The sequence below is a fragment of the Plecotus auritus genome (assembly GCF_963455305.1).
Source record: "Plecotus auritus genome assembly, chromosome: 1".
In the NCBI taxonomy this organism is placed as follows: domain Eukaryota; kingdom Metazoa; phylum Chordata; class Mammalia; order Chiroptera; family Vespertilionidae; genus Plecotus; species Plecotus auritus.
This window is the reverse complement of record NC_137770.1, coordinates 121,630,912-121,703,000: the sequence shown is the minus strand read 5'-3', so window position 1 is coordinate 121,703,000 and position 72,089 is coordinate 121,630,912. Positions and strand designations below refer to the sequence as shown.

Sequence of the window (72,089 nt, the reverse complement as noted above, 5' to 3'; positions counted from 1 at the left end):
CAAGAGCATGTACCTAGGTTGCAGGCTCAATCCCCAGCCCTGGTCAGGTTATGTGTGGGAGGGTGGGAGGTAACCAATCTATGTGTCTCTCTCACATCAATATTTCTCTCTCTCTCTCTCTCTCTCTCTCTCTCTCTCTCTCCTGTCTCCCTCCCCTCAACTCTCTCTAAAAAAATCAATGGGAAAAATATCCTCGGGTGAGGAATAATAATCCTATATAATAAAGAGGGAATATGCAAATTGACCCTCACACCCTCACAAGATATCTGCCTACAACCAGGCCAGCAGGGGGGTTAGTGAGGGACGACCAAATGACTGAACAGCAGGCTGCATTGGGCGACCAGGCTGGAAGGGGGGGGCAGTTCTGGGTGACCAGGCCAGCAGGGGTGGCAGTTAGGGGCAACCAGGCCGGCGGGGGGGGGGGGGGGCAGTTAGGGGAGACCTGGCAGGCAGGCAGGTGAGCGATTAGGAGCCAGCAGTCCAGGATTGTGAGAGGGATGTCCGACTGCCAGTTTAGGCCCGACCCCTGGGATCCGGCCTAAACTGGCAGTCGGACATCTCCCCAAGGGTCCCAGATTGGAGAGGGTGCAGGCTGGGCTGAGGGGACTCCCCCATGCATGAATTTCATGTATCAGGCCTCTAGTAATAGTAATAATAATAAAATAAAGGGCTCTTTAAAATCATGGTAATTTGCCCTAGCCAGTTTGGCTCAGCAGATAGAGCGGTGGCCCATGGACTGAAGAGTCCCGGGTTCCATTCCGGTCAAGAGCATATACCTTGGTTGTAGGTTCCATTCCCAGCCCCGGTTGTGGCATGTGCGGGAGGCAACCAATCAATGTGTGTCTCTCACATCGATGTCTCTTCCCCTCCCTTCCACTTGCTTTAAAAATCAATGGAAAAAGATCCTTGGGTGAGGATTAATGAACAAACAAACAAACAAAATTATGGTAATTTATACAGAGTGGGGCAAAAGTAGGCTTACATTGTTTATATGGAAAATAATACAACCGTCTATATACACTGAGTGGCCAGGTTATTATGATCTCTGAACACATTATAATATGGCCACTCAGTGTGTGTGTGTGTGTGTGTGTGTGTGTGTGTATATATATATATATATATATATATATATATATATATATATATATATTAGAGGCCTGGTGCATGAATTGGTGCATGGGTGGGATCCTGCCAGCCTGGCCAGGGGGAGGGGACATGGGCGGTTGGCTGGCCTGCCTGCTGGTTGAACTCCTGGTTGAGGGGACAATATGCATATTAGCCTTTTATTATATAGGATATACACTGAGTGGCCATATTATTATGCATTCAGAGATCATAATAATCTGGCCACTCAGTGTATATAAAAGCCTAAGTGACCGAACAACCGAACAACTGAATGACTGAACGACTGGTCAACTGGTCGCTCTGACGTGCACTGACCACCAGGGGGCAGACGCTCAATGCAGGAGCTGCCCCCTGGTGGTCAGTGCGCTCCCACAGCCAACCTCCTGTGGCCCCTCCCCCCGGCCAACCTCCCACTGCCCCGATTGGCCCTAATTGCTGGCCAGGCTGAGGGACACCACCCATGCACAAATTCGTGCACCGGGCCTCTAGTTAGTAAATAATAATACAAGAATAATTCTCTCTTTCACATACCCACAACTGTAAACCCATTTTCCCCTTACCCTGTATTTAGATATTTAGCTACTCAATTTAATAGTTATATGTACACTAGAGGCCCGGTGCACAAAATTCATGCACAGTGGGGGCGGGGTGTCCCTCAGCCCAGCCTGCACCCTCTTCAATCTGGGACCCCTTGAGGGATGTCCGAATGCCCGTTTAGGCCAATCCCAGATCGGGCCTAAACGGGCATTTGGACATCCCTCTCAAAATCCAGGACTGCTGGCTCCCAACCGCTCACCTGCCTGCCTGCCTCATTGCCCCTAACCACTTCTGCCTGCCAGCCTGATCACCCCCTAACCACTCCCCTGCCAGCCTGATTGACACCTAAATGCTCCCCTGCCGGCCCCATTGCCCCTAACTGCCTTCCCCTGCAGGCTTGGTTGCTCACAACTGCCCTCCCCTGCTGGCCCGGTTGCCCCTAACTGTCCTCCCCTGCAGGCCTGGTTCCTCCCAACTGCCCTCCCCTGCAGGCCTGGTTGCCCCCAACTGCCGTCCCCTGTAGGCCTGATCACCCACAACTGCCCTCCCCTGCTGGCCATCTTGTGGTGGCCATCTTGTGTCCACATGGGGGTGGCCATCTTGTATGTTGGAGTGATGGTCAATTTGCATGTTACCTCTTTATTATATAGGATGACTCATAATGGGAAATCCGATAAAGAAACATCATCTCTCACTGCTGTAGATTCCAAGAATTCATCAAATTTCTATTAGAAGGTTGATTATACTAAGATGGAGCTTATAGCAAAAAAAAAACAAAAACAAAAAACACGGAAATTCAATCTCACAATTAGTTTCAATGCTCAGATTGCATATTTACACTAGTCCCTACCTTGCTTAAACCTAAATTTTCATCAGAACTAATAAGTGTCTGGGTAGTCTGCCAGTCAGTGATGCAGGATAGATAGTAAGAAGCTAGGGAAATTCCTTGACATGTGGAATAAGGGAAACTGAGACAAAATAATTAAATAAGGCCAAACAATTTGAATAATTTACTGCCAGGTAACAAATCACAAGGTTTTATCTTCCCTGACCAAGAACACAGGAGCAAATGGTTTACAACATTCCAGATCATTCAGGGGAAGATTGGTCCCTCTTCAATGACATTCTTTGAAAATAAAACCAACCAGAAAATAACTCTGACCACCCCCCCATTACACACATTTTGATGGGTGCCCAATGAATTGCAACCAGGGGAGCAGTGGGTAGCATCAGCTTGTTCCCAGATTATCCCCTGAACCTGTCTCCAAGGCCCCCCATTTTCTCTGACTTTCCAGAGAGCTAACAGAAGCCCTGTCTTGGCTTACTTCTTTTACTGAGACTTCTATTTCTCAGTGAGTCAAAAAAGCCCCACATAGACTCTCTCTCCTTTCCTATAAAGTTTCTAGGAAGCCAAAGTAGCTCTAACTAGACTCTCCTGTTGCTTCTTCTACCTTAAGCCCTTCCTTTGTTTCACTATACCCAGCTTTAATAAGCATACTCTACCCGTGCACGCACTCTTGCTAGAGCATGGCCACCCCTTTCATCTCTGCTGTCTTTCTCCTAAACTCCCCACAAATCTTGCAACCAGGGGAGCAACAGATAGTGGCAGTTCATCCTGGGCTTACTCCCTGAACCTGTCTCCAAGGCCCCTTTCTCTCTGACTTTCTCTTTCCCGTTGCTTCTTCTACCTTAAGCCCTTCCTTTGTTTCACTGTCTCTAGCTTTAATAAACGTACTCTCAAAATCACATGGACTCATATTTTGAACTCTTTTCTGCATGAAGTCATGAACCTACACACTACCAGCCAACTTGAGGCAGACCCATTCTGTGCCTGGTCCCCATCTGGTAATATCAGGAGGTACATTATTCAAGGTACCAAGGAAGAAGATACCAGAATCATTGTCAGCAGAACCAAGTTCATAATCAGGCTTCTGTCCCACAAGACCAGTAGTTTGGGGAGGGTTCAGGGCATGTTCAAAGGTTAGAACAGTAGGTCAAGATAGGGTTTCAGGACTGTGTGCTACGGCACCCCTTCATATAATACCAGGGGAGGGAAGTCATTTATGTAAGTCACAAAATAAAGGATCTGAGCCTGAATAAAGAGATTGTAAAAATTACTAATGAAAATCTTTAGAGATTTTGATGAGGGAATATTCCAAACATATCATTTCAATTATCCTGTCTCTAACCAGTATATCTAATAATCAGAAAAATAATGAATGACCATTAAAAGTTTAAGATTTTTTCAGAATCTGGGAGGAGGTCGCTGGGAACAGCCTTACCACCACTGCAATCTGCACCAGGCCGGACAGCATGGCCCTGCCCTCAGAAGTCAGGGTCAAGGAACTGCGGTGTTTGCCATGGAAAGGACTGTTACCTCCCCAGTCCCAGGCACCACTGGAACCATGTACCTGGAGTGCGTGGGGTAGAGAAAGCTGGTTGGGGTAGCACTGGTTGTAGAGCCTGCATTGGTAGCACAGCAGTGGGAGTCCAAGGCTGAGACTTGCTGGAGAAAGCAAAGTCAATGCCCTGCCATAGTTCTGCCTGGGAGGTTAGCCCAAATCTGTGTCTGTGGGAGGGGCCATGCAGAAGAGTTCAGAGCCAGTCAAGGGATCAGATGGATACATCCACCACTGAATCTGAGAGACCCTTTACATTCTGGAGGAACTTTGGGTCAAGAGCCAGTTGGGGACTGGACAGTGGGGCCCAGGAAGGAGGATAAGTCCTGCCTACCTCAAGTGAAGGGGATGACCTCTTCCCCAACTTGTGGAACAGCTGGTGGTGCCCTGCAATGATCTGAGGTAAGGAGGAAGGGTTCTGGGCTGGAAAATATGTGCCCCCTGTGGCTGTCAGGGACTTGGACATTTGGCCTAGTCAGAGTCTGGGCAGAGATCCTGCCCAGCAGGGACCATCAGTGCTGAAAAATTGGAGTCCCAATTGGGGTTGGTATTTTTTTATCCCCTACTGCTTGATGTGGCAGTGGGGGTGCCCCTAACCCTGGCACAGCTAAGGTATTAGAAGGAGAGGAATACCCACCATTCCTCCTACAATCTACAGGAACCACCCCTAACCAAGTCTGTTCAAACCATCCTGGAAAAGACCATGATTCCCCTGCAGAGTCCAGTTCCATGGGGGGAAAGGGAAGCAAGCTCAGAACAAGGACATTCAAGGTGTGAGACCCAAAGCAGACCCAGCCTCTGGGCAATGGAGCTACCACCTTCCCCCGCCAGACTATATGGGGCTCCACCCTGCCATGCTTCAGTCAAGTTGTCCAGGACTAGGCAGGGATGGGATTCACATTGACCTCCACCAGAGAACCTCCCAGGAGGATTGGGACTGACACACCAAGGGGCCAGACTCAACAACATCAGAGCAAAATCCAAAGTTGCACAAATAGCAGAGAGAAAGTTCTTTTCTTCCATATTTTCTTTTTTTTCATTCTCTCCCCTAATTCTTTTGTTCTTGTGTCTCTTAGCATTTTTTTCTTTCTTTCCTTTTCCAGAATTTTTGTTGTTGTTTTGTTTTTTGTGTTCTTTTTGATTTTGTCTTGTTTTGTCTTGTTTGTTCTGTCAGCACCTGTATAACAGCTGGCACAATGTGTTTGGGGTTAAGCCTCAGTCAGCAAGCCTGAGGGCTGAGCCCACCCATGAATGAGACAAAAGCAATAAAAATCCAAATACAATAGGAGGGCCCAAATAACCCACACAAGGGACATTCCTAGAGCACCCAGCTCAGAAAATCAAGGAGACTACACCACTGGGTCCTTCATCAAGACTGGGAGGCATAACAGTCTTATCCAAAGACACAAACACAAAGAAACAGCAAAAATGGAGAAACAGAAACAGGCCACAAATAAAAAAAATAGGAGGAATCTCCAGAGAAAAAGAGCTAAATGAAATGAAGGCAAACAATTTATCAGAGTGTAAAGTAATGGTTTTTAGAATGCTCAACAGCATGAAAAGGAACATAGAAACCATGAAAAATAATCAGCCGGAAATGAAGAATGATATCTGAAGTAAAGAACACACTGGTAGGAATTAACAGTACATTAGAAGAAGCAGAGGATCAAATCAGTGGATTAGAAGACAAGGTAGAAAAAAAATGACTCAATCAGAGCAGCTAAATTATTTAATTAATCAAAAAGCCTGAGAATAGAGGGAGAAAAATGGCGGCGGAATAGACAGACGTGTTCCGAGCCTTGTCCCGGAGCAGAAAGAAAGAACAGCTGAGGGTCGCACTAGGAGTGTTTGTTGGCAAGTTGGGGGGCAGCTGAACTCCAGAAGAAGGTGGGAGACTGCTAGACGGGGTTCCCCTGACCTGGCAGCTCCCACTGCGGCTGGGTCCCCTCCCGGAGCTGCGGGCTTGGACGTGGAGTCGCCGACATCTGGAACCGGAAAGTGGAGCTTATCGGAAGCCTGAGAATCCACAACGGCGGCACCCACGGAACAGCTGCGAGCCTCAGAACAACGCTCCCCAATTGGCGCAAACACACGGGTTCAGAGGAGCTCTACACTCCACCACGGAAAGGTCAGATTTCGCCTAGGATAAGGTGAGGTCTCTGGTCCCAGCACGAGAGAGGAACGCGCGTTTTGCGGGAGCTGGAGGACCAGGGAAGTCTGTGCCTAGAAAAATCGGTGGCTGCTGGGGCTGGCGTGATCTGTGAATGTGGAAGGGGGTCCTCAGAGCTGCTAACAGAAGGGCTCTCTAAAAAGCAACCCATTTTGATCTGAAGTGCAGGGACACCCTAAGAATTTCAGGGGTGTGCTAGACTTAGGCGCAGCCACGGAGTGCGCACACTTGGGCTTTTTCCTCTTGAAATTCTTGCTTCTGATTACTAAGCCCAATTCATAGGATCACCCAGTTGGGGACACCCTGGGAGACTGCAGGGGAAAGTTGTTTTTCTGGAACCTGGGGATCGGAGCGGGGAGTGACCATCGGAGAGCCAGCTCTGAGGCAGCCCACTCCCACAAACCGGGGAAAGAAGGCTCTAACACTCCCTAGAGAGGCCATAGATAAACCCGGAAGTCAATCCAGAAACACTGCCACCCAGGGGCTGAATCACAAATTGACTCTTGTGTAATCAAAAATAAAGGGATACGAATTAAGACACACCGCCTGCTTAAAATCAGGACTGGCTTACATCACTGAAGAGCAGTGGAACGCAGGGAACTGCAATACTGTCCGGACTGAGAAACAGGCGTGCCAAACAGAACAACAGAGGAAGTGAATGACCTTCACTACTCCACATTTTATTATTATTTTTTATTTTTTTATTTTCATTTTTTGCATCTTTTACTCAAGAAACTAATTTTTTTCCTCACTTGATTTTACCTTTTTAATTATTACATTTTTATTTTCAATCCGTATTATTACTACTGCTATTTTATCTTTTTTTTTTTTTTAAGTGTCATTTTATTTTCTCTTCATTTTGTTTTGGGATTAATGTTCTACATTCTATTTTTATCTTTCCTTTAGCATCATTTTACTCTATCTCAAATCTACCTTTATGCCATCACTCTCTTCCTCACTTTTCCCTTTTCAGTGTCCTGTTTATCTTACCCCTTTCCTGCTTTAGATTTTCCCTATACTTTCTGTTTACCCCCTTTTAAAATTTCACCCTACTTATATATCTAATCTCCAATCCCCTGCTCCAAGTCCATACACACCTCTCTCTTCGCTGTCTTAACTATCCAAAAAATTGTTTTTCTCTCTGTCCTTTTGTTGTTGTTCGTTTGAATGTAGATTATATCGAATTTTTATGCTTTTTTGTGAGATTGTTTTGCTTATTCTTCTTTTGTTTATTTTTTTGTTTGTTTAGTGCTTCTGTTTTCCCTTGCCTCACTCAATATTAGTTGGTGTTGTAGTTTGTATTAATCCCCAGGTACTTGTTGCTGGCATTTGCTGGGATAAGTGATTGTTCTATTGGAGTTTTATCCCCAATATATATAGTCTGTTTCCCTTTCTCTCTTAGTCTCTTTCTTGTCTCTCTTACTTTTTTTTCTTCTTTTTTTCCCTTTTCCCAATTTCATTTTGACACCGCTTTTTTTTTCTTCTTCTTTCTTTCTTTTTCCTCTTCTTCTTTCTCTACTATCCCCTAATTTGCCTTTCTCTCTCTGGTGGTCACCTTTATTGGAGGTTATTAATATCGTGAATACATTTCTGTTCAGTGCCTTGTGTGTTGTACCTGGTAGTGCTGTATTTTGTGCCTTTAAATCGACGCAGGAGAGAGAGAACTACATAACCAGACACCCAGAGAAGAGAGACCATGGGGAGACAAAGACACAGCCCGCATATGAAAGAAAAGCAGGCATCACCAGAAAAGGAAGTAAACGAAATGGAAGCAAGCAACCTTCCAGAAAAAGAATTCAGAGAAATGGTCATAAGGTGGCTGAAAAGAATGGAAGACAAATTTGACAATATGAGCAAGAACCAAGAGGAAATGAAGAAGAACCAAGAAGAAATGAAAAATGACATCGCTGCTGTAAAGAACTCAATAGAAAGCATCAAGAGTAGACTAGAAGAAGCAGAGGACCGCATCAGTGAGCTAGAAGACAAGATGGAAAAAAATACCCAAGTAGAGCAACTTCTAGGAAAAAAAATTAAAAGGCAGGAGGAGAGCCTAAGGGAACTTTGGGACAACACGAAACAAAACAACATCCGCATAATAGGGGTTCCAGAAGGAAAGGAAGCTGAGCAAGGAATAGAAAACCTATTTGAAGAAATAATGACAGAAAATTTCCCTGATATAGAGAAGAAAAAACCCACACAAATCCAAGAAGCTCACAGAGTCCCAAGCAAAATGAACCCCAAAAGACCGACGCCAAGGCACATTATAATTAAATTGGCAAACACCAACGACAAAGTAAGAATCTTAAAAGCGGCCAGAGAGAGACAGAAAGTTACATACAAAGGAACCCCCATCAGACTAGCAACTGATTTCTCAACAGAAACTCATCAGGCCAGAAGGGAATGGAATGAAATATACAAAGTCATGCAAAGGAAGGGTCTGAATCCAAGAATACTGTACCCAGCAAGGCTGTCAATCAAAATTGAAGGTGAAATCAGGAGCTTCACAGACAAAAAAGGACTAAGGGAATTTATTACCACCAAACCAGCAATGCAAGAAATGCTAAAGGGTCTGCTGTAAAAAAAAAAAGAAATAGGAAGCGAAGAAGGAACACAGGTGTAAAGAATAGGAATGGCGACAAACAAGTACCTATCAATAATAACTTTAAATGTAAACGGATTAAATGCCCCAATCAAAAGACATAGGGTAATGGATTGGATAAGAAAACATGACCCATATATCTGCTGTCTACAAGAAACCCACCTCAGAAAAAAAGACGCACACAGACTGAGGGTGAAGGGATGGAAAAAGGTTTTCCAGGCAAATGGAACTGAAAAAAAAGCTGGGGTAGCAATACTTATATCTGACAAATTAGATCTCAAACTGAAGGACATAACAAGAGATAAGGAAGGCCACTTCATAATTCTAAAGGGAGCAATCCAACAAGAAGAAATAACTCTGGTAAACATATATGCACCCAATACAGGAGCACCCAAATACATAAAAAAACTCCTGGAGGATATCAAGGGAGAGATTGACAGCAATACAATCATAGTAGGAGACTTCAATACCCCACTATCACCATTGGACAAATCCTCTAAACAAAAAATCAGCAAAGAAACATCAATCCTAAATGACTCACTAGACCAGATGGAATTAATTGACATCTTCAGAACATTTCACCCCAAAGCCACAGAATATACATTCTTCTCAAGTGCACATGGGTCATTTTCAAAGATAGACCATATGTTGGGACATAGGCAAAGTCTCTTCAAATTCAAGAAGATAGAAATCATATCAAGCATCTTCTCAGACCACAGTGGCATAAAACTGGAAATCAACTACAATAAAAACAACCCAAAGAAATCAAACACATGGAGACTAAACAGCATGCTATTAAACCATGACTGGGTTACCAGAGAAATCAAAGAAGAAATAAAAAACATCATGACAACAAATGACAATGAAAACACTACAATCCAAAATCTATGGGACACAGCGAAAGCAGTCTTGAGAGGGAAGTTCATAGCTCTACAAGCCTACCGCAAAAAACAAGAAACAGGGGTAATAAATTACCTAACCCAACAACTCAAAGAGTTAGAAAAAGAGCAACAAGAAAAGCCCAGTGTAAGCAGAAGGAAGGAAATAATAAAGATCAGAGCACAGATAAACGACAAAGAGACCAAAGAAACAATACAAAAGATCAACAAAACCAAGAGCTGGTTCTTTGAAAGGATAAACAAGATTGATGAACCTCTAGCCAGGCTCACCAAGAAGCAAAGAGAGAGGACCCAAATAAACAAAATCAGAAATGAAAGAGGTGAAATAACAACAGATCCCGCCGAAATACAAAGGATTGTTAAAAAATACTACGAACAACTCTATTCCAACAAACTGGACAACCTGGAGGAAATGGACATATTCCTAGAAAAATATAACCTTCCAAAACTCAATCAGGAAGAATCTAAACAGCTCAATATGCCAGTAACTATGGAAGAAATTGAAGCAGTCATCAAAGAGCTTCCAGCAAACAAAAGCCCGGGGCCAGACGGCTTCACAGGAGAGTTTTACCAAACATTCAAGGAAGAACTAAAACCTATCCTCCTCAGACTATTCCAAAAAATTCAAGAGGAAGGAACACTTCCAAGCTCATTCTATGAAGCCAGCATCACCCTAATACCAAAACCAGATAAAGACAACACAATGAAAGAGAATTACAGGCCAATATCCCTCATGAATGTAGATGCCAAAATCCTCAACAAAATTCTAGCAAATCGGATCCAGCAGTACATCAGAAAGATCATACACCATGACCAAGTAGGGTTTATCCCAGGAATGCAAGGATGGTTCAATATCCGAAAATCAATAAATGTGATACATCACATAAACAAATTGAAAGATAAAAATCACATAGTCATATCAATTGATGCAGAAAATGTATTTGACAAAATCCAACACCCTTTCTTGATAAAAACTCTCAACAAGGTGGGAATAGAAGGATCATACCTCAACATAATAAAAGCTATATATGATAAACCCACAGCTAACATCATACTCAATGGGCAAAAACTAAAACCATTTCCCCTAAGAACAGGAACAAGACAGGGATGCCCACTCTCACCACTCCTGTTTGACATAGTACTGGAAGTATTAGCCATTGCAATTAGACAAGAAGAAGAAATAAAAGGCATCCAAATTGGAAAAGAAGAAGTAAAGCTGTCCCTATTTGCAGATGACATGATATTGTACATAAAAAACCCGAAAGACTCTATCAAAAAACTAACAGACTTAATAAATGAATTCGGCAAGGTAGCAGGATACAAAATTAACACCAAGAAATCTATGGCATTTCTATACACCAACAGTGAACTTACAGAAAGAGAGACTAAAAAAGTAATCCCATTTTCCATCGCACCAAAAAAATTAAGATACTTAGGAATAAACCTAACCAAGGAGGTAAAAGACCTATATGCGGAAAACTACAGGACACTGAAAAAAGAGATAGAGGAAGATGTAAACAGATGGAAGAACATACCATGTTCATGGATTGGTAGAATCAACATCATCAAAATGTCCATACTACCCAAAGCAATCTATAGATTCAATGCACTCCCCATTAAAATACCAACAGCATATTTCACAGACCTAGAAAGAACTCTCCAAAAATTCATCTGGAATAAAAAAAGACCCCGAATAGCCACAGCAATCCTGAGAAAAAAGAATAAAGTAGGAGGGATCTCAATACCAGATTTCAAGCTGTATTACAAAGCCACTGTTCTCAAAACAGCCTGGTACTGGCACAAGAACAGACATATAGATCAATGGAATAGAATAGAGAATCCAGATATCGACCCAAACCAATATGCGCAATTAATATTTGACAAAGGAGGCATGAGCATACAATGGAGTCAAGACAGTCTCTTCAATAAATGGTGTTGGGAAAATTGGACAGATACATGCAAAAAAATGAAACTAGATCACCAACTTACACCATACACAAAAATAAACTCAAAATGGATACAGGACTTAAATATAAGACGGGAAACCATAAAAATACTAGAGGAATCCACAGGCAGCAAAATCTCAGACATATGCCAAAAGAACTTTTTCAGTGATACTGCCCCTAGGGCAATGGAAGCCAAAGAGAAAATAAACAAATGGGACTACATCAAAATAAAAAGCTTTTGCACAGCAAAAGAAACCATCAACAAAACAACAAGAAACCCCACTGTATGGGAGAACATATTTGCAAATGGTATCACTGATAAAGGTTTAATTTCCAACATCTACAGGCAGCTTATACAACTTAATAAAAGGAAGATAAATGATCCAATAAAAAAATGGGCAATGGACCTAAATAGAATCTTTTCGAAAGAAGACAGAAGGAAGGCCAAGAGACACATGAAAACATGCTCAAAGTCACTTATTATCCGAGAGATGCAAATCAAAACGACAATGCGATACCATCTCACACCTGTCAGAATGGCTATCATCAACAAATCAACAAACGACAAGTGTTGGCGAGGATGCGGAGAAAAAGGAACCCTCGTGCACTGCTGGTGGGAATGCAGACTGGTGCAGCAACTGTGGAGAACAGTATGGAGTTTCCTCAAAAAACTGAAAATGGAACTCCCATTTGACCCAGTAATCCCACTCCTAGGAATATATCCTAAGAAACCAGAAACACCAATCAGAAAGGATATATGCACCCCTATGTTCATAGCAGCACAATTTACAATAGCTAAGATTTGGAAACAGCCTAGGTGCCCATCAGCAGATGACTGGATCAGAAAACTGTGGTACATCTACACAATGGAATACTATGCTGCCATAAAAAAGAAGGAATTACTACCATTTGTAGACACCTGGATGGAATTAGAGAACATTATGCTAAGTGAAATAAGCCAGTCAATGAAAGAAAAATACCACATGATCTCACTCATTTAGGGATAATGAAAAACATTATAAACTGATGAACCAAAAGATAGTTACAGAGGCAGTAAAGCATCAAACAGAGTGTCTAATTACAGCGGTAAGGTTAGGGAGAGGTGGGGGAAATAAGAGATCAACTGAAGGACTTGTATGCATGCATATAAGAGTAACCTACGGATGCAAAACATTGGGGGGTGAGAGCAGGTATGGGAGTGGGGTGGGGGGGGGCAATGGTAAGATATGTACACATATAATACCTTAATAAAAATTTGAAAAAAAAAAAAAAAAGCCTGAGAATAGTTTAAGGGAATTTGGTACAATATGAAATCTAAAATGAAGACTACTCTATCCAGCAAAGCTATCATTCAAAACTGAGGGTAAAATAAAGATATTTCCAGACAAAAAAAAAAAAAAAAGGCTAAGGAAGTTTATTAGCACCAAACCAGCATTGCAAGAAATGTTAAAGAGACTGCTCACACAGGATGAAGGTGAAGGGATGGAAAATATGTTTCCATGCAAATGGAAAAAAGAGCAGGGGTATCTCTACTTATATCTGACAAAATAGACTTCAAAGCAAAAGCCATAACAAGAGACAAAGAAGGTCACTACATACTGCTAACAGGGTGGTTCTGACAAGAGGATATAACTCTGGTAAACATATATGCACCCAATATAGAAGCAAAGATATATATAGACAAGACATCCTTCTGGATGACCTTCCAGACAAAGCCAGGTGCCTGCTGGTGGCTGAAGGGAAGCCCAGGTCCCGGGTGCCAGAGGGAAGCTGTTGCCGGCAGCTGGGGGAAGGAAGGCCTACTCTTGCATGAATTTCGTGCATCGGGCCTCTAATCTATCTATCTATCTCTCTATATATATATCCTCTTACAGGTATTCAAGGGAGATATTGACAGTAATACAGTCACAGTAAGGAACTTTAACATCCTATTGATATCACTGCATAGATCTTCAACAAGGAAACAATGACCTTAAACAACACACTCCATCAGATGCATTTAATTGACATTTACAGAACATTTCACCCCAAAGCTGTAGAATATGAATTCTTCTCAAGTGTACACCAGATATTCTCAAAGATAGACCACATGTCAGGACACAAAATAAGTCTCTACAAGTTCAAGAAGATTGAAATCATATCAAGCATCTTCTCAGATCACAATGGCATGAAGATAGAAATCAACTACAGTAAAAACACCCCCAAAACATTCAAACACATGGAGGCTACATAGCATGTTATTAAACAACTAGTAGCCCTGCACATGAATCCATGCGCCAGTAGCTCGCCAGTAGCTCGCCAGTAGCTCACTGCCACCCTCCAGTAGCTCTCTGCCCACTGTCCCACCCTCCTGTAGCTCCCCCCACCCCGACCCCCCTTATAGCTTGCTGCCTTGCCCCCTCCTGTAACTCTCCACCACCCTCCTGTAGCTCTCTGCTTACTGCCCCGCCCTCCTGTGGCTCCCTCCACCGCCCTGCCTTCCCCTCATAGCTTGCTGCCCTGCTGCCTCCTGTAGCTCTCCACTGCCTGCTTGTAGCTCACTGCCCCACCCTTCTGCTGATCTGTGATCCGGTCATTACGTGGTCAGTCATTACGCTTCACGGTGTAATGACCATTTGCATATTACATCTTTATTATATAGGATGAATGGGTTACCAATGAGGTCAAGAAGAAATAAAAGAGTTCCTGGGAACAAATGAAAATGAACACATAACAACCCAAAATAAATGGGACATAGCAAAAGCAGTCCCGAGAGGGAAGTTCATAGCATTACAGGCCTACCTGAGGAAACAAGAAAAGTCTCGAATAAACTATCTAACCCTAAAACTAAAATAACTACAAAAAGAACAACAAGAAAAGCCTAAGTGAAGTAGAGGGAGGAAATAATGACATAGAGACTAAAAGAGTAATACAAAAGATCAATGAAACCAAGAACTGATTGAAAGAATAAACAAGATTGATGAACCTTTAGCCAGACTTATCAAGAAACAAAGAGAGAGGAACCAACTAAATAAATGTAAGAGGTGAAGTAACAACTGACACCACAGAAATACAAAGAATTGTAAGAAGATACTATGAACAATTAAATGCTTACAAATTGGACAACCTGGGCAAAATGGATTCCTAGAAACATACAATCTTCCAAAAACTCTATCAGGAAGAATCATAAAACCAGAGCAGATCAATAAAAACTACTGAAATTAAAGCAGTAGTAAAAAATGCTTCCAGCAAACAAAAGTCCTGGGCAGGATGGCTTCACAGTCAAGTTTTACCAAACATTCAAAGAAGAACTAAAACCTATCCTCCTCAAGACTTCCAGGCTCTTTTTATGAGACCAGAACTATCCTAATTCCACAATGAGATAAAGACACTATAAAGAAAGAAAATTGTAGGCTAATATCTCTGATGAACATAGATGCCAAATCCTCAGCTAAATTAGCAGGTCAGAATTAAAAATACATTAAAAAGTTCTTACACTATGATCAAGTGGGATTTATTCCAGGGATTCAAGGCTGATACAATATTTGCAAATCAATAAATATGATACATCACATAAACAAAATAAAGGAGAAAAATCACATGGTCATATCAATAGATGCAGAAACAGCATTCAACAAAATCCAGTACCCATCTATAATAATAAAAGCATAATATGCTAATTAGACCGGACAGCTGAACGACCTTCCGACGTCCTTCCAGACAACACCAGGGCTGGGAGGGCTGAGCTAAGCCACTGTGGCTGCAAGGGCTGAGGCAAGGCAAGCTGCTGTGGCTGTGAGGGTGGAGCCCCTTGCATGAATTTCATGCATTGGGCCTCTAGTTTATACTAATAAAAGCCTAGGTGGCCCTCACACCCTCACATTTTCACAATATGGCCACCCCCACGTCATCACAAGATGGCCACCATAAGATGACCAGCAGGGGAGGGCAGTTAGGGGTGACCAGGCCTGCAGGGGAGGGCAGTTAGGAGTGACCAGGCTGGCAGGGGAGGGCAGTTAGAGGCGACCAGGTTGGCAAGGGAGGGCATTTCAGGGCAACCAGGCCTGCAGGGGAGGGGACCCCACCAGTGCACGAATTCATGCACTGGGACTCTAGTTTTTTATAAAAAAACTCTCAGGAAAGTAGGAATAGAGAGGACATACCTCAACATGATAAAGGCCATATATGACACAGCTACTGCGAACATCATACTCAATGGGCAAAAACTAAAACCATTTCACTTAAGATTGGGAACAAAACAGTGATATCTGCTTTCATGACTCTTATTCACTATAGTACTACTGGAAGTCCTTAGCCACAACAATCAGACAAGAAGAAAAAAAAAAGGAATCCAAATTGGAATGGAGGAAGTAAAACTGTCATTACTCATAGATGACATGATATTATATGCATCCAAAACTACTAGATTTAAACAATGAATTCAGCAAAGAAGCAGGATATAAAATTAACATCCAGAAATTGATGGCATTTTTATATACCAATAATGAACTCTCAGAAAATGAAACTAAAGAAAATCCCATTTATCATTATAATACAAAAAATAAGATACCTAGGAATAAACTTAACCAAGGAGGGAAAAGACTTATACTCAGGAAAACTATAGGACATTGAAAAAGAAACAGAGGAAGATAGAAACAAGTGGAAGCATGTACTGTGTTCATGGACTGGTAGAATCAACATCATTAAAATGTCTATACTACCCAAAGTAATCTATAGATTCAACACAATTCCTATCAAGATACCAACGGCATATATCACAGATCTAGAACAAATATTTCAAAATTTACATGGAACCAAAAAAAGATCCCAAATAGCCACAACAATCTTTAGAAAGAATAACAAAGTTGGAGAGATCACAATACCTGATTTCAAAATATACTACAAAGCCATTGCAATCAAAACAGCCTGATACTGGCACAAGAACAGGTATACAGATAAATGGAACAGGAGAGAGACCCAGAAATCAACCCACGCCATTACTGTCTATTAATATTTGACAAAGGAGGCAAGAGCATACAATGGAGTAAAGACAGTCTCTTCAAATAAATGGTATTGTGAAAATTGGACACATACATGCAAAAAATGAAACTAGACCACCATCTTACACCATACATAAGAATAAACTCAAAATGTATAAAAGACTTAAATGTAAGCTACAAAACCATACAATTCCTAGAAGAAAACATAGGCAGTAAAATCTCAGACATCTCATGTAGCAGAATTTTCACTGATACATCTCCTAGGGCAAGAGAAACAAAGGAAAAAATAAAAAATGGGACTACATCAAGCTAAAAACTTTATGCTCAGCAAAAGAAACTATCATCAAAATGAAAAGAGAACTGCCCTAACCAATTTGGCTCAGTGGATAGAGCATTGGCCTGCAGACTCAAGGGTCCCAGGTTTGATTCCAGTCAAGGGCATGCACCTTGGTTGTGGGCACATACCCAGTAGGGAGTGTGCAGGAGGCAGCTGATCGATGTTTCTAACTCTCTATCCCTCTCCCTTCCTCTCTGTAAAAAATCGATAAAATATGTTTTTAAAAAATGAAAAGAGAACATACTTTACTGAAGAACATATCTTCCAATGATGCATCTGATAAGGAGTTAATTTCCAAAATATATAAAGAACTCACACAACTTAACAAAAGGAAGATAAACAATCCAAATAAAAAAATGGTCAAAGGACCAGAATAGACACTTCTCCAAAGAGGACATGTAGGTGGCCAAGAGACATATGAAAAAATGTTCAATGTAACTAATCATCAAAGAGATGTAAATTAAAATTACAATGATATCTCACCTGCCAGAATGGCTACCATCAATAAATCAACAAATAACAAGTGTTGACGAGGATGTGGAGAAAAAGGAACACTAGTTCACTGCTAATGAGAATGCTGACTAGTGCAGCCATTAAATGGAAAAACAGTATGAGGTTTCCTTAAAAAATTTAAAAAATGGAACTGCTGTTTGACCAAGTGATCCCACTTCTAGAAATATATCCTAAGAATCAAAAAACACCAATCAGAAAGAATACATGCACGCCTTTGTTCATAGAAGCATTATTTACAATAGTTGAGATCTGGTAATAGCCCAAGTACCCATCAGTAGCTGAGTGGATAAAAAAGCTGCAGTACATTTACACAATGGAATCCAATGCAGCTGTAGAAAAAGGGGATCTCTTACCCAGCATGGGTAAGATTGATGGACCTGGAGATTATTATGCTAAGTGAAATAAGCCAGTCAAAGAAAGACAAATGTCATATGATCTCACTTATATGTGGAATATGATGAACAAAATAAACTGACCAAAAAAAAAAAAAATGGGTCCAGATGCATGGATACATGGAACAGACTGACATTGCTCAGAGGGGAGGGGGCACCTAAAAGCAAATAAGCAAAGAACTTGTATGCATATATACATAGCCCATGGACACAGACATTAGTGTGGTTAAGGCTTGGGGTGGGACCAGGTTTGGTTGTAGTGGGGCAAAGGGGTTGGAAATGGGGGACATCTGTAATATGGTCAACAAAAATTTTAAAATTTCATTAAACATTTTTTTAATTATCATAATCCAAATAAATGTTCAGAGACTACCATACAGACAGTAGCAAAATTTATAAATAGTTATTTAACAATATGATACTGAAAGTAATCTGTAATTTAAAAATTAAAAAATAAATTAACGTGGTAAAATACCCAAAATGAATTCTTTAAATTTGTGTATATACCACATTACCATCAATTTTGAAAGTAGATAAATAATAAGAGATTAAAAATGGCAGTGGCATAAGAGGACACGCTCCCTGGACCAAACTGAAATTACAACTAAAATACAGAAAAACTTCTTGAATAATCAACAGAAGACTCACTGGAGAGAACCCTGATAACTGAGGACTGAAAATGGAGATTGCATAGAGACCAATAGGATGGGCAGAGGCACGAAAGGGCTGGCTGGGCTCCCACAGACAGCAGCTGAAGTTCTGGAGAGATATCTCGGCTATGGGGGGTTGCCACTGAGAACTCTGGGGTATAATCCCCAAGCTGGGCCTTCCAGCAGAGAGCACCAGAACTGTGAAGGGTTCGCACATAACATCTGTCTGTGAAAAGCAGCAGGGTTGCTGTCTGCCAGGGAGAGATGGCTGGAAATTCAGGCACCCTATTAAAGGGCCAATGCAAAAATTCCTTGTGAAGCCACCCACCTGGAGCTCTGGCAGAGGGAGGGCAGAGTGGACTGGAGCTGTGTGAGCAGAAACCGGGATTGGGGTTATAGAGTTAGAGCTCAGAAGACAGACACCCTGGTTTTCTATGCTTAGTCATTCCTTCATGCTGTGGAGATCATCTTTCTCACCCAGATATTTGTTATACAGTCAGCCTTGCCTGGGGGAAAGACAGTTGACCCACCCTATCGGAAAACACCTTGCCCCACAGTGCTGTGCAGAGTTGCTGAGGCTCAGTAAGAGACTGAGAATAGCAATTAGCCTACAGGCAGAAGAAATTGCCCCACCCTGTTGATAAAACTCTTGTCACACTGCTAGACAATTGCTTGAGAATAATTCGAGATGGAATCCTTTGTCTGTAGACAAAGGTGGTCTCTGGAGACTTTCAATCTTTTCCTGATCTAATTAGCAAGAAACAGCATTTGACACTGTCCTGCACTAGAGATTGACAGGTGTAGCAGATCTACCTAATACATAGACACAAACCAAGCAGGCAGCCAAAATGAGACAAAAAAACAACCCCCAAATGAAAGAACAAGAGAATTCTCCAGAAGAAGAGATAAATGAAATGGAGATAATAAGTTCAGGAGGCACGCAAGTTCAGGAGGCACGCAAGTTCAGGAGGTGCAGAGAACCCCAAGCAAGAAGAACCCAAGCAGGCCCATGCCCAGACACATCATAATTAAAATGCCAAAAATTAAAGACAAAGAGAGAATCTTAAAGGCAGCAAGAGAAAAGCAAACTGTTACCTACAAAGGAGCTCCCATAAGGCTGACACCTGATTACTCATCAGAAACTCTACAGGCCAAAAGGAAATGGCACAAAGTACTCAAGGTAATGGAAAGCAAGGATCTGAAACCAAGATTACTATATACAGCAAGGCTATCATCCAGAACAGAAGGTCAAATAAAGAGCTTCCCAGACCAAAATAAAAGGCTAAAGGTGTACATCACCACCAAACCAGCATTACAAGAAATGATAAAGGGACTGCTATAATGAGAAGAAGAAACAGAGAGAGAAACCTAGACATACAGATTTAAAATGACAACAAATCAGTACCTAGCAATAATAACCCTAAATGTAAATGAATTAAATGCTCCAATCAAAAGGCATAGGGTAGCTGGATGGACACAAAAACATGACCCAACTATATGCTATCTACAAGAGACCCACCTCAGAACAAAAGATACACACAGAATGAGAGTGAAGAGCTGGAAAAAAATTGCCCATGCAAATAGAAAAGTAAAAAAAGTTGAAGTAGCAATACTCATATCCTACAAAATAGACTTCAAAATGAAGACCATCACAACAGACAACAGGTAATTACATAATACTAAAGGGATCGATCCAACAAGAGGCTATAACCCCAAATATAGGAGCATCTAAATAAGTAAAAATACTTCTAGAGGACTTTAACGGAGATATCGACAACAATACAGTCATAGTAGGGGACTTTAACACCCCGCTAAATTCACTGGATAGATCTTCCAGACAAAAAATTAACAAGGAAACAGTGACTCTACAGGACACACTGGATCAGATGGATTTAATTGACATTTATAAAACATTTCACCCCAAAGCTGCAGAAAATACATTCTTCTCAAGTGTACATGGATCATTCACAAAGATTGACCACATGTTAGGACACAAAACAAGTCTTTACAAGTTCAAGAAGATTGAAATCATATCAGTCTTCTCAGATCACAATGGCACAAAGATAGAAATCAACTACAGTAAAAACAACTAAAAACATTCAAACACATGGAGGCTAAATAGCATGTTATTAAACAATTAATGGGTTACCAATGAAATCAAGAAAGAAATAAAAAACTTTCTGGATACAAGTGAAAATGAACACACAACGACCCAAAATCTCTGTTACACAGCAAAAGCAGTCCTGAGAGGGAAGGTCATAGCACTACAGGCCTACCTCAAAAAAACAAGAAAAATTAATAATATACTATTTAACTCTACAACTTAAAGAACTAAAAAGAGGACAATAAGAAAATCCCGCAGTAAGCTAAAGGAAGGATTAGAACTGAAATAAGTGACATAGAGACAAAAAAAATAAATCAGTGAGTTGGTTCTTTGAAAGGATAAACAAAATTGATGAACAATTAGCCAGACTCATCAAGAAACAGAGAGGACCCAGATAAATAAAATCAGAAATGAAAGCGGAGAAGTAACCACCGACACCACAGAAATATAAAGGGTTGTAAGAAAATACTATGAAAAACTTTATGCCAACTAGCTGGACAATGTGGATGAAACGGACTAGAAAATTCCTAGAAAAATACAATCAACATATGGTCCTCTTTCTCTCCTTTTCTTCTTCCTGAAGCAATCCCTTTAACATTTCTTGCATTGCTGGTTTGGTGGTAATGTATTCCTTTAACCTTTTCTTATCTGAAAAGCTTTTTATTTCTCTCTGCTTTTATTTATTTTTTTTTTCTTCAAATTTTTATTAAGGTATTATATGTGTACATATCTTTTTTTTTCAAATTTTTATTAAGGTATTATATGTGTACATATCTTACCATTGCCCCCCCCCACCCCACTCCCATACCTGCCCTCACCCCCCAATGTTTTGCATCCGTTCGTTACTCTTATATGCATGCATACAAGTCCTTCAGTTGATCTCTTATTTCCCCCACCTCTCCCTAACCTTACGGCTGTAATTAGACACTCTGTTTGATGCTTTACTGCCTCTGTAACTATCTTTTGGTTCATCAGTTTATAATGTTTTTCATTATCCCTAAATGAGTGAGATCATGTGGTATTTTTCTTTCATTGACTGGCTTATTTCACTTAGCATAATGTTCTCTAATTCCATCCAGGTGTCTACAAATGGTAGTAATTCCTTCTTTTTTATGGCAGCATAGTATTCCATTGTGTAGATGTACCATAGTTTTCTGATCCAGTCATCTGCTGACGGGCACTTAGGCTGTTTCCAAATTTTAGCTATTGTAAATTGTGCTGCTATGAACATAGGGGTGCATATATCCTTTCTGATTGGTGTTTCTGGTTTCTTAGGATATATTCCTAGGAGTGGGATTACTGGGTCAAATGGGAGTTCTATTTTCAGTTTTTTGAGGAAACTCCATACTGTTCTCCACAGTGGCTGCACCAGTCTGCATTCCCACCAGCAGTGCACGAGGGTTCCTTTTTCTCCGCATCCTCGCCAACACTTGTCGTTTGTTGATTTGTTGATGATAGCCATTCTGACAGGTGTGAGATGGTATCGCATTGTCGTTTTGATTTGCATCTCTCGGATAATAAGTGACTTTGAGCATGTTTTCATGTGTCTCTTGGCCTTCCTTCTGTCTTCTTTCGAAAAGATTCTATTTAGGTCCGTTGCCCATTTTTTTATTGGATCCTTTATCTTCCTTTTATTAAGTTGTATAAGCTGCCTGTAGATGTTGGAAATTAAACCTTTATCAGTGATACCATTTGCAAATATGTTCTCCCATACAGTGGGGTTTCTTGTTGTTTTGTTGATGGTTTCTTTTGCTGTGCAAAAGCTTTTTATTTTGATGTAGTCCCATTTGTTTATTTTCTCTTTGGCTTCCATTGCCCTAGGGGCAGTATCACTGAAAAAGTTCTTTTGGCATATGTCTAAGATTTTGCTGCCTGTGGATTCCTCTAGTATTTTTATGGTTTCCCATCTTATATTTAAGTCCTGTATCCATTTTGAGTTTATTTTTGTGTATGGTGTAAGTTGGTGATCTAGTTTCATTTTTTTGCATGTATCTGTCCAATTTTCCCAACACCATTTATTGAAGAGACTGTCTTGACTCCATTGTATGTTCATGCCTCCTTTGTCAAATATTAATTGCGCATAGTGTTTTGGGTCGATATCTGGATTCTCTATTCTATTCCATTGATCTATATGTCTGTTCTTGTGCCAGTACCAGGCTGTTTTGAGGACAGTGGCTTTGTAATACAGCTTGAAATCTGGTATTGAGATCCCTCCTACTTTATTCTTCTTTCTCAGGATTGCTGTGGCTATTCGGGGTCTTTTTTTATTCCAGATGAATTTTTGGAGAGTTCTTTCTAGGTCTGTGAAATATGCTGTTGGTATTTTAATGGGGAGTGCATTGAATCTATAGATTGCTTTGGGTAGTATGGACATCTCTCTGCTTTTAAATGCTAGCCTTACTGGATACAGTAGTCTTGGATTTAGGCCCTTGCTTTTTATTACTTCCAGTGTTTCATGCCACTCCTTTCTAGACTAAAGTGTTTCTCTTGAGAAGTCAATTGACATTCTGATGGGAACTCCTTTGTATGTAATTCTCTCTCTCTCTCTCTCTCTTGCTGCCTTTAATATTTTTTCTTGTCTTTAACAGTTGTCATTTTTATTCTATGTCTCAGTGGGTCTCTTGGGGTTCACCTTGATTGTGACTCTCTGTGCCTCCTGAACTTGTGTGACATTTTGCTTCACCAGGTTGGGGAAGTTTTCTGTCATCATCTCTTTTTTTCTTAAATTTAATAAATGTTTATTGTTCACATTATTACAATTGTTCCTCTTTTTTCCCCCATAGCTCCCCTCCACCCGGTTCCCACCCCACCCTCTGCCCTTACCTCCCCACTGTCCTCATCCATAGGAGTACGATTTTTGTGCAGTCTCTTCCCACACCCCCGAGAATTGTCAGTCCACCCCTTTCTATGCCCCTGATTCTATTATATTCACCAGTTTATTCCGTTCATCAGATTTTTTTATTCACTTGATTTTTATTTATTTTTTAAATTTTTTATTAAGGTATTATATGTGTACATATCTTACCATTGCCCCCCCACCCCACTGCCATACATGCCCTCACCCCCCAATGTTTTGCATCCGTTGGTTACTCTTATATGCATGCATATAAGACCTTCAGTTGATCTCATTTCCCCCACCTCTCCCTAACCTTCCCGCTGTAATTTGACAGTCTGTTTGATGCTTTAATGCCTCTGTATTTATCTTTTTGTTCATCAGTTTATAATGTTTTTCATTATCCCCAAATGAGTGAGATCATGTGGTATTTTTCTTTCATTGACTGGCTTATTTCACTTACCATAATGTTCTCTAATTCCATCCAGGTGCCTACAAATGGTAATGATTCCTTCTTTTTTATGGCAGCATAGTATTCCATTGTGTAGATGTACCATAGTTTTCTGATCCAGTCATCTGCTGATGGGCACCTAGGCTGTTTCCAAATCTTAGCTATTGTAAATTGTGCTGCTATGAACATAGGGGTGCATATATCCTTTCTAATTGGTGTTTCTAGTTACTTAGGATATATTCCTAGGAGTGAAATTACTGGGTCAAATGGGAGTTCCATTTTCAGTTTTTTGCGGAAACTCCATACTGTTCTCCACAGTGGCTGCACCAGTCTGCATTCCCACCAGCAGTGCACGAGGGTTCCTTTTTCTCCGCATCCTCGCCAACTCTTGTTGTTTGTTGATTTGTTGATGATAGCCATTCTGACAGGTGTGAGATGGTATCGCATTGTCGTTTTGATTTGCATCTCACGGATAATTATTGACTTGAGCATATTTTCATGTGTCTCTTGGCCTTCCTTCTGTCTTCTTTCGAAAAGATTCTATTTAGGTCCGTTGCCCATTTTTTTTACTGGATCATTTATATTCCTTTTATTAAGTTGTATAAGCTGCCTGTAGATGTTGATACCTTTATCAGTGATACCATTTGCAAATATGTTCTCCCATACAGTGGGGTTTCTTGTTGTTTTGTTGATGGTTTCTTTTGCTGTGCAAAAGCTTTTTATTTTGATGTAGTCCCATTTGTTTATTTTCTCTTTGGCTTCCGTTGCCCTAGGAGCACTATCAGTGAAGAAATTGATTCGGCATATGTCTGAGATTTTGCTGCCTGTGGATTCCTCTAGTATTTTTATGGTTTCCCATCTTATATTTAAGTCCTGTATCCATTTTGAGTTTATTTTTGTGTATGGTGTAAGTTGGGGGTCTAGTTTCATTTTTTTGCATCTATCTGTCCAATTTTCCCAACACCATTTATTGAAGAGACTGTCTTGACTCCATTGTATGTTCATGCCTCCTTTGTCAAATATTAATTGTGCATAGTGTTTTGGGTCGATATCTGGATTCTCTATTCTATTCCATTGATCTATATGTCTGTTCTTGTGCCAGTACCAGGCTGTTTTGAGGACAGTGGCTTTGTAATACAGCTTGAAATCTGGTATTGAGATCCCTCCTACTTTATTCTTCTTTCTCAGGATTCCTGTGGCTATACGGGGTCTGTTTTTATTCCAGATGAATTTTTGGAGAGTTCTTTCTAGGTCTGTGAAATATGCCATTGGTACTTTAATGGGGAGTGCATTGAATCTATAGATTGCTTTGGGTAGTATGGACATTTTAATGATGTTGATTCTACCAATCCATGAACATGGTATGTTCTTCCATCTGATTACATCTTCCTCTATCTCTTTTTTCAGTGTCCTGTAGTTTTCCGCATGTAGGTCTTTTACCTCCTTGGTTAGGTTTATTCCTAAGTATCTTATTTTTTTTGGTGCAATGGTAAATGGGATTGCTTTTTTAGTCTCTCTTTCTGTAAGTTCACTATTGGTGTGTAGAAATGCCATAGATTTCTTGGCGTTAATTCTGTATCCTGCTACAATGCCGAATTCATTTATTAAGTCTGTTAGTTTTTTGATGGAGTCTTTCTGGTTTTTTATGTACAATATCATGTCATCTGCAAATAAGGACAGCTTTACTTCTTTTCCAATTTGGATGCCTTTTATTTCTTCTTCTTGTCTAATTGCAATGGCTAATACTTCCAGTACTATGTCAAACAGGAGTGGTGACAGTGGGCATCCCTGTCTTGTTCCTGTTCTTAGGGGAAATGGTTTTAGTTTTTGCCCATTGAGTATGATGTTAGCTGTGGGTTTATCGTATATAGCTTTTATGCTGTTGAGGTATGATCCTTCTATTCCCACCTTGCTGAGAGTTTTTTTTAATCAAGAAAGGGTGTTTGATTTTGTCAAATGCTTTTTCTGCATCAATAGATATGACTGTGATTTTTATCTCTCAATTTGTTTATGTGATGTATCACATTTATTCATTTGCAGATATTGCACCATCCTGGCATCCCTGCTATAAATCCTGCTTGGTCATGGTGTATGATCTTTCTGATGTACTGCTGGATCCGACATGCTAGAATTTTGTTGAGGATTTTGGCATCTACGTTCATGAGGGATATTGGCTTGTAATTCTCCTTCATTGTGTTGTCTTTATCTGGTTTTGGTATTAGGGTGATGCTGGCTTCATAGAATGAGCTTGGAAGTGTTCCTTCCTCTTGAATTTTTTGGAATAGTCTGAGGAGGATAGGTTTTAGTTCTTCCTTGAATGTTTGGTAAAACTCTCCTGTGAAGCCGTCTGGCCCTGGGCTTTTGTTTGCTGGAAGCTTTTTGATGACTGCTTCAATTTCTTCCATAGTTACAGGCATATTGAGCTGTTTAGATTCTTCCTGATTGAGTTTTGGAAGGTTGTATTTTTCTAGGAATATGTCGATTTCCTCCAGGTTGTCCAGTTTGTTGGAATAGAGTTGTTCATAGTATTTTTTAACAATCCTTTGTATTTCGGCAGGATCTGTTGTTATTTCACCTCTTTCATTTCTGATTTTGTTTATTTGGGTCCTCTCTCTTTGCTTCTTGGTGAGCCTGGGTAGAGGTTCATCAATCTTGTTTATCCTTACAAAGAATCAGCTCTTGGATTTGTTGATCTTTTGTATTGTTTCTTTGGTCTCTATGTCGTTTATCTCCACTCTGATCTTTATTATTTCCTTCCTTCTGCTTACACTGGGCTTTTCTTGTTGCTCTCTTTCTAACTCTTTGAGTTGTAGGGTTAGGTGATTTATTATCATTGTTTCTTGTTTTTTGCAGTAGGCTTGTAGAGCTATGAACTTCCCTCTCAAGACTGCTTTCGCTGTGTCCTATAGATTTTGGATTGTGGTGTTTTCATTGTCATTTGTTGCCATGATGTTTTTTATTTCTTCCTTGATCTCTCTGGTAACCCAGTTATTGTTTAATAGCATGCTGTTTAGTCTCCATGTGTTTGATTTCTTTGGATTGTTTTCATTGTAGTTGATTTCCAGTTTTATGCCTCTGTGATCTGAGAAGATGCTTGATATTATTTCTATCTTCTTGAATTTGAAGAGACTTTGCCTATGTCCCAACATATGGTCTATCTTTGAAAATGACCCATGTGCACTTGAGAATAATGTATATTCTGTGGCTTTGAGGTGAAATGTTCTGAAGATGTCAATTAATTCCATCTGGTCTAGTGAGTCATTTAGGATTGATGTTTCTTTGCTGATTTTTTGTTTAGAGGATTTGCCCAATGGTGATAATGGGGTATTAAAGTATCCTACTATGATTGTATTGCTGTCAACCTCTCCCTTGATATCCTCCAGGAGTTTTTTTTATGTATTTGGGTGCTCCTGTATTGGGTGCATATATGTTTACCAGAGTTATTTCTTCTTGTTGGATTGTTCCCTTTAGCATTATGAAGTGGCCTTCCTTATCTCTTGTTATGTCCTTCACTTTGAGATCTAATTTGTCAGATATAAGTATTGCTACCTTAGCTTTTTTTTTCTGTTCCATTTGCCTGGAAAACCTTTTTCCATCCCTTCACCCTCAGTCTGTGTGTGTCTTTTTTTCTGAGGTGGGTTTCTTGTAGACAGCAGATATATGGGTCTTGTTTTCTTATCCAATCCGTTACCCTATTTCTTTTGATTGGGGCATTTAATCCATTTACATTTAAAGTTATTATTGATAGGTACTTATTTGTTGCCATTTTTATTCTTTACCCCTGTGTTCCTTCTTCGCTTCCTATTTCTTTTTTTTACAGCAGACCCTTTATCCTTTCTTGCATTGCTGGTTTGGTGGTAATAAATTCCCGTAGTCCTTTTTTTTCTGTGAAGCTCCTGATTTCACTTTCAATTTTGATTGATAGCCTTGCTGGGTACAGTATTCTTGGATTCAGACCCTTCTTTTGCATGACTTTGTATATTTCATTCCATTCCCTTCTGGCCTGATGAGTTTCTGTTGAGAAATCAGTTGCTAGTCTGATGGGGGTTCCTTTGTAGGTAACTTTCTGTCTCTCTCTTGCCGCTTTTAAGATTCTTACTTTGTCATTGGTGTTTGCCAATTCAATTATAATGTGCCTTGGCGTCGGTCTTTTGGGGTTCATTTTGCTTGCGATTCTTTGAGCTTCTTGGATTTGTTTGGGTTTTTTCTTCCCTATATCAGAGAAATTTTCTGTCATTATTTCTTCAAAGAGGTTTTCTATTTCTTGCTCAGCTTCCTTTCCTTCTGGAACCCCTATTATGCAGATGTTGTTTTGTTTCATGTTGTCCCAAAGTTCCCTTAGGCTCTCCTCCTGCCTTTTAATTTTTTTTCTAGGGGCTGCTCTACTTGGGTATTTTTTCCCATCTTGTCTTCTAGTTCACTGATGCGGTCCTCTGCTTCTTCTAGTCTACTCTTGATGCTTTCTATTGAGTTCTTTACAGCAGCGATGTCATTTTTCATTTCTTCTTGGTTCTTTGCCATTTTTCCTCCTATTCACTTGATTTTTGGATTCACTTGTTGATAGATATGTATTTGTTGTTCACAATTTTTATCTTTACCTTTTTCTTCTTCCTCCTCTTCTTAAAGAATACCTTTCAGCATTTCATGTAATACTGGTTTGGCGGTGATGAACTCCTTTAGCTTTTTCTTATCTGTGAAGCTCTTTATCTGACCTTCAATTCTGAATTATAGCTTTGCTGGGTAGAGTAATCTTGGCTGTAGGTTCTTGTTATTCATAACTTTGAAAATTTCTAGCCACTCCTGTCTGGCCTGCATAGTTTCTGTTGAGAAATCAGCTTACAGTCGTATGGGTGCTCCCTTGTAGGTAACTAACTGTTTTTCTCTTGCTGCTTTTAATATTCTCTCTTTGTCTTTTGCTCTTGGCATTTTAATTATGATGTGTCTTGGTGTGGTCCTCTTTGTATTCCTTTTGTTTGGGGTTCTCTGTGCTTCCTGGACTTGTAAGTCTATTTCTTTCACCACGTGGGGCAAGTTTTCGGTCATTATTTCTTCAAATAGGTTTTCGGTATCTTGCTCTCTCTCTTCTTTTGGCACCCCCATAATTTGGATGTTGGTACACTTGAAGTTGTCCCAGAAGCTCCTTACACTATCTTCATATTTTTGGATTCTTTTTTCTTTCTGCTTTTTCGGTTGAGTGTTTTTTGCTTCTTTGTATTTCAAATCTTTGACTTGATTCTTGTTATCCTCTAGTCTGCTATTAGATCTCTGTATAATATTTTTTATTTCAGTTAGTGTATGCTTAATTTCTAGTTGGTCCTTTTTTTATATCCTCAAGGGTCTTGCTAAATTTATCTGCCTTTTCTAGAAAATTCTTTTTTTTTTATAGTTTATGTAAAAATTTATTTGACCAAAATGTAGAAAAAGTGATACTATTACATATGATACAGTTGCAAGAATCTAAATGAAAAGTGTGGGTTTTATTCAATTGCACAATTTGCTAGTGTATCTCCTGGGTAGTGTGATGCATAATAAATAGGAGTGAGGGGCAGAGGAGTCCAAAAAGCTAGAATCAGGGTGATTTTTAGGCAGAACTGTAAACTTGAGTTACCCCCCTCACTGCTGGGGAATATGGAATGTTTCAGCTGAGATGTTAACCAACAAAGCAAAAATATAACAAAGCCAAAATGTGCAGCCCTGTCTACAAAATACTCCATATCCAGTTGAATCAGGAGTTTCCTGGTCTTGTATTAACTTGGTCCTGACGAAGGAATTAAAGCCCTAAATAAGTGAATCTTCAATTTACCATTCCCAAAGTACAGAGGAGATAAATTAGGCCGATCACATTATCTCTTCGGCCAGGGAGGACCCTTCTGCCCAACAGTTAATAGAAAAATGCTCTTGCTCAATTATTGAAGGCTAGCAGTCTTTTTGATGGCTTCCTGAACAGGACTGAATTCATTCCTGCTGAGTGGATGGCCTCAAATAAGAGTAAATGTTTTATTTCCCAAGCATTCTCATACTGTTTGCTCAAAGGATGTTCTGCACAGTAGAGTGTGGAAAAGAGCCAGAATGATTAATCTATCTATGGTTTATGACTTCCCACAATAGCCTCTCCCCCAACTTTTTTTTTGCTCTGGATGGAAAATCCCCACCCATTTTAATGTGATGGTCCCTGGCCTCCTATAGTGTGTCCAACGGTGGCCCAGTGGTTCTATTCTTCAACCTTTTAAATTGGCCAGTGACTAGATACTAGAGTCTGTGTTCTGGAAGTGTGGGGTTGTTTAATCTCCCAGAAACCATATGCCTTCAGTCTTAAGAGACTAATGTTCAATAGGAAACACCCTGACTAGCTTAGGAATAAATGCAATTTAAGGATAAAAATAGAGCTAAAAAAATCTGGTGCCATTTGGGGAAGAGGAGAAGGAATTAGATTTAACTGATGCTCAAAGCTTCTCTGATACAAAATATTTGGTCACATACTCATAATTTGCGTAGATGCAGTAACAAAAGAAACTTCTTACAAGAGAAGAGAAAGAAACGGAGGTCTGGAGCTTCTGCTGGAACAAGACTCTTCTGTTGTGGTTATATACAGTTAAGTTCATTTAGTGTCTGATCCAGTGTCTGATGTAAGCCCACGTTCTCTTCTTTGGCTTGAGCAAGTTTTTCTTCCAGGTCATCAATAGACTTTTCCAGTTTTGCAACTGTTCTCTCTGCAAATTCAGCACGGGTCTCGGCCTCTTTCAGTTTGTCAGACAGAAGTTTAATTTCTTCTTCATATTTATCCTCCTTTTCAGAATACTTTTCAGAGGCAGCCTCCAGCGATTTCAGGTTGTTAGTGACATTCTTGAGTTCTTCTTCCAGGTCACCACATTTAAGTTCAGACACCTTGGCACGCTCCTCTGCTCTCTCCAGCTCGCCCTCCAGAATGACCAACTTACGAGCTACCTCCTCGTATTTGTGGTCAGCCTCCTCTGCAATGTGCTTGGCCTCTTTGAGCTGCAACTCCTGGATCTCCATCTTCTCCTCATCTTTCATGGCCCGGTTTTCTATCACCTTCATTCCTCTCTCGCTCTCATCAGCAGCCTTTTCTGCTTCTTCTAGCTTCTGCAGGGCCGTGGCCAGTCGTTCTTGAGCCCTGTCTAACTCCTCTTCAACAAGCTGGATGCGTCGATTGAGAGCTGCCACATCTCCTTCAGCTTTCTCGCGCCGCTCGCCGTCCAGCTCCCACTGCAGGCCCTGCGCGCGGTCCTCCGCCTCGTCCGCCTCCTGCTGCAGCGCCTGGATCTTGCGTTTCACCGCCTCCAGGGAGTTGAGGCCGGCCATGGCAAGGAGGCGCGGGGGCGCACGCAGCGGGTGCTCGACTTGGCTAGAATCAGCCTCTAGAAAATTCTTGAAAAACCTTATAACCGTGGTTTTGAACTCTATATCCAGTCATTTGCTTTCCTCCATTTCTTTCATTTGTGATCTGTTCCTTTGTCTCCGCATTTTGGCTGCTTCCCTGAGTTGATAGAGTGGCTTCGTGTGCTAGGTGTCCTATAGGGCCCAGTGGCTCAGCCTCCCCAGTTACCTGAGGTGGACACTCTTGGTGCACCCCTTTGTGGGCTGTGTGCACAGTCTTGTTGTAGTTAAGCCTTGATTGTTGTTGGTATCACTGGGAGGAATTGACCTCCAGGCCAGTTGGCTGTGAGGATCAGCTGTGTCTACGCTGGGAGAACTTCTGTGCTGGAGACGCCCTTATGAGATAGGACTTGCAAAAGCCTCTGTGCTCAGCTTGGATGGGGCAGAGTCTCAGGGCAGAGCAGACAGCATTGGTTTCCTGTCAGCCCTGCCCTAATAGGCCCCTGTGTCTCAGTGTCCCGTGGTAATCACTGCAAGAACCTCTGAGAGAAAGCCGCTCTCGAGTCCCTCCCACTGCCAGACAGTCCTGTTTCTTCCCGAATGAGTCTGGGTCCCCAAAGTCTCGCCTGGAACTGGAGTTCAGTGCAGTTGGGCGCTTTTGTCTCCCTCCCGCTTGAGAAAGCCAGCTGCGCACGCAGTTGCCAGTTCTCTCCGCATGCGTGGCTCAGTACCTCTGCCTCCTGCAGCTCCTGTGAGTATCAGTGTGCTTTTCTCTTTTCTTCTAGTTGTAGAAATTCCACTCAGCCAGCCTTCCTGTTGTTCTGGATGATGTCCATTTTGTCTTTTAGTTGTAGTTTTGAAATTGTTGTGCGAGGCAGCAGTTTAGGTGTTTACCTATGCCGCCATCTTTGTTTATTCTCTGTCATCATTTCTTTAAACAGGTTCTCTGTTCCTTGTTCATCTTCTTCTCCTTCTGGTATTCCTGTAAAGTAGATGTTGTTACATTTCATATTGTCACAGAGCTCCCTTAAGCTATCTTCCTGCTTTTTAATTATTTTTTTCTATTTGCTGCTCTAATAGAGTATTCATTTCTACCTTGTCTTCAAAATAGCTGATTCGGACCTCTGCTTCATCCAATATACTTTTAATCTATTTCAATATGTTCTTCATGTCAGGTATAGCATTCTTCATTTCTGTCTGGTTCTTGTTAATGTCTCTATTACCTTTTTCATGCTGTTGTAATTTGCACTAAGTTCCTTAAGCATCTTTTATAACAAGTTTTGAACTTTTATGTCTGATAGGTTGCTTGCCACCATCTCATTTAGTTCTTTTTTTCTGGAGATTCCTTCTTCTCTCTCATTTGGGGGTTGTTGTTTTTTTTGTCTCCCATTTTAGCTATCTCTTTGTATTTGCTTCTATGTATTAGATAGAACTGCTATGCCTCCCAGTCTTTGTGGGATGACCTTATGTAGAAAGTGTCTCGAGGAGTCCAGTGCTGTAGTCTCTTTGTTCACCTGAGCTGGATGATCTAGGAATGCACCTGATGTGCATTGTTTGTGCTCTCCTTTGTCATAAGAACTTGATTGTTGATATACCATGCATGGGAAGGATCTTCCCTCTGATGTGCTTCCAGTGAGGTTCAACCCCAATGTTGTTGTACCAGCTGTCCAGTGGTTAGAAACCCCTTAGCCCAGAGGCTGAGTCTGCCTTGAATCTCACACCTTGATTGAGCCTGTTCTGAGCTGTACTTCCTTCCCCCATGGAACTGGTCCTGCAGGTGTCAGATTCAGGTGCTTGGAGTCCCACTGGCTTTTTCCTCAATGAGCAGTCCTGGATGGTGTCTGTGGCAGGGACCCAAACTGATGTTTCTCACCAAAGTATTCTTATGAAAGCAGTTTCTGCTTGTTTTTCCAGTGTGACTTGTGGCATCATCTGCATGAAGATCCTTTATACCCAATATTTATAGTATTAAATAAAGAAGAAATTTCTGTGTATTTTCAGCATAATTTTTCAGTTCCTGGATATTATATGCTTTGTCATCCAATTTTTCCCCCCTCCATCAGTGATTTCCATAAGCCATCTTTTAGTCAGATTATCTTTTGACAGCTTCTTCCTATCCACTTCTTCTCAGTCCACAGTGTGGGAGGCTTGGCTTTCCATCCTCCTTGGGGCTCACTGAAGTCAATCTGGGGCCCAGAAACAAGGCCAGCCTCTGATGGTGTGCAGGCCTTTCATAGTTCAATGGCCACAGGTTGATGAGGTATACTATTACAATATATATTGTCTACATTTTTCCCCAACACTGCAATCACATTGGTTTAGTTGTTTTCTCAGAGACCAAGTCCTTAACCTGCCTGAGCCAAGTCCGACATTGAAGGGCCTCAAGCTCTGGTATTCTGCCAGAATCAGAAGGGAGTATAAATAGCCTTCACAATATCTTTTCTGCAGCAGCTCCAGGTATTGTGAAGAGAGTGCTGGAGGCACTGGGTCTGCTGGTAGCTATGCTCTGCCATACCTCATGGGCTCCAGGGGCCACTGTGCTTACCCATAGGCTCTGGGGCAATGGCTTCCACACAGGGTGTGGACCCCAAGTGGGTGAATGGCCTGGCTAGTATTGCTCAGTTGTTGACCATGGACTCATGAACCAAGAGGTCACTGGTTGGCTTCCTGGTCAGAGCACATGCCAGAGTTGTGGGCTTAATCCCCAGTAGGGGATGTGCAGGAAGCAGCCTATTGATGTTTCTCTCTCATCTGTATTTCTGTCTCCCTCTCCCTCTTCCTTCCTCTCTCTCTCTCTCTCAAATCAATAAAAATATTTAGTTTAAAAGAAAGTGGGTGAATACCAATATACACAGCCACCAGGTATGAATATGCATGAAAGACCCTAGGAAGTTCCCAATTGGCCAAAACATTCTTCCTACCTTGTGATAGGCCTGAAGGAGGCCTGAGAGTTGAATGCTGCCTGACCTATTCCTTTAATAGAGACTTGCATCATTTACCAAATCAGATACTGTTCACAAAACAGTATTACCCCACCTTACAACAAAATCATCTCTTTGGTAATGTACTTGTTTAGTGCCACTAGTGAAGGGTTAAAGGGTGACACATCTTTTCCATTAGCTTTAATATTTCATCTGTCTCAGGATAGCTTGTGCCAAAGACATAATCAAGCAAACTTGTAAAGACAGTTTAAAAATAAGAATAGCATTTACTGAGCACTATTAATTGTTTGATATAGATAATGTATTTATCAATAATATCAATACCCATCAATAATAGAATTGATTGAGTACTTAAGGCACTGTGTAAAGATCTTTATGTGCATTATTTCATTATTTCATTTTTCTCTTCTGCTTTCTCTCCTATTCCCTAATTTGCCTTTCTCTGGTGGTCACCTTTATTTGGGGTTATTAATATAATCTTCACAACACTTCTATGAGGTAGGAATGATTATTAGCCCAGTTTTGGAGTGAAGAAACTGAGGGTCAGTGAGATTAAGGAAATTTCCCAAAGGAACCTAGCCAGTAAGTGCTGGAACTAAGTATTAGAACCAGGATTAAAATACAGGTCTGCCTATTCAAACTCCTATCTAGCTCCATAGCCAGCATGTGTTTCTGACAGTTATGCTGTACAAACCAGTTTGTTGTAGATGGAAAAGTCTTTCCTAAAATCGTGCCAATAAGGCTAGAGTATTCCAGCAACTGAGACTTCACAATATAATCACATAGTGAGGCATAAAAGACTGTGATCTAGCACTTTATCTACAACCTCAACACTTACCTTTGATTTTGTGCCTAGCAGAACCACACTGCTTTTAGTACCCTTGAACCTCATGCTGTTCATGGATTGCTGATTTGAAGCCTACTGTTCTCTTTGCCTCAAATGTCATTCTACCTCCATTAACTGGTAAATTCCTTTAAAATCCAGCTAAAGAACAGAGGTGGAAAAATGGTGGCAGAATAGACAGACATGTCCCGAGCCTTGTCCTGGAGCAGATAGAAAGAACAGCTGAGTGTTGCACGGGGAGTGTCTGTTGGAGAGTTAAGGGACAGCTATACTCCAGGAGAAGGTGGGGGACTGCTGGACGGGGGTCCCCTGACCAGGCAGCCCTCACTGCTGCTGGGTTCCCTCCTGGAGCCACTGGCTTGGACGCGGAGACTGCGCCATCTTGAAGGGGAAAGTGGATGTTCTCTGAAGCCTGAAAATCTACAACTGCGGCACCCACCCAACAGCTGCGAACCCCAGAGCACCAGTCCCCAATTGGCGCAAACACGCGGATTCAGAGGAGCTCTACACTCCACCACGGAAAGGTCAGATTTCTCCTGGGATAAGGTGAGGTCTCTGGTCCTGGCAGGATAGAGAAACGCACGCACTGTGGGAGCTGGAGGACTGGGGGAAGTCTGCACCTAGAAAAATCCGTGGCTGTTGGGGCTGGTGTGATCCATGAATGTGGAAGGGGGTCCTCAGAGCTGCTAACAGAGGGGATCTCTAAAAAGCAACCCATTTTGATCTGACGCAGAAGGACAGCCTAAACATTTTGGGAGTGAGCCGGCTGCTTGGACACAAGGGGGAAAAGGGGATTGCGCAGGCTTGCGAGCAGACCCAGAGTTCGTACACTTGCACTTTCTCCTCTTTGAATCCTTGCTTCTGATTACTGATCCCAATACATAGGATCACCCAGTTGGGGACACCATAGGAGACTGCAGGGGAAAGATGTTTTTCTGGAACCTGGGGATCAGAGTGGGGAGTGAATGTCAGAGAACCAGCTCTGGGGCAGCCCACTCCCACAAACTGGTATTGAGTGCCACAGGGAAAGCAGGATCTAAGCACAGGCTAGAGAGGACTCATAGACCTGGAGGTCAACCCAGAAACACTGCCACCCAGGGGCTGAATCACAAATTGACTCTTGTGTAATCACAAATAAAGGAATACAAGAAAGTAAGACACACCGCCTGTTTAAAATCAGGACTGGCTTACAACACTGAGGAGCAGTGGAACACAGGGAACTGCAATACTGTCCTGACTGGGAAACAGGTGTGCCAACCAGAACAATAGAGGAAGTGAATGACCTTCACTACTGCACATTTTATTTTTACTTTTTTATTATTTTATTCTTTTTTCTTTTTCATCTTTTACTTAAGAAACTAATTTTTTTCTTTTTTCCTCACTTGATTTTACCTTTTTAATTATTACATTTTTATTTTCAATCAGTATTACTACTACTATTTTACCTTTTTTAAAAAAAGTGTCATTTTATTTTCTCTTTATTTGACTTTGAGATGAGTGTTCTACATTCTATTTCCATCTTTCCTTTAGCACAGCCATGGGCAAACTACGGCCTGCGGGCTGGATTCGGCCCGTTCGGCTGTTCTATCTGGCCCGCGGAGCTGAAAGAGCGGAGGGTTCTCTTGCTCACCCCTCCGCTCCTTCACCAGCAGCAGTGTTAACATGGCAACGTCGGGAAACACAGCCGCAGCTCCTTCTTCTGAGTAGGCGGATTTATATCCGCCCATTCAGTAGAAGAAACAACCTCTCAATCTTCCAGAGGCTCCTTGTAATGCCCACGGACGAGTCTCCCAACATCACCCTGGGAATGCATAGACACGTTATTGTGGTGATGTAGGAAGACACGCCCCTGGAGAGCACAGTATCAGAGCCTTTCTGAGGTAAGATTAAGAGCTCTACTCAAACACAATTTTTTCCTGTTCCCACATTCTGTACATCACAATGACTTGTTAATAAAACAACAAAGACTTTCAGCTTTTAGTCACTTCAACTGGTGGCCTGTCCTTTGTCACAAAACCCTGAAACAGCACCAGAAGAGGTGCAACTGGAACTCATCAATCTTCAGTCTGACTTTGTCCTAAAGGAGAAATTCACCTCTCTTGAACTAAGAGACTTTTATGCTTCACTTAATGAAGCTACTTTTCCAAACATCCGGAGGATGGCACAGAAGATACTGGTGCTGTTTGGGTCAACCTATGTTTGTGAGCAGACATTTAGCGTCATGAACATCAACAAAGCCCCTCACAGATCCAGCTTAACTGACGAACACCTCAGATCTATCCTGAGAATAGCCACAACAAAACTAAATCCAGACTTTGATGCAATAGCTAAAAAAGGAGACCAACAACACTGTCCCCACTGAAGTTGATATTTTAAAGACCAAAAACCTTTCAACCCAGTCTACATTGCCATCTACATCTACATCCCGGGCATAATTTGGAAGTTGCACTAAAGAAAATGTTTAATTTACTGTTTACGCATTTTGTTCTTTTCTATTTGTTTTAGTTTTAAATTATTTTATTATATTTAAGTTTAATTTGAAAGGCTTTTGTACCTTTCCTTTGTTAGGCAATTTTATTTGGCCTTTGCCATCTTCAATATAAGGTATGTTATTGTGCTATGATTCCTCCATTTTTTGAAGTTTCAAATTATAATAATTAGTGTTTACATTCTTCTTGTTAAAATGTTTGAAATGAATAAAACTATTGAAATAAAAAAAAAGACCGTACCCTTTTATGTAATGATGTTTACTTTGAATTTATATTAGTTCACACAAACACTCCATCCATGCTTTTGTTCCAGCCCTCTGGACCAGTTTAAGAACCCATTGTGGCCCTCGAGTCAAAAAGTTTGCCCACCCCTGCTTTAGCATCATTCTACTCTATCTCAACTCTACCTTTATGCCATCACTCTCTTCCTAACTTTTGCCCTTTTGTTGTCCTATTTCTCTTACCCTTTTCCTGCTTTAGATTTTCCCTATTCTTTCTTTTTACCCCCTGTTAAAATTTCACCTTACTTATATATCTAATTTCCAATCCCCTGCTCATACACACCTCTCTCTTCTGTCTTCACTATCCAAAAAATTGTTTTTCTCTCTGTCCTTTCGTTGTTGTTTGCTTGACTGTTGATTATATCGATTTTTTATGCTTGTTTGTGAGATTGTTTTGCTTCTTTTTTTTTTGTTTGTTTGCTTTGTTTTTGTTTGTTTTTTTTTTTTGCATCTGTTTTTCCTCGCCTCGCTTGATATTGTTGTTTGTAGTTTGTATTCATCTCCAGGTACTTGTTGCTGGCATTTGCTGGGATTAGTGGCTGTTCTATTGGAGTTTTCTCCTCATATATACAGTTTGTTCCCCTTTTCTTTCTTATTCTCTTTCTTTTCTCTCTTACTTTTTTCCCCCTTTCCCAACTTCATTTTGGCACTCCTTTCTTTTTTTTAATTTTTTTTCTCTTCTGCTTTCTCTCCTATTCCCTAATTTGCCTTTCTCTGGTGGTCACCTTTATTTGGGGTTATTAATATCATGAATACATTTCTTTTCAGTGCCTTGTGTGTTGTACCTGGTTGTGTTGTATTTTGTGCCTTTAAATCAACGCAGGAGAGAGAGAACTACATAACCAGACACCCAGAGAAGAGAGACCATGGGGAGACAAAGAAACAGCCCACATATGAAAGAAAAGCAGGCATCACCAGAAAAAAAAGTAAACAAAATGGAGGCAAGCAACCTGCCAGAGAAAGAATTCAGAGAAATGGTCATAAGGTGGCTGAAAAGAATAGAAGACGAATTCGACAAAATGAGCAAGAACCAAGAGGAAATGAAGAAGAATCAAGAAGAAATGAAAAATGACATCGCTGCTGTAAAGAACTCAATAGAAAGCATCAAGAGTAGACTAGAAGAAGCAGAGGACCGCATCAGTGAGCTAGAAGACAAGATGGGAAAAAATACCCAAGTAGAGCAGCTCCTAGAAAAAAAAAATTAAAAAGCAGGAGGAGAGCCTAAGGGAACTTTGGGACAACACGAAACAAAACAACATCCACATAATAGGGATTCCAGAAGGAGAGGAAACTGAGTAAGGAATAGAAAACCTGTTTGAAGAAATAATGACAGAAAACTTCCCTGATAAAGGGAAGAAAAAACCCAAACAAATCCAAGAAGCTCACAGAATCGCAAGCAAAATGAACCCCAAAGACCGACGCCAAGGCACATTATAATTGAATTGGCAAACACCAATGACAAAGTAAGAATCTTAAAAGCGGCCAGAGATAGACAGAAAGTTACCTACAAAGGAACCCCCATCAGACTAGCAACTGATTTCTCAACAGAAACTCATCAGGTCAGAAGGGAATGGAATGAAATATACAAAGTCATGCAAAGGAAGGGTCTTAATCCAAGAATACTGTACCCAGCAAGGCTATCAATCAAAATTGAAGGTGAAATCAGGAGCTTCACAGACAAAAAAGGACTAAGGGAATTTATTACCACCAAACCAGCAATGCAAGAAAGGATAAAGGGTCTGCTGTAAAAAAAAGAAATTGGAAGCGAAGAAGGAACACAGGGGTAAAGAATAAAAATAGTAACAAATAAGTACCTATCAATAATAACTTTAAATGTAAATGGATTAAATGCCCCAATCAGAAGACATAGGGTAATGGATTGGATAAGAAAACAAGACCCATATATCTGCTGTCTACAAGAAACCCACCTCAGAAAAAAAGACGCACAGAGACTGAGGGTGAAGGGATGGAAAAAGGTTTTTAAGGTGAATGGAAATGAAAAAAAAAAAAGCTGGGGTAGCAACACTTATATCTGACAAATTAGATCTCAAACTGAAGGACATAAAAAGAGATAAGGAAGGCCACTTCATAATACTAAAGGGAGCAATCCAACAAGAAGAAATAACTCTGGTAAACATATATGCACCCAATACAGGAGCACCCAAATACATAAAAAAACTCCTGGAGGATATCAAGGGAGAGATTGACAGCAATACAATCATAGTAGGAGACTTTAATACCCCACTATCACCATTGGACAAATCCTCTAAACAAAAAATCAGCAAAGAAACATCAATCCTAAATGACTCACTAGACCAGATGGAATTAATTGACATCTTCAGAACATTTCACCCCAAAGCCACAGAATATACATTCTTCTCAAGTGCAAATGGGTCATTTTCAAAGATAGACCATATGTTGGGACACAGGCAAAGTCTCTTCAAATTCAAGAAGATAGAAATCATATCAAGCATCTTCTCAGACCACAGTGGCATAAAACTGGAAATCAACTACAATAAAAACAACCCAAAGAAATCAAACACATGGAGACTAAACAGCATGCTATTAAACCATGACTGGGTTACCAGAGAGATCAAAGAAGAAATAAAAAACATCATGACAACAAATGACAATGAAAACACTACAATCCAAAATCTATGGGACACAGCGAAAGCAGTCTTGAGAGGGAAGTTCATAGCTCTACAAGCCTACTGCAAAAAACAAGAAACAGGGGTAATAAATTACCTAACCCAACAACTCAAAGAGTTAGAAAAAGAGCAACAAGAAAAGCCCAGTGTAAGCAGAAGGAAGGAAATAATAAAGATCAGAGCACAGATAAACGACATTGAGACCAAAGAAACAATACAAAAGATCAACAAGACCAAGAGCTGGTTCTTTGAAAGGATAAACAAGATTGATGAACCTCTAGCCAGGCTCACCAAGAAGCAAAGAGAGAGGACCCAAATAAACAAGATCAGAAATGAAAGAGGTGAAATAACAACAGATCCCGCTGAAATACAAAGGATTGTTAAAAAATACTACGAACAACTCTATTCCAACAAACTGGACAACCTGGAGGAAATGGACATATTCCTAGAAAAATATAACCTTCCAAAACTCAATCAGGAAGAATCTAAACAGCTCAACATGCCAGTAACTATGGAAGAAATTGAAGCAGTCATCAAAGAGCTTCCGGCAAACAAAAGCCCGGGGCCAGACGGCTTCACAGGAGAGTTCTACCAAACATTCAAGGAAGAACTAAAACCTATCCTCCTCAGACTATTCCAAAAAATTCAAGAGGAAGGAACACTTCCAAGCTCCTTCTATGAAGCCAGCATCACCCTAATACCAAAACCAGATAAAGACAACACAATGAAGGAGAATTACAGGCCAATATCCCTCATGAATGTAGATGCCAAAATCCTCAATAAAATTCTAGCAAATAGGATCCAGCAGTACATCAGAAAGATCATACACCATGACCAAGTAGGATTTATCCCAGGAATGCAAGGATGGTTCAATATCCGCAAATCAATAAATGTGATACATCACATAAACAAATTGAGAGATAAAAATCACATAGTCATATCAATTGATGCAGAAAAAGCATTTGACAAAATCCAACACCCTTTCTTGATAAAAACTCTCAACAAGGTGGGAATAGAAGGATCATACCTCAACATAATAAAAGCTATATATGATAAACCCACAGCTAACATCATACTCAATGGGCAAAAACTAAAACCATTTCCCCTAAGAACAGGAACAAGACAGGGATGCCCACTCTCACCACTCCTGTTTGACATAGTACTGGAAGTATTAGCCACTGCAATTAGACAAGAAGAAGAAATAAAAGGCATCCAAATTGGAAAAGAAGAAGTAAAGCTGTCCTTATTTGCAGATGACATGATATTGTACATAAAAAACCCGAAAGACTCCATCAAAAAACTAACAGACTTAATAAATGAATTCGGCAATGTAGCAGGATACAAAATTAATGCCAAGAAATCTATGGCATTTCTATACACCAACAATGAACTTACAGAAAGAGAGACTAAAAAAGCAATCCCATTTTCCATTGCACCAAAAAAATTAAGATACTTAGGAATAAACCTAACCAAGGAGGTAAAAGACCTATATGCGGAAAACTACAGGACCCTGAAAAAAGAGATAGAGGAAGATGTAAACAGATGGAAGAACATACCATGTTCATGGATTGGTAGAATCAACATCATTAAAATGTCCATACTACCCAAAGCAATCTATAGATTCAATGCACTCCCCATTAAAATACCAACGACATATTTCACAGACCTAGAAAGAACTCTCCAAAAATTCATCTGGAATAAAAAAAGACCCCGAATAGCCACAGCAATCCTGAGAAAGAAGAATAAAGTAGGAGGGATCTCAATACCAGATTTCAAGCTGTATTACAAAGCCACTGTCCTCAAAACAGCCTGGTACTGGCACAAGAACAGACATATAGATCAATGGAACAGAATAGAGAATCCAGATATCGACCCAAACCAATATGCGCATTTAATATTTGACAAAGGAGGCATGAGCATACAATGGAGTCAAGACAGTCTCTTTAATAAATGGTGTTGGGAAAATTGGACAGATACATGCAAAAAAATGAAACTAGATCACCAACTTACACCATACACAAAAATAAACTCAAAATGGGTACAAGACTTAAATATAAGACGGGAAACCATAAAAATACTAGAGGAATCCACAGGCAGCAAAATCTCAGACATATGCCAAAAGAACTTTTTCAGTGATACTGCCCCTAGGGCAATGGAAGCCAAACAGAAAATAAACAAATGGGACTACATCAAAATAAAAAGCTTTTGCACAGCAAAAGAAACCATCAACAAAACAACAAGAAAGACCACTGTATGGGAGAACATATTTGCAAATGGTATCACTGATAAAGGTTTAATTTCCAACATCTACAGGCAGCTTATACAACTTAATAAAAGGAAGATAAAGGATCCAATAAAAAAATGGGCAATGGACCTAAATAGAATCTTTTCGAAAGAAGACAGAAGGAAGGCCAAGAGACACATGAAAACATGCTCAAAGTCACTAATTATCCGAGAGATGCAAATCAAAACAACAATGCGATACCATCTCACACCTGTCAGAATGGCTATCATCAACAAATCAACAAACGACAAGTGTTGGCGAGGATGCGGAGAAAAAGGAACCCTCGTGCACTGCTGGTGGGAATGCAGACTGGTGCAGCCACTGTGGAGAACAGTATGGAGTTTCCTCAAAAAACTGAAAATGGAACTCCCATTTGACCCAGTAATCCCACTCCTAGGAATATATCCTAAGAAACCAGAAACACCAATCAGAAAGGATATATGCACCCCTATGTTCATAGCAGCACAATTTACAATAGCTAAGATTTGGAAACAGCCTAGGTGCCCATCAGCAGATGACTGGATCAGAAAACTATGGTACATCTACACAATGGAATACTATGCTGCCGTAAAAAAGAAGGAATTACTACCATTTGTAGGCACTTGGATGGAATTAGAGAACATTATGCTAAGTGAAATAAGCCAGTCAATGAAAGAAAAATACCACATGATCCCACTCATTTGGGGATAATGAAAAACATTATAAACTGATGAACAAAATGATAGTTACAGAGGCAGTAAAGCATCAAACAGACTGTCAAATTACAGTGGTAAGGTTAGGGAGAGGTGGGGGAAATAAGAGATCAACTGAAGAACTTATATGCATGTATATAAGAGTAAGCAACGGATACAAAACATTGGGGGGTGAGGGCATGTATGGGAGTGGGGTGGGGGTGGGGGCAATGGTAAGATATGTACACATATAATACCTTAATAAAAATTTGAAAAAAAAAAAAAAAAAGAAGAAATAACTGGTAAACATATATGCACCCAATACAGGAGCACCCAAATACATAAAAAAACATCCAGGAGGATATCAAAGGAGAGATTGACAGCCATAAAATCATAGTATGGGACTTTAATACCCAACTATCACCATTGGACAAATCCTCTAAACAAAAAATCAGCAAAGAAACATCAATCCTAAATGACTCACTAGACCAGATGGAATTAATTGATTTCTTCAGAACATTTCACCCCAAAGCCACAGAATATACATTCTTCTCAAGTGCACATGGGTCATTTTCAAAGATAGACCATATGTTGGGACATAGGCAAAGTCTCTTCAAATTCAAGAAGATAGAAATCATATCAAGCATCTTCTCAGATCACAGGGGCATAAAACTGGAAATCAACTACAATAAAAACAATCCAAAAAAAATCAAACATATGGAGACTAAACAGCATGCTATTAAACAATGACTGGGTTACCAGAGAGATCAAGGAAGAAATAAAAAACATCATGGCAACAAATGACAATAAAAACACAACAATCCAAATCTGTGGGACACAGCAAAAGAAGTCTTGAGAGGAAAGTTCATAGCTCTACAAGTGTACTGCAAAAAAAAAAACAAGAAACAATGAAAATAAATAACCTAACCTACAATTCAAGGAGTTAGAAAGAGAGCAACAAGAAAAGCCCAGTGTAAGCAGAAGGAAGGAAATAATAAAGATCAGAGCGGAGATAAACGACATTGAGACCAAAAAAATAATACAAAAGATCAACAAAACCAAGAGCTGGTTCTTTGAAACGATAAACAAGATTGATGAACCTATAGCCAGGCTCACCAAGAAGCAAAGAGAGAGGACCCAAATAAACAAAATCAGACATGAAAGAGGTGAAATAACAACAGATCCCGCCGAAATACAAAGGATTGTTAAAAAATACTATGAACAACTCTATTCCAACAAACTGGACAACCTGGAGGAAATGGACATATTCCTAGAAAAATATAACCTTCCAAAACTCAATCAGGAAGAATCTAAACATCTCAATAGGCCAATAACTATGGAAGAAATTGAAGCAGTCATCAAAAAGCTTCCAGCAAACAAAAGCCCGGGGCCAGACGGCTTCACAGGAGAGTTTTACCAAACATTCAAGGAAGAACTAAAACCTATCCTCCTCAGACTATTCCAAAAAATTCAAGAGGAAGGAACACTTCCAAGCTCATTCTATGAAGCCGGCATCATCCTAATACCAAAACCAGATAAAGACAACACAATGAAAGAGAATTACAAGCCAATATCCCTCATGAACGTAGATGCCAAAATCCTCAACAAAATTCTAGCATATCGGATCCAGCAGTACATCAGAAAGATCATACACCATGAACAAGTAGGGTTTATCCCAAGGATGCAAGGATGGTACAATATCCGCAAATCAATAAACATGATACATCACATAAACAAATTGAGAGTTAAAAATCACATAGTCATATCAATTGATGCAGAAAATGTATTTGACAAATCCAACACCCTTTCTTGATAAAAACTCTCAACAAGGTGGGAATAGAAGGATCATACCTCAACATAATAAAAGCTATATATGATAAACCCACAGCTAACATCATACTCAATGGGCAAAAACTAAAACCATTTCCCTTAAGAACAGGAACAAGACAGGGATACCCACTCTCACCACTCCTGTTTGACATAGTACTGGAAGTATTAGCCATTGCAATTAGACAAGAAGAAGAAATAAAAGGCATCCAAATTGGAAAAGAAGAAGTAAAGCTGTCCTTATTTGCAGATGACATGATATTGTACGTAAAAAAACAGAAAGACTCCATAAAAAAACTAATAGACTTAATAAATGCATTCGGCAATGTAGCAGGATACAAAATTAACGCCAAGAAATCTATGGCATTTCTATATACCAATAGTGAACTTACAGAAAGAGAGACTAAAGAAGCAATCCCATTTACCATCGCACCAAAAAAATTAAGATACCTAGGAATAAACTTAACTAAGGAGTTAAAAGACTACATGACCCTGAAAAAAGAGATACAGGAAGACATAAACAGATCGAAGAACATACCATGTTCATGGATTGGGAGGATCAACATCATTAAAATGTCCATACTACCCAAAGCAATCTATAGATTCAATGCACTCCCCATTAAAATACCAAAGGCATATTTCACAGACCTAGAAAGAACTCTCCAAAAATTCATCTGGAATGAAAAAAGACCCCGAATAGCCACAGCAATCCTGAGAAAAAAGAACAAAGTAGGAGAGATCTCAATACTAGATTTCAAGCTGTATTATAAAGCCACTGTTCTCACAACTGCCTGGTACTGGCACAAGAACAGACATATAGATCAATGGAATAGAATAGAGAACCCAGAAATTGACCCAAGCCACTATGCCCAATTAATATTCGACAAAGGAGGCATGAACATACAATGGAGTCAAGACAGTCTCTTCAATAAATGATGTTGGGAAAATTGGACAGATACATGCAAATAAATGAAACTAGACCACCAACTTACACCATACACAAAAATAAACTCAAAATGGATCAAGGACTTAAACATGTGATGAGAAACTATAAAAATGCTAGAGGAATCCACAGGCAGAAAAATCTCTGACATATGCGGAAGCAATTTCTTCACTGATAGTGCTCCTAGGGCAATGGAAACTAAAGAGAAAATTAAAAAATGGGACTACATCAAAATAAAAAACTTTTGCACAGCAAAGGAGACCATCAATAAAACAACAAGAAACCCCACTGCATGGGAGAACATATTTGCCAATGATATCAACAATAAGGGTTTAATCTCCAACATTTACAGGGAACTCATGCAGCTTAACAAAAAGAAGATAAACAACCCAATCAAAAAATGGGCAACTGAGCTAAATAGATACTTTTCGAAAGAAGACAGAAGGAAGGCAAAGAGACATACGAAAACCTGCTCAAAGTCATTAATCATCAGAGAGATGCAAATCAAAACAACAATGCGGTACCATCTCACACCTGTCAGAATGGCTATTATCAACAAATCAACTAATGACAAGTGCTGGCAAGGATGCAGAGAAAAAGGAATCCTCGTGCACTGCTGGTGGGAATGCAGACTGGTGCAGCCACTGTGGAGAACAGTATGGAGTTTCCTCACAAAACTAAAAATGGAACTCCCGTTTGACCCAGTGATCCCACTTCTAGGAATATATCCCAAGAAACTAGAAACACGAATTAGAAAGGATATATGCACCCCTATGTTCATAGCAGCACAATTCACCATAGCTAAGATTTGGAAACATCCTAAGTGCCCATCAGCAGGTGAGTGGATTAAAAAACCGTGGTACATCTACACAATGGAATACTATGCTGTGGTAAAAAAGGAGTTCTTACCATTTGCAACAACATGGATGGAGATAGAGAGCATTATGCTAGGTGAAATAAGTCTGGCAGAGAAAGATAAATATCACATGATCTCACTCATTTGTGAAATATAATGAACAACATAAACTGATGAACAAAAATAGATCCAGAGACAGAGAAACATCAATCAGAATGTCAAACCTCAGGGAAGGTAGAGGAGAGTGGGGGTAAGGGGGAGACATCAACCAAAGGACTTATATGCATGCATGTAAGCCTAATCAATGGACACAGACACCAGGGGGGTGGGGGCATGAATGGGAGTTGGGGGGTAATGGGGGAATAAGGACACATATGTAATATCTTAATCAATAAAGAAATTTTAAAAAAATAAAATAAAATCCAGCTAAAGATATCACCTCTCCCAGTAAACCTTCCTTAACTTTCTCCTGATCGTGTTAACCATTCTGCCCTCTGTATTAACCTTTGTACTTTATATAAATATGTATTGTTGACTCATTCATTCAACATTAAATACTATTTTTTCCAGGTACTAGGCTAAGTATGAAGAGACAGAGAGTCAAAGAACACTATTACAGAATGAGGACTGCATACTAAAGCATGGAACTACTGAAGTAGTTTCCACCACCTGGGGAAGGGAGGAATACGGTTATACTAGCAAAGTGTGAAAGGGCATTCTGATTCAGTGCAAACTTATGAATCAAAGTTGATCTGTTTGTAGAAAACAAGAGCTGGTGATCCAGCGGAGTATTTATTTGAATCAACGTTTATGAGTTGTTTGAAAAGGAGACTTTGAGATACTCTGGGCACAAGTTGTACTGGCTGTGGACCCAAGGGAGGCCATTCTCCTCACTTCCACATAGAACCCACCACTGTGGCAGTACCTTGAGTGGCAGCTTTCAGCACATTGGCTGGTAGCCCCCTGGGATAGGAATACTGGCATTTTCACAGTGGGCCCTATCAGCAGTAGCAGTGTCGGGGGGTAGTGAGGGGATAGCATCCTTAAATGACTTCATGAGCAGAGACCGTTAAAGAGAGGGAACCAGAGCAAGAAGGGAAGAAAAGGGTTGATACTGCATGAAAGACTATGGCTGACAGACGGGTTCATGAGCTTATTGAGATACACTTGGGCCTTTCCACTTAGAGCTGGGCAAGAGTATGGATTCTGGACTACTAGTATGTATGTCAGTATGCTAAATTATAAGCACATGTTGAGTCCTGGAGACATCTAAGTTACACTTTTTAATTTCCTATTAGATAACTGTGCCTTATTCATCTTTATGTCCCAGGACTAAACACAAAGCCTGACACAAAGTAACTGCTGACAAAATATTTGTGGATTTATTTAATAAAGGTGTTGGGAGGAGTCAAAGAAGGGAGGGTGGGGAGCATCATACATACATGGGATATGTGCCATGGGTTCTGGCCCCTTTTGATTCTGCCAGCATGTGTGTGGAGGTGCTAAGATAAATTCCGTGGCAGTTAGAAAGTGAACTGGCTGCCAAGATGGAGATGAGGGAACATTTAGTGTTGACCTTCTACAGTCCTGAGGTCCCCAAACTTAAGGGGAACCGGAAATACCAAAGGGTGAGGAGGTACCTAATTACAGGTCAGATGGGAGGAAGAGGACTTTCTTAAAGGTGGACCTAGACAGAGTATCCTAAGGACAGAGAAAAGATCACCCTTTTTATAGAAGGGGTAGGGATAGATATCCACAAATCAAACCCACATGGGAATATTCAAGGTAGAGAAGAGTAGGCAACCCTGGGGATCAAAAGTTATCTTTTTGGATAGGCAATATTTCCCTCATCCTTGTAGCCTACCCTCCCCACCAACAAACATCCGAGTGCCTCCATGCCACCCCAGAGGCGGCAGCAGCATGTGGATCAGACACACACCTACATCCGAATGTTCTGTGGCAGCCTCTGTGGTTTTAGCCTCCTAATGCTGATCTGCGTGTCCCCACTGAACTGGGTGCAGTTCCTGGTGATCAAGAATGGCCTTGAGCTCTACGCAGGACTCTGGATCTCATGCCATCATGAGCTGTGCTGGAGCCACACACCAAAGCCACCCTGTGAGTGCCACTAAATTAAATGCCACAGGCCCCACAGTTTCAGAGCTTTCTGCCACATTAGCCTTCATCTTTCTTTCTCCAAGATCTTTTGACTCTCACATCTCTAAGTCTAGCGTGGATCTCACCAGATTGTGGATATAGCCATCCTTTTCTTTGGTAGCCTCAGTGTACCCTTTCTCCTTCCTATTGCAGGTTGTTTCCTCTCCCAAATAATGAGTTGATACTCTCTGGGAAGAATCCTTTTGTCTTTTACAAGATGTTACTGTGATTGGTATTCTAATGTGGCTTGTATAAATAGGAGTGATTGCCTGTAGCTGGGAGGTAATGAAAAGTGTCTCAAACTCTGTCAGATTTAACTTTCAAAGTCAACTTGTTTCTGCTAAGAGTAGAAGAGAACTTAAATTCATGTCAGATATGTAGTATAACAAATGCCAGCTATTTAGAGTACATTATTAATGTCAAATTTTCTATGAATTTAAGTAAATCTGAAAATGCAACATAAAATATTTTAAAATAAGCTTCTAGGGCTAAAAGTTTTCCAATCAGAACCAAGACTTAGAGGAAAGACATAACTACAGTACTAGTTTACCCATCATCCACAAGAGACATTTACACAAAGAAACAGGTATTGTGAAAGAAAACATGCATGTGTAAAGCATTTATTTCTCCTTCTCAGAGAAGGAGAGGCCCCAAATGCTGGGACTGGGGGTGCACCTAGACCCAACCCTGAGGAGGAGCATAAGTTACTTGGCCATGGGCTTGGGCATTTGGAACTAAGGGGAAGACCTTGGGAGGAAACTAAAGTCAAAGGGAGGCAGACAATCCAGGTGCATCTTCAACTAAAAAGAAAAACTGGGGGGGAGGTAAGGGCAGACGGTGGGGTGGGAAATGGGTGGAGGGGAGTTATGGGGGGAAAAAAGGAGAAATAATTGTAATAATCTGAATAAAGATTTATTTAAAAAAAACAAAAAATAAAAAATAAATAAAAAGAAAAACTAGAAATATATTTGCACTAAGTATGAAAGATAAAAGATTAATGGCCTCAATATATTAAAAAAAATAAAATCATTATTAAGAAAAAGATAAATACCCAAATAAATAAATTTTCTGTAAACAGACAATTCGCAAAACAGAAAGTACAAAGTGTGTCTAATAAATATAGGAAAAAATATTTTAACCTTAATGAATCATTAAAGGAAGGCAAATCAAATGGACAATGAGATATTTAAATAGTAAAATACAGCCCTGGCCACTGTGGCTCAGTTTGTTGGATCATCACTCTGTATAACGAAAGGTGGCAGGTTTGATTCCCGGTCAGGGCACATACCTACCAAGTTGTGAGTTTGATCCTGAGTGGGAGCACTCTTGGGAAACAACCAATCAATGTTTCAATGTTTCTCTCTCACATAGATCTCTCTCTCTCTCTCTCTCTCTCTCTCTCTCTCTCTAATTTTTAAAAAAGGTAAAATACAATACTTCACACTTTCACACACACTGTGAACCATGTAAATGAGTATAACCAAAGTAATAGGATTAGATGTATCCATAGATTTACACTCACTAATTCCATTTCTAGAAAAATGGAGTAAAAGATATTTAGGCATAAAAATTAAGTTGCAATTATATTTATGTAACTGTGTTCCCAGATTAAAACACAGGACTTTAGATTATTATTTAAACTAGAGGCCCAGTGCATGAAATTCATGCACAGGTAGGGTCCCTAGGGCTGGCTGGTGATCAGGGCTGGTCTGTGGAGTGACCAGTGAGGTGATTGGGGCCCCCACTCGCACCCGCCTTGGCCTGGAGCAGCCCGCTCACCTGCTCCACCATCCCACCGTAGTCCCACTCTCCTTGGGGCCCATCAGGGTTGGCAGTGCCTCCACTGCTGCCTGCTGCCAGTGACGCATCGCTGACACCCACCATGTTCCACATTTCCCCCAAGTGGTCAGTGCACATCTAACTCCCAGTCGGTCGAACTCCCGGCCATGGGGATATTTTGCATATTAGCCTTTTATTACATAGAATTTTTAATGAATCAGAATCTTGATATTTTGTCACCTAAAGTAGTAAAAGGTTCAATTTTCAGAGCCTTGAATTCACCTGAGTCCAAATGTTAATGGTTTAGAGAAAGTCAACTGAGCCCTCTATGTACACAATTACAAGTACCCACCCTCCCTATTTCCAGTGTTAACTAGTCCTAATTCTAGGTTCAGTCTGTAACACAGTTCTCAGAAGGAATTCCCAACATGTAATCTGTATGTCCAAGCTTTTGATGAAGACACTCTTAGACCCAGGGCCCCAGGAATTGCCACACATCAGCCTGTGACAATATGTTATTATTGCCCTAATACATTATTATCCAAATTCAAGAACTTTAAACTTTTATTTACTGGATTGCAAGAATTTAGTCCCCACTCCCATGGTATCCCCAGTCATTTCTGAGAGTTCTTCAGGGGCTGTCTCACGTGGGCTCAAGAATGTGTGTGGGCTCAGGAGTTGCCACACATTAAACATCCCCAAGTTGTGGGAGAAGTTTTATTCTGGTGCTCCTAACTGGGTTACCAGAGAACGCAAATACTAAGCAGAGTTCACAGCTTCCTCTGCAGGGTGTCAGATCCTCCATCCAGGATCTTTTCAAAACCACTTCCTGTGTGCATTTCCTCTGAGTCTGGGGAAGTGTTGTCTAGGTCTTGTATGCCTGGAATGAGGGCACAATGGCAGTAATGTGAAGGTTTAGATTTGGCTAAATAACTGGGCTAATTCCCCAGCTTGTCTCCAGCAATATTATCTTCATCCTCAATATTCACACCCCACATCCCCCCACTCAGTCTAGCTCAAGCATGTCAGATTCGTGGCCCACAACAAATATTTTTGCAGCCCAGCTAATATAACTGTATGTAAGAAACATTTTAATAAAAATTTCATAACTTAATTTTTACAATATCCTGTTATACATAATTATTAATAACGAACTACAAAGTTCGCTAATGACTGATTACTATAGTCATGTTGCATTCATTTCCCTTACGCACCTTACACGCAGGCACACCATTTCTCTCCACTAATACCAGCAGCCAATATTTTAGCAGCTGATTGCCACGTCATTAGTCTTGGACTGACTTGTTTGGTGTGCACAACAGGAAATATTTCGCTTTCAGAGAACAAGAAAAATAGGTTTATTTGCGTTATGCTTATTAATTTGTGCAGTTATTCAGTGTCTGGTAAATTAATGTTCAAGAAGAAAATAATTTTTATTAAAATGTTCTATTATTTTATGTTAATGATTACTCATTTATTTCAGCCCTTTGTATTCAGCATGTCTGTATCGAAATAAACCTATGTTTCTATGAAAATTGAAGCTTTTGTTTTTTTTGCGGCCCAAATAAACTTAAACCTTGTTTATTTGGCCCGTGTTAGCCCTTGAGTTTGACATGCTTGGGCTTCTTTATAGTTAAAAAGGGCTAGATTTTTTTTTTGGAATGCTGCATCTCTAGCCTGGCTTTGATTTTTGCTGAAGGACATAGGGTGTGGTGAGCGAGTCCACTACCAAATCACTTTGGAATCACTGAACAGCAGGTGCTGGCTTCTCTCTTCTGCTTCTTTCTTCTAATGACATTTTGACTTCCCCACTGCTTCCTTTCAGGGAGTCAACAGCTATAAAGGAAAATAACATTTACTGTTAACCGAGCCTATTTGTTCATAAGAGCGGGTGGCTTATAACCCTGCCTGTCTCACTTTCTAAAACCTCCCGGCAAAGTTTTACGCTCACAACAGTAGAAAGAGATCCTGCCCATCAGTTACAAGCTGCCAAATGGTGAGAGTTTTCAATTCACTGAGAAACACTACTGTTTTTTGGTAGGGCAGTGTCCCTTCCAGCCTTGATAGCTTTTATATCCTACCTGATGGTGCCCTGAAGTATAGATTCACTGATTAGGATGATCCCAAGAACATCAGCAAGGATCCTACCAAGTTTTAAAAATATTTTGAATTCTTTCTCTTCAAATTAAAAGTGACATTCTCTCTCTTCCAAGGGTATTAGCTTCATTGCCTTCAGTGAACTGAGAGGCTTGCCTTGCTATTCCTGTAGCCAAAGTCCACATCACAGCATATCATTAATGAAAGCTTCAGAAATGTTTGGATACATGTGACCTAAATGGTGTTCCTTGTATCTAGGGCATTTCTTTCTCCCTGGACCAAGGCTTCTTACTGTCATGTACAAGTAGGGCCTTTTGTAACTTAGGTTCTAAGATTTTTGAAACTTTGATGGGTAAGCTGCTGTGAAAACTGTCATTTAAAAACTGAAATAGGTTTTGATCTTACAGGAGGTTGAGGTTTACATTCAGGTTTGGAACCTTTGTTTTGTTTTGTTAAATGAATTTTAAAAATAACTAATGCAGTTGTTTTAAACTCTGAATGTAAGTGTTTCGTTTGATTAGGTAATTTGTTGTGTATGGCTATGACTAGTAGACTTGAGTCCTTTGAGCAGTTAGACTGTTATATGACGAAATCTTTAGTTATTCCTTTGGAGTTGTGAGTGATTTTGTTTATGTAGTTTTCAGGAGATGAGGAGCTAAGACAGAGAAGATTGTAAGAAGAACATGAAGGCACAGTCTTCCCCTCATGGTAGAAGAAAGGCTGAACTGTAGCATATCTTAGACAGGAGCTGGGCTGGATATTTTATACTGTGTGCTTTTGCATTTTAAATATCAGAACCAGTTTGAACTAGCATAAGCTAAAGAGTAACTTATTTATGAAGACTCAAAAGAACCTCATAGGCTCCCAAAGGCAGGAAGTTTGCTGGACCTTGGGGATTTCAGAGGAGACTGGGATCAAGCCCACCAGTCACTTGTTATCTCTAGAGTTGCTTTGTCACTCATCTTTGTTTATGCTTTGTTTTATCTCTACTTTTTTTCTCACTTATTGGGAATGTGTAAGTGCCCAAAAAGTATATTCTAGGCTAGCTTTATATATTCTTGGATGAAGCAAGCAAAATATAAAATTAGCATTAATCAGTCCCAAATCTAAATTTTGAACCATAAAAATCAAATTGGTTCAACATGGGTCAGATCCCCTTCCTTGATATAATTAACTATAGTCAGGGAGCTGCTAGGGCCCAGGGGAGGATGTGGGCTAAAGATGCCTATCACTGAGCTTTATGCAGATCAATCTGGGCTGGTGGTTCTCACTGGCTACATTGACTGCTAATTCTAAGTGACCCAGTTCTTAGAAAATGTGCTGCTTTGGGGTCATTGTTTTAATGTCGCTAACTTGCAGAGCAACTCACTTCTGTGAGTAGGGGTGTGGTGTTTCTTCATGGACATAAATAGCTATTATTGATGGTGTTGGTAAATCATATGTTCTAGAAAACAAAATATTTAGAGGCATATCTTAGACTGGGATAATCTTGGTACATAATTTTGTGTTTCTGGGTCACTTGCAAGCTGGATTGGAATTCTTAAGCATAGAAGTGCTTAGAGAATTTTCAATGGAAGAGATGATCTGGGCCCTACTACATTGAAACTGGAAAGACACTAGACAAGGAGGCACCCTGCAAAGCATGTTGAAGAAATCACTGGATCTGTGGTATCTCAGAAAAACTATATCAACTTGCAATTGTAAGTTATCCCCTATTTCTTTTCTCTTTTTTTCTTTTGCATTTTTATAACTTTATTCAACAATCAGCAGTTAGTTCTCATACACATTAACTGTGGATTTTTTAAAATGGGGCAGGTATATAGGTAACCAACTTATAGAGCTTGTTTGGTGAATCTTCATCCTCATTTTCTGGACAACCACAACCCACATGGTATGGGACATTCCTTATTCCTTTGGCCCAGACAGATTTGTTGAGCCTGGTGTCAATGCACACATCTGGAGTTCCCATCTCCTTCCTGGCAAATTTCCTGATTTCTTTGAGCACCCGAGGGACATGCTTCTTGAAACTCACTCCACAGATGTGCTTGTGAATGTTGGTGGTGTATTCTTTGGTAACTACCTTGTTGATGGCAGAATAGCCCTTCATCTCTCACCTTCTTTGTAGGAGCCATTCTGCCAGGCTCAGGTTGGAAAGGCTAGCCTCTGTTTCCTAAAACATTGCTGCAAAGTCAAGAAGGATCTGTTGCATATCAGGAATGTGGTAACAAAAAGTGAGGTTTAGCATGCCCCCCTTTCTCTCTTACCAACATCCTATTTGAAGTGACAGAGCCAAAGAGAACAAAGGTCTGGAGCCAAGAGAAGAGGGGAGAGGAATATGTGGAACTTGAGTAAGGGCTTTGGAGCAAAAGAACTTTAGCAGACCTCTCTTTGAACAAAGGTGACATAGGACCTTGAGGGAATTTCAAGAGGGTAAAAAAGGAGATATTTTGGGGGGGGTTAAGTCCTTGAAACACAGTAAACAGAGGGCATGAAATTATTAGAATATAGGAGTTAAAGTAGACGTGACTCTCATTTTTTGTAGCCATTAAAAATGATATTTACAATGTGATCTGGGAAAATTGTTACCATATAATCTTAAGGGAAAAATTACATGATGTTGAGTATTATATCTACTATGTATAGAGGATAGAAAAATACTAGAAAGAAATAAAACAAAATACTAACAGTGGTTGCCTCTGGGTCTTGGGATTGTGGCTCATTTTCTTCCTCTTTTTTTATAGTCTTCCCAATCCTTATTTTGAATATGTATTAATTTTAGAATTAGAATTGGGAACAAGAAAAAAAATTTAATTTGTTTGTGATGTTAAAGTCATACTTCTTTTTTTAAAAAAATTATTTTTTTATTTCAGAGAGGAAGGGAGAGAGAGAGAGGGAAACATCAATAATGAGAGAGAATCATTGATTAGCTGCCTCCTGCACACCCCACACTGGGGATCGAGCCCACAACCTGGGCATGTGTCCTTGACTGGAATCAAACCTGGGACCCTTCAGTCCGAAGGCTGACACTCTATCCACTGAACCAAACTGGCTAGGGCAAGTCATACTTCTTATTAGCTACTTTACATCTAAGTTTATGTGTTAACATGCACAGAACTATTTGTATATTATTTTTAGTTTTGCAATGAAGGCTTTGCTTTCATAGTAAAAACATTCTAATTACAGTATCATTGAAGAGCTGAGCAAGAAGATCTTTATTAATTCTCTGGATGCCACATAGCAAGCTTAGTTTCATCTCCTTAGTCCTCACTTGAAGACTCTGGTTTTCTTGAGAGAGATTTCCCACTGAGAAGGAACCTCTCAGTAACCAAGTAACCAAGCCTTTACTTTCTACTTCTCATTGGCAGATTACCTCCAATATTCCAAGGCCTTCTTCCTAATCTCTGTCCTCACCATACTCATTGGTCTTGGCTGGCTCTTAAGTTCTTGCCTCCCTAGAAGAGGAAGCATGACCACCAACTTGGATCTGAAGGTATCCATGCTCAGCTTCATCTCAGGTACAAACACAGACTGGCAGGGTGATGCCAGGGTAAAATTGTCAAGGGAACAAAGTTTCTCTATGGGGTTTCCATCCTCTTTTTCTTGTCCCTTTTCTCTTTTTCAATATTACATCAAGTTGCCAGCTACCTCCCCTGACTTATTGTATAAAGCACACTTTCAGTGAAATGCCAGGAGAGAGGTAGAAGCCCTTTTTTCTCTCCCACTTGGTCAATACCCAAATTTTGATCCTGCCATACAAATGGCATCTGGAAGCAGAAGAAGAGTTGGGGGTGGTAGTCAAGGCAGACTGAAGACACTGATGGGATTTGACATCTTTTCTTCTGGTCCTAGCCATCTGCTTGCTCTTCTGCCTCATCCTATTTCTGGCACAGGTTCACTGGCACACCAGGAATGCCATGGAGTCAGACCTCTTATGGGCCTATTATCTTAATTGGTGGAGTGACTTCTTATACATGTTTGCTGGTGAGTCAGTCCCCTGCCTTATCCCAGAAGGATGGAAGGGGAATACACTTCTTGAAAGAGAGGTGGAATCTAGGAAAAAATAGAAGTACTGACTGTTCCTATTTAGAGCATCTATACATCAAGAGGCAGTATGGTATGAAACTGAAAACTTAGAATTAGTAATCTGTCCTGCCACTAAATGAGTATAGCCAGGTTGAGTGACTTGCTATGACCACACAGAAAGTAGTTGAACTATGATTTGATTCCAGGAGATTCAAGATTTGTCCTAACCATGTGAAAATACTATAATGGAATGAGAGCACAGGACTGTAAAGTAATTCTGCTGGGGCAGAGGAGGATTGGCTTCACTGAAAAGGGGTCCTTTGAACTGAGCATTTAAAGGATGAGTAAGAATTTTAAAAGTCAAAAGACCATGTGTCTATTGTAACTCACCTCAAACTCTTCTCTTCCCATAGGGATCATCTCCTTCCTCAACTACATAACTTTCAGATCTCCTCCCCTTGATCAAAATGTCACTGTGATTCCCACAGAGAGGTCAAGGCTGGGGATTGGTCCAGTGACTACAATATCGCCTGCTGAAGAAGAAGAGTCAAGGTCTGAGATGGAATCTCCAAGTGATGGAGAGGAAAAACTATCAAATGCAGAACTACCAAATGCAGAACTATCAAATGCAGAAATGTGATGGTGATAGGAAAACTCAATCACTGCTTGTCTTAAAAATAGGGGAGAAGTTACTAAGTTGAAAATTATTGTGTAGACTCTAAAAAAATCTCTTTTAATATCATGTCCATATTACTGAAGGAGACAGCATTAAAGCTGATGAAGTGTCCTTTGTATGCGTTAGACCCAAAATATGTATGATAATCAAAAGAAAGTAATGAAATCTCATTAAGAAAAAAAATCTATAAGAAAACATCAGTGTTTAGGGTCATGAATGAAAGAAACTAGCAATAGATGCAGTGTGTGGATCAGAGATCTCTTTGGGCATCAGTGGTCTCATGGACCAAAGTGGGCAATGGAGTAAAATGTCATCTAATTCTGTGTGAAAATCTCATTATTTGTGGCCGTGAGCATGGATGGAGGTACTTAGACAATATTGTTCAGTTTGAACTGGAGATCGTTACCAGAAATGGAATGAACACCAATGGAGATAATACCTATCACCCAAAGGTGTTGGGAGGTGCTGGGGGGATTCTGGGGGAATCCATGGGGCCTCATTTCCTATAAGAATTGGACATTTTAAACCCTTACAGCATACTATATGAACCCATTGCTTCTCCCTAAGCTGGAAGATACCTTAACCAGACATATACAAACTCTCTGAAATTCTATACAAAACTTGTGTTTACACTTTTCTGTGAAAAGAGTCATAGCCTCTGTTAGATCCTTTACAAGCCTGTGACTCTTTTGATTCCTTAATCATCAAATATGTTTCACTGAGCCAAATGACGCTAAAGGTCTTAAGGTCTTTCTTCAGCCTGAGTCATATGTGGACCAAGTTGAAAGATTTTATCTTATTTATATATCTTGTAAGATTAAGGAAGTGGGGGCAGCGGGGTTCCAGAAATCACATAGGTTTTTTTTAATTCTCACCGGAAAATATGCTTTTTATTGATTTGAGAGAGAAGAAGAAGAAGAAGAAGAAGAAGAAGAAGAAGAAGAAGAAGAAGAAGAAGAAGAAGAAAGAGAGAGAGAGAGACAGAGAGAGAGAGAGAGAGAGAGAGAGAGAGAGAGAGAGAGAGAGACATTGATGTGAGAAACATCAGTTACCTCCCATATTTGCCCTGACCAGGGATTGAACCCGCAATCTAGGTATGTGCCTGATTGAACCACCTGGCTAGGGAAATCACATAGGTCTTTTTAAAAAATATATATTTTTATTGATTTTAGAGAGGAAGGGAGAGGGAGAGAGAGATAGAAATATCAATGATAAGAAAAACATTGATCGGTTACCTCCTTCACGCCTCACAATGGGGATGGAGCCCGCAACCCGGGCATGTGCCCTGACTGGGAATTGAACCGTGATCTCCTGGTTCATAGGTGGACACTCAGCCACTGAGCCATGCCAGCTGGGCAACATAGATCTTTTGATGGCTACATATCTCTTTCAGAATCAGACCAGATTCCAGGCAGAAGATTCCTTTATTTTTTTTAGTAGCTACCACTACTACTATATTGATTGAGTTCCATTCTTCTCGTCCCCAAGCCTGACAATGGAATTAACTACAGTGCCCAGACTCTCCCCTTGCTGTTCTTAAAGATAAGCCCTTGGGTATTTTTGGTTTAAATAAAGATTCACCAGTAACCTTTGTAGAAAACAAATAAAACAGAAATGGAGTAATTACATTGTTCTTGTAATCCCAGTTCTTATAATCTGATCAGTAATTCTTTTTTTAATATATTTTATTGATATTTCACAGAGAGGAAGGGAGAGGGATAGAGAGCTAGAAACATCGATGAGAGAGAAACATCGATCAGCTGCCTCCTGCACACCTCCCACTGGGGATGTGCCCGCAACCAAGGTACATGCCCTTGACCAGAATCGAACCCGGGACCTTTCAGTTCACAGGCCGACGCTCTATCCACTGAGCCAAACCGGTTTCGGCTGATCAGTAATTCTTAAACATTTCCAGATAGTAACTGGAAGCTCAATAGATTAATACCATTGGGTTTTTATTTTTAAGGGTAGGAGTTTAGCAGCACATGCATGTGTGCACCCACACACAGAGACACACATACAAACATATATACGCACACACCTCATTTTGACTCTGCTTTATAAAACCCTTCTCCCCATGTTGGCTCCTCATCATAGGATCTTAGTTAGGGCAGAATGACTGGTGCCTCCTTACTCCAAGTGGCCTCATTTCAGAGGCTCTTCAGTCTGTTCCTGGACCTTTGCCTGGTTGTAAGAATAAACATTAGTCAAGTCTAACTCCCCTTTCTCCTGTCACCACTCACACATGAAGTATACCCCATATGTTGACTAATTAAGGAGTCATTGGGTTCACAAGCTTGCTTTATAGTTCAAATTGCTTGGATACTTTAATTATAGGATTAAATTGACAAGGAGCTGAGTACTGATTACTCTTCAGGGAAGGGAAGTTTTAAGTGGTGTGAGGAGAAGGAAGCAGGTCTAAGAGCAGAAGATGCTAGATAATAAAAAAGTAATGATAAAGATTCTGGCTATTAGGGGAGAATAGGCAGTGATTATAACTAAGGTTCAACTTTGCTAACAGAGAATGGCCGTATAAGCAGAGACAACCTTTCATTGCTCCTTTAAAAACTGAATGCTCTTTATTTTCTTCATTCTCTCTTTCTTTGCTTGTAGAGAATGCCTTTAAAAGCTTAAGTGGATTTTCAATAAGATAGCTCAGTAAATGACCCTTTGATACATCCCCTCTGCTCCAAACATATTGGATGATAGATGAAGTGGTGGGAAGAGAGATTATATTAACTCAAGTCAAAATAAGACAAGCAGTTTCACTGACCAGAAAAATAACAAAAACTCAAGGCTTTGATTTGAGTTAAGCCATAGATTTAAAGAGCTGTAAGTCGAAAAGTAAGCAGAAATGAATAGGAAGACAACTCTTGTGGAGTGAAAAGGACTATCAGTGCTTCTCAAGACATGGACTAGAGCCAGGTTCACAACTGTAGCTCAAGCTAAGGACTTATGAAAAGAAATAAACAAAAACTACTGCCAAGCACTGACTGGGGTTATTTGGAACCACAGACCCAAATCCATAAACGGAGACAAGCAACCCATTTATTCATTAGCTGGGTCAGTGGCCTTCCCTGATAGCATACCAACAGGAAATCTGAAATACCATATTATGAGACCTGACCCTGGACTAGGGCCTTTGGCCAAAGTAAGGAAACCTCCAAACTACTGATGGAATGAGCAGAGAGGTAGAAAAGGAAACAAACAAACAAAAGGCAACAACAAAAAATGTTGTGCTTACAAAGAGGAATTCCAAACTTGTAAAAAATGTTCAGAAAAAAACTCAAAGTCAACTATCAGAATATAAATTCATTTCAGATTGTCTGGTGTGTAATAAGATTAAGACTTTAAGTATTTCTAGGACACACAGAGATATGATGTTGGACACAATTATGGATTGCAAAAAAAGGCCAAACACTATGAAACAAAAATAGATAGAAATAAAACAAGGACACATTTAAATGAAAAAGGACCAATTAGAAATCATGGGAATAAAAAATATATTGTCATAGGAAATATAGTCAACAATCCTATATAATAAAGAGGTAATATGCAAATTGACCATCACTCCAACACACAAGATGGCTGCCCTCATGTGCACACAAGATGGCCACCACAAGATGGCCGGCAGGGGAGGGCAGTTGTGGGCTATCAGGCCTGCAGGGGAGGGCAGTTAGGGGTGACCGGGCCAGCAGAGGAGGACAGTTGGGGGGTACCCAGGCCTGCAGGGGAGGGCAGTTGAGGGGGATGAGGCCTGCAGGGGAGGGAAGTTGGCAGGGACCAGGTCTGCAGGGGAGGGCATTTGGGGGCAACCAGGCCTGCAGGGGAGGGCAGTTGGGGGGACCAGGCCAGCAGGGGAGGGCAGTTAGGCGTCAATCAGGCTGGCAGGGGAGTGGTTAGGGGTGATCAGGCTGGCAGGCAGAAGCGGTTAGGGGCAATCAGGCAGGTCAGCAGGTGAACGGTTGGGACCCAGCAGTCCTGGATTGTGAGAGGGATGTCCGGGCCTAAATGGGCAGTCAGACATCCCTTGAGGGGGTCCCAGATTGGAGAGGGTGCAGGCTGGGCTGAGGGACACCCCCCCCATGCATGAATTTCATGCACTGGGCCTCTAGTATTGTAATAACTATGTATGGTGTCAGATAGGTACTAGGCTTATTAGGGTGATCACTTCATAAGTTATATAAATGTCTAAACACTATGTTGTACACTTGAAATTAATATTATATTGTATGTCAGCTGTAATTGAAAAAAAATATTTAAGAATATATAGCCATTGAGCCCTAGCTGGTTTGGCTAAGTGGATAGAGCATTGGCCTGCAGACTGATGGGTCCCCGGTTTGATTCCAGTCAAGGACACATGCTGGGTTGCAGGCTCAATTCCCAGTAGGGGGTGTGCAGAGGCAGCTCTATCTCTCTCTCCCTTCCTCTCTGAAATCAGTAAAAATATGTTTTAAAATATATGTAGGATGTTTCAATAAATTTCAGGACTATCAATCAGCCCCTGTTTCCTGCCACAATGAAATTAAATTAGAATTCTATAAAAAGAAAATAATTTAAAACTTTATTATACTTTTGAAAACCTTAAAAAATTTCCCTAAAATTCATGGGTGAAAAGGAAACCACAATGGAGTGAACAAATATTTAGATCTGAACAACAATGAAAGAATTACTATAATCAAAACCAATAGGAAGAATGACGTCAGAGGAATGGTGGCATAAGGGCATGTCTTTTCCTCTCCCCCTGACATTTCAACAAGTTAACCATCTATAATTCAAAAAAGAAGTCCCTGCTCATCACAGATGCACACCCGAGAGACCAGCATACTGAAACACCTAAGGTGGGCTTCCTGGGATAAGCTAGGAGACAAGAAGGGAGGGAAACTAGGACATGCATCTGCACAGCTCAGAACTCACAGCCCAGGTACAGAAAGGGGAGAAGGCCAGCTTCAGTAGCAGGCACTTCCCTCTGTCAGCTGGGAGGAACAAAGAACTATGGGGGGCAGCCCAGCAGATTGGCAGGGCAATCTGCTGGCTGCAAGCTGTGAGCTGCCAGTGCCGGAGAGGACATTGTCTGTCTGAGTTGCAAGGTCCAGCAGGCAAGCAACCAGAGACTGCAGTGTCAGTATTGTGAGCACCCTGTGAATAGGGTGAGTAGTCAGCAGATGCCTGCCCTACAGAGCACTGTGTGCTGCCTAACAGCTCCCCAGTGCTGGGCCTGGAGGTAGTCTTTCAGACAAAAAAAGTAAATCACCAGAGCCCTGCCGCTCATTAGACTTCCCAAACTCGCCTCCCATTGGGCTTAGAGTTGGCTCCAGGAGTATATTATCTCTAAACCACGCGTTTGCAGTAGAATCCCTGTTTCCTTCAGTGATTGACCCCAGGAGGGGTGTTTGGGCTGAATCCACGGATATCAGGGGTCTCTATTACAGTGAGGGAAAACAAACCCCATCTCTGAGCACCAGAGGCAGTACTGTCCTACGGAAGCCACCAAGTCTTAAAACTGTGAGACCACAGAGGTAAAAATCTTCCGATTCAGCACCATCTACTGGAACAGAATAAAAAGACCTCTTTAGAGATAAATGGGAAAACAAAGGACAGCAAATGCCATGAACAACCAGGGTAATGATGATGACCAGAAGGAAAATGAAAAATCTCCAGAAAGTAGGCTGGAATGCATGGAATTGTGTGATATAAATGACAGAGATTGCAAGATTGCAGTTCTGAAAATACTCAACGAGATACGACTGACAGACAATTAAGTGCACTCAGAAAACAAATCAATGAACAAAATGAGTATTTCTCCAAGGAAATAAAACTTTAAAAATGAATATATCAGAACTCCTGGAAATGAAGCAGGCAATTAAGGAGATCAAGAGTAAGCTGGAGAAACCAAGATGGTGGCATAGGTAAACACCTAAACTGCTGCCTTGCACAACAATTTCAAAACTACAAATAAAAGACAAAACGGACATCATCCAGAACCACAGGAAGGCTGGCTGAGTGAAAATTCTACAATTAGAAGGAAAGAGAAAAGCACACTGAGACTCAGAGGAACTGCGGTAGGCCGAGGTACCAGGGCGTGCGCGGAGAGGGCAGGCAACTGAGTACGCGTCTGGCTTTCTCAAGCAGGAGGGAGACAAAAGCTCCCGACTGCACTGAACTCCAATTCCAGGCGAAACTCTGGGGACCCAGACTCATTCGGGATGAAACTGGACTGTCTGCCACTAGGCGGAACTTGAGGGTGGCTTTCTCTCAGAGGTGCTTGCAGCAATTACCATGGGACACTGAGACACAGGGGCCTATTAGGGCAGGGCTGATGGGAAACCAATGCTGTCTGCTCTGCCCTGAGACTCTGCCCCATCCAAGCTGAGCACAGAGGCTTTTGCAAGTCCTATCTCATAAGGGCATCTCCAGCACAGAAGTTCTCCCAGCGTAGACACAGCTGATCCTCACAGCCAACTGGCCTGGAGGTCAACTCCTCCCAGTGATACCAACAACAATCAAGGCTTAACTACAACAAGACTGTGCACATAGCCCACAAAGGGGTGCACCAAGAGTGTCCACCTCAGGTAACTGGGGAGGCTGAGCCACTGGGCCCTATAGGACACCTAGCACACAAAGCCACTCTATCAACTCAGGGAAGCAGCCAAAATGCGGAGACAAAGGAACAGATCACAAATGAAAGAAATGGAGGAAAGCAAATGACTGGATATAGAGTTCAAAACCACGGTTAAAAGGTTTTTCAAGAATTTTCTAGAAACCGCCAATAAATTTAGCGAGACCCTCGAGGATATGAAAAAGGACCAACTAGAAATTAAGCATACACTAACTGAAATAAAAAATATTATACAGAGATCTAACAGAAGACTAGAGGATCACAAGAATCAAGTCAAAGATTTGAAATACAAAAAAGCAAAAAACACCCTACCGGAAAAGCAGAAAGAAAAAAGAATCTAAAAATATGAAGATAGTGTAAGGAGCCTCTGGGACAACTTCAAGCGTACCAACATCAGAATTATGGGGGTGCCAGAAGAAAGAGAGGGCAAGATATTGAAAACCTATTTGAAGAAATAATGACCGAAAACTTCCCCCAACTGGTGAAAGAAATAGACTTACAAGTCCAGGAAGCGCACAGAACCCCAAATAAAAGGAATCCAAAGAGGACCACACCAAGACACATCATAATTTAAATGCCAAGAGCAAAAGACAAAGAGAGAATATTAAAAGCAGCAAGAGAAAAACAGTTAGTTACCTACAAGGGAACACCCATACGACTGTCAGCTGATTTCTCAACAGAAACTATGCAAGCCAGACAGGAGTGGCAAGAAATATTCAAAGTGATAAATAGCAAGAACCTACAACCAAGATTACTCTACCCAGCAAAGCTGTAATTCAGAATTGAAGGTCAGATAAAGAGCTTCACAGATAAGAAAAAGCTAAAGGAGTTCATCACCGCCAAACCACTATTATATGAAATGCTGAAAGGTATTCTTTAAGAAGAGGAAGAATAAGAAAAAGGTAAAGATAAGAATTATGAACAACAAATACATATCTATCAACAAGTGAATCTAAAAATCAAGTGAATAAAAAAATCTGATGAACAGAATAATCTGGTGAATATAATAAAATCAGGGGCATAGAAAGGGAGTGGACTGACAATTCTCGGGGGGCAGGGGGTGTGGGGGGTGTGGGAAGAGACTGGACAAAAATCGTACAACTATGGATGAGGACAGTGGGTGGGGGGGTAAGGGCAGAGGGTGAGGTGGGAACTGGGTGGAGGGGAGCTATGGGGAAAAAAGAGGAACAATTGTAATAATCTGAACAATAAAGATTTATTAAATTAAAAAAAAGAGTAAGCTGTTGAACATAGAAAAACAGAACCAACCAGGTAGAGGAAAGAACTAGTGATATTGAAGAAAGGAATCAAGAAATGACGCAGAGGGAAGAAAAGAGAGACCTGAGAATAAAGAAAAATGAACAAGCTCTGAAAGAATGAGAGAGAGGCTGAAAAACCAGGACAACAGGCTTTATTAGAGGAGAAGGACCCTGCTGGGCTCTCTCGCAAGGGGAGAACAGCAACACATGCAGAGGTGAACACGCCTTTTGAGGGGAGGAATGGGAAGGAATGGGGCTTAGTGTACTCGGCACGCATTGATTGGTAGTTTCATATAAGGCACATGATTAGGCACTTAGGTACTTAGAAATCAAGGGCTTAGGGTATTTGGCAGGTGATTATTGGTGGTTCAATGTATAGTCCATATAAGGTGCCTGGTTAGGTGCTCAGGAATGTCCAGGCCGCAGGTGCAGGTTAGGTCTTCTCTGTCCATCAGTTGGGGGAAGGGATGATCTATCATTCCAGACTTTTGGTAATATTTTAAAAAATTGAGAGTCCGGGCAAGGTCCGGGGGTGAAGGTCCATTTTCTGTAGCTACTTCCTGCTGAGAGGGGACGTCGTCAGGGGCGTCTTGGTGATATAGGTGTCTCTAGCTTCTGAATTCAAGGCCAGATAGATCTCTCCCACCTTCTGGTTGGCAAACACCTGCATTCTGTTCTGCAAAAAAATAGTGAAACAGCGCATAAGATAGGGGCCAAAGAGCAAAATTAAAAGAATAAATACCAGAGGGCCTAATAGTGGGAGGAGCCATGGGGAAGTGAGCCAAAGATGGCATACCCCCCTTCTAAGTGGTTACATCATCTTTGGTCAATCCTGTCCCACAGGGATTTAATGTGATCTTTGACAATTCCTGATTCATTTACAAAGTAGCAGCATTCTTCCCCAAGAAAGACACAAGTCCCCCCTTTTTCTGCTGTCAAGGGATCTAAAGCATGCCAGTTCTATAGGGCTACTGCTGCTAAGGACGAGGGGTGCAGCAGCATGATTTCCCCAAGAGACTGGTTGGTGAAGTCTTGAGAGCGATCCTGTTGAGTCACTTGGGAGGTAAAAGCTGGTTCTGAGGCTGCCACAGCATCACTTGTCTGGTTTTACTGCTTTTCTGGGCCTGGAGCTGAAATACAACTGAGACCTAGATGTTATTTTTAGGGGGAGGAAAGAATAGGAGTCTCATTTGCCTCACTAGTGATATGAAAGAGGAGAATAGGTTACCCTGGGGGTGAGGTTCTTGTTTTCCCAGTTTCCCCCCTTGCTGGGCATCCAGAGGTTTCTTGTAGGTCCTGATTCAGGGTTTCAAAGTATGATAGAGCAGTGGTTAAACTCCCTATGGCAGTTCCAACCCCTGCTGAGATGCTGAGGGTTAGGAGGAGAGGGATTATCTGGACTTCTCTTTTGTGTCAGATATGGTGGGTTATGGGGACAGGTAAAGACTGATTATTGGGGGCTGCATCTACATTGGGTGAGAGATAAATGAGAGTACAGGTTCCCGTCCAGCTGATGGGGAGATAGATGTATGTGTTTTCCCCACAGAGGAAGAAAAATCCCTGATCACAGAGACAAGCTGATAGGTATAAGGAGAAGAGGTGGACTAAAGGGTATGAGATTCCTTTTTCCTACTTCCACACTCCAAGCTGAGAGGGTAGTCGCCATGGCACTACCAATAAGGGGTGACAGATGAGTGGTTAAGATTGTATTGCAGTGAAAGTGGGAGAGAAAGGGAAGGAAAGGAGTAGTGGAAGCCAAGGACCTGGATGGTTGAATAAGAGGTTAGACACTGTGAATATTCTGGTTTAGCTTAAGAAGTATCCAGCAACCATGTCCTACCAGGCTTGGAGACTGAAGCCAAGAACTCAGAGTAAAATGTCCCTTTTACAATTCTTGCAAATAGTTAACTTTAGAACTTCTTTCTTTCAACATTTCTCTTTTCCTTCTCATCACATACACAACCTTCACAAATTTCACACTTTCAAATTAGCCCTCAAACCTTCTTTCTATGTCCTTCAAAATGCATAGGCATGCCTCAGACCTTCCATTAAGTATTTCTAAACATGTCTAGCAATCAATGTTTCAGTATTGTATGCTATTTTAAAACATTTAGAAAAGGCAGGGGGAGGAGGGAGCAGGCCCCACAGCCTGTTCCCAGGCCTCTAGCTGCTTGGATTTTAAAACTGCCCATTTTTCCTAGAGATAACATGCTTAGTTGGAGAGATAATGATCTCAGTTTCTGATAATAGCCGGACTGTTAGTAAGCTGGTGCAGTCAAGAAAGTTGTTCTTTGGGAAGAGTGGAGTGGAGGAGGGGGCAGGGTGAGAAGGCACTGAGGTCAGAGCAGTTTTCAGAGCATTAAAGGGGTGAGAATGTTGGCCTTTGGGATCTAAAGGCTCAGTGAGGGGGTCCCTTTGTCATGTCATGTCATAGAGGAGCTTTGCAAGAAGACTAAAATTGTGAACTTGGAACGAGAGTACCCAGTGAGCCTGAGAAAGGAGAAAATTTCTTGTTCAGAGGAGGGGACAGTCTTAGAGGAGATAAGGTGTTTACAGTCCAAGGAATGGCTTGGCCTGTGCCACACCAGCACAGCCAAGGTTTCAGTGAGCCTGAGGGAGGGCTGGTGAAGGATGAAGAAAAGACAAAGAGAATAAGCTGGGTGTAGGTGGATCTTCTGTGCCTGGCTGAGGCCACAGAACAGATCTAGACTGCAAGCTGATGGTTTATTTTATAGAAAGGGCTAAAGAAGGTAATTTACAATGTTCTTGTAAGTTTCACTTGTTTTGGCAGCACTTGCTGCACCTCCCACAGCCCATTAGCTACCCAGGAAAGATCTAGGAAGCAGTCACAAGATCAAACTTAATTATGCTTAGAGGGCTGTGCCCTCCAAGCTGGGACTTGTTTGCAACTTTGCCAGCAGGTCAGTCCAAGACTTAACCCTATAACTGCTCCCTACATCGGCCTTGTGGGGGTGAGAGAGTGAAACTGAGGTAGGTAACTGTGGTTTGGGACAACTGGGTTTTATGAGGGATGCATGGTAGCCCTGGCCTGGCACCGAAGTAGAATGAGAAAAGAGTGAATGGGGGAATTTAGTAAGATGCAGTGTAGAGGTGAGGTGGCTAATGGCTGTGAGACTAACCTGTCAACCCCCATAATAGAGACTGAGGAGTGGACAAGGGTCCCAGCGAATTCAAAGAGGGCAGAATAAGTGGCCCTAGTGTCAATTCAAAAGGAGATCGGCTTACCTGACACCACAGTCATTACCCGAGACTCTGTCCTGGTGATGTAAGTTTGTGGGGCCCTGTCAGGGCCTGGGCAGCTTCTTCAGTGGCCAGTCCCAGGAGGTCTGGCAGCTCCAAACTGGATCCAGAGGGCAGCCATGCTGGACTAGCTGAGGCCTGAATCAGAGGGGCCAGACTACAGTCTGATTTCCAGTGGCCTTCCCTTTCACACCTTGTTCAGGGCCCAGGTGGGGGTCTCAGGTTTGAGCAGGACTTGGCTCAGTGTCTTTCCTTGCTGCATTTGAAGCATGGGCCTGGAGGAGGCTTAGCCCCTGACTTACCACAGTTGGAGGACCGGCACTTCGTTTGAGGTTTGAAAGCAGTGGCTAGGAACTAGAAGGCCTCCTTCTGGGCCTCAGCCTTGGCCTGATCTCGCTTTTGATTTTGGATTTTGGTCTCCTCATCTCTATTATTAAATACCTTAAAGGTCAGGTTAACGAGGTCTTTCTGAGGGGTTTGTGGACCTGTATCTATTTTTTGAAGTTTGCGGTGTATGTCAGGGGAGTAAAGGTGGTCAGGTCAGTGGAAAAAGAAACCTGAGATGCCTCTCAATCTGTGAGGCTGGACATAGAGAATGGGATGTGGACTCAGACTATGCCCTCAGTTCCTGCTGCCTCCCTCAGGGGTAGAATGGACAAGGGAATAGAAGAGGCTGTTGCGGAAGGCAGTCTTTGGGTGGCCTGAGAATGAGTGTTAGATGGGAAATGCTTTTCTGGAGCTCAAGTTCTCAGGATTTGGGCTCTCAGGGACTGAGGAGAAGATGGCTGCTGGTTAAGAGAGTCTGAAGAGAAAGAGCTGAGGCATTTTTCAATTTGAGAAAGATCAGAAAGTGAGAAGGGAATGGTCAGCCACCTGTGAATTCGGTTGCTGGTGGTCACGGGGCTGGAGATTCAGCGGAGCACACAGGGGAAGGCAGGTGGTTAGAATTCTCAGATGGTAGAGCGTGGGGTGCAGGTTTCATGGCAGGATTGTAAGGGGGTGGCGGGGGTGGGCGAGGTGGAGAAGAATGATCAGCTGGGTCGAAAGAGTCAGAAGACAGAGAAAGGGGCTGAGGACAGGTTTGAGAGGGCAAAGAGGACTTTGAGAGGAGGATCTGATGAGTGGAACATGAGGAGTAAAGCGAGGGTGGGGGGGGGGAGAAAGCCTGTTCATAGGGATCTTTGAGGCCTCCCTGTCCGGGGCAAAATTATCTAGGTCTTGGAGGATATCGGAATCAAAAGTGTCGTTTTGGGGCCACTACTGTGGCCAGGCAGTAGCCAGAAAGACCAAGGGTTGAGAGATTGGCAAGGAGACCCCCTAAGGGTGTATGTGTTTTGAGGGGGTTTGGACTGAGAGGTCCCCATGACTGGAGGGAAGGGACACCGGGAAGTTGGGAAGGGAAGAAGGAGCGTCCTCCTTTTCCCTCAGCCAACCTGTAGAGAGAGAGAGATGAGAAAAAGTTCCAAGGTCGTCACCCCGAGACCTTTCCCATGGAGTAGAGCAGTTTCCCGGCCAGGCACCTGGGCTTTTGTAGAACGTAGAACATGTAGCCGGGTAGACAGGAAAACTCTGAGGCCCTTCCAGGTCAAGGGAACAATGGGGGGGGCGGGTGGTCGGGAAAGTCCCTGAAACCTACTGGTGAGAAAGCGACGAGATCCTCATGTGTCCTGGTATGGCAGGGTTCGAGAGGTGTCCAGAGCGGGCCAATCAACTCAGAACCATACCACCGAGCAGAGCCAGATCAGGAGTCAGAAGCTCGGGGCTAGGTAACCACCGAGCAGAGCCAGATCAGGAGTCAGAAGTTCGGGGCTAGTTTCGAGGATCATCCATGCTCCCATGCACCTCTCCCGGGTTTTGGCACCAAATGAAAGAATGAGAGAGAGGCCAAAAAACCAGGACAACAGGCTTTATTAGAGGAGAAGGACCCTGCAGGGCTGTCTCGCAAGGGGAGAACAGCAACACATGCAGAGGTGAACACGCCTTTTGAGGGGAGGAATGGGAAGGGATGGGACTTAGGGTACTCAGCACACACTGATGGGGGTTTCATATAAGGCACATGATTAGACACTTAGGTACTTAGGAATCAAGAGCTTAGGGCAGTAATTGGCAAACTCATTAGTCAACAGAGCCAAATATCAACAGTACAACGATTGAAATTTCTTTTGAGAGCCAAATTTTTTAAACTTAAACTTCTTCTAACGCCACTTCTTCAAAATAGACTCGCCCAGGCCATGGTATTTTGTGGAAGAGCCACACTCAAGGGGCCAAAAAGCCACATGTGGCTCATGAGCTGCAGTTTGCCGACCACGGGCTTAGGGTATTTGGCAGGGGCTGATTGGTGGTTCAATGTATAGTCCATATTAGGTGCCTGGTTAGGTGCTCAGGAATGTCCAGGCCGCAGGTGCAGGTTACGTCATACTCCATCCATCAGTTGGGGGAAGGGAGGATCTATCAAGCTCTACGAGACCTCTCAGATTCCATCAGAAAAAGTAACATCAGAATCATAGGCATTGCGGAGGAAGAGGAGAGGGAGCATGGAATGGAGAGTCTATTAAAATAAATAGTGGATGAGAACTTCCCAAGTCTATGGAAAGAAGTAGATTCTCGAATCCAAGAAGCAAGCAGAAAACCTACTTACATCAATCCAAAGAGGCCCTCTTCAAGGCACTTGGTAATGAAGCTGTCAAAAATTAATGACAAAGAAAAAGCCCTCAAAGCATCCAGGGAAAAGAAGGAAGTGACCTACAAAGGAAAACCCATCAGAATTTCATCTGACTTCTCAGCAGAAACTCTGCATGCCAGAAGAGAGTGGAACCAAATATTCAAGCATCTGAAAGAGAGAAATTACCAACCATGAATAATATATCCAGAAAAATTAACCTTTAAATATGAAGGAAAAATAAAAACATTCCCAGACATACAGAAGCTGAGAGATTTTTATCACCAGAAAACTTCCATTGCATGAAATACTCAATGGAGTTATTCTATCTGAAGCAAAGAACATAAGGTCACAACACTACGAGTAAGATCAGCAAAAAACTTGCAGCATAAACAGGGATAATTTGTGACAACAAAAACATACCAGGGGAAGGGGGAAAGGTATGAGGTGGAAAAGGAAGATGAAGATCAGGTGCACTCAAAAGGAAAAAACTATGGTATATATG

General features: G+C 41.2%; 2 protein-coding genes across 2 annotated transcripts; one reads left to right on the top strand and one right to left on the bottom strand.

Moving 5' to 3' along the window:
- Positions 1–29,322: 29,322 nt before the first annotated feature.
- On the bottom strand, positions 29,323–31,257 carry LOC308249147 (tropomyosin alpha-4 chain-like; the record flags this gene model as incomplete). The annotated part of the gene is made up of 1 exon (XM_080669969.1): positions 29,323–31,257. The coding sequence occupies one exon, from the start codon at positions 31,255–31,257 to the stop codon at positions 30,517–30,519; it is 741 nt and encodes a 246-aa protein (XP_080526095.1). The 3' UTR covers positions 29,323–30,516.
- A 17,347-nt stretch (positions 31,258–48,604) lies between these two features.
- TMEM202 (transmembrane protein 202) lies at positions 48,605–58,107 on the top strand (the record flags this gene model as incomplete). Its single annotated transcript, XM_080669948.1, has 5 exons — positions 48,605–48,685; positions 48,917–49,172; positions 56,453–56,602; positions 56,937–57,068; positions 57,524–58,107. 5 exons carry the CDS (start codon positions 48,605–48,607, stop codon positions 57,748–57,750), a joined length of 846 nt encoding a protein of 281 aa, XP_080526074.1. The 3' UTR covers positions 57,751–58,107.
- Positions 58,108–72,089: the final 13,982 nt, after the last annotated feature.